Raw genomic sequence first — 62,130 nt, forward strand, 5'->3', positions numbered from 1 at the left:
GGCAAGCACTCTGTCGGCTGAGTACATCCTTAGCCTCGTCTTTTGGGTTGTTGCCATTTGTTTCTTTGGTGGCCAGAGGAGAACTCAATAACTGCAACTTCTGTATAACCATGGCATGTAGTTAACCAAAACCAGAAAAAGGAAAACTTCAGGAAAAGCCCTTTAGATGTAAAACCCCAGCCTTGTGGCTGTGCCACCGTGAGGCTCGCGCAGAACTGAACAGGTCTGTTTCTTTTTAACATTCTGACAGCCCTTTATCATATACACCCGAACAGGATGTCTGGACAGAAAGTGTTGAGAGCCACAGCAAGGCCACTAATGATTTCTATTAGTGAAAGACAGACCTGGGCTCCAGACATGGCAAATTTGCTGCCACTAAATGGAGACTGTGGGAAATCCAGCTAGAGAGAGGGAGGGGTCACAAAGGGGACTCTCAGACTAAAGTCTTTGTTTTCTAAGCAAAAGGAGCAGAAAGGATCGGACCTGAAGGATAATAGAAAATGAATATTTAAAACTAACATCAATTAATTAATTTGTGTGTACGTGTGTGTGGCTGTGCATGTCGTAGCATGCCTGTGGAATTCAGAGGACAACTTACAGGAGGAGTCAGTCCTCCTTCCACCAGGTGGGTCTTAGGGTTCAAACTTGGGCTATAAGACTTGGTGGCAAGCACCCTGACCACTGAGCCATCTTGCCAGCAAGAAAACTATATGTGAAAGACAAGAGATGGCTCAGTGGTCAAGAGCACTGGCTGCTCTTCCAGAGGTCCTAAGTTCAAATCCCAGCAACCACATGGTGGCTCACAGCCCTGTGTAATGAGATCTGATGCCCTCTTCTGGTGTGTCTGAAGACAGCTTCGGTGTATTTACATATAATAAATAAATAAATCTTAAAATAAAAAAAGAAAAGACAATTGGTTTGCCCTTAATTCATGTGCTACATAAAATATGAGTCCACAAAACATAGGAGGTCTCTTCCAATGAACAAATAAGCTTGAGAAACCCTGGATTCTAGTAACTGGATATTTGATTACTGCCCATAACAAAACAAATTGTTGGCAAAACATGAAAGCCCAGGAAGACATTGCGTTGTCAGGTGTGTCTCATTTCGGGTGTGCTTCTAACAGTCTAGACAGGTAAGAATGCTAAATGGAAAATTCCTGCTATTTTAGGGCAAGTTGCTAGGGGGAGGTCTTGTGGTCTTTGCTCTATGCCTCTATGAGGCAAAGTCAGTTGGATGGCCTCTAGCTACCCCCCTGTAAAGGTGAAATGGTTCTGTCCCTACTGACTTGGCTTAGACACATTCCCCCCCCCCCCCATGAAGGTGACAAGGTTCAGTCTGCCATGGGTATAGAGGAGGAGCTAGAAACTTCTTTTATAGCAACTGGGCCTCTGAGAGCTCCTCTTCAGCTCTCCTTTGGCCTAGAAGAGCTTCATGGGAGGAGAGAGAGAGAAAAAAGATTGATTTTCGGGCTGGAGAGATGGCTCAGCGGTTAAGAGCACGGACTGCCCTTCTAAAGGTCTTGAGTTCGATTCCCAGCAACCACACGGTGGCTCGAAACTAACTGTAATAAGATCTGATACCCTCTTCTGGTGTGTCTGAAGACAGCTACAGTGCACTCATATAAATAAAAATTAGAGAGAGAGAGAGAGAGAGAGATAGATTTCTTTGGGTTTGCAGGAACCACAGAGAAGCGGATGGTAGGATGCGAAAGAAACAGTGTCCTGCTCAAGAGAAAGGCAAACTAGGTTGGAATAATGGTGAGAAAGAGATCCTAAAGAGCCACAGCTCTGTTGTAGAATCAAGCTTGAAAAATAAACATTTTGTATAAAGTCACCTCACTGAGCTAACAGGTTAGCTCTCGGTTCCTGCCTCCAGTGCCTTTATTTGCATACAAACAGTTAACATGTTACAAGTCTCAGACTCTCCTGGTAATCCACAAAACACAGTTGAGAACACAGGAGAAGCCTCTGTGAAGCCACAAGAAAAGATTAGCTTGATTCACTGGGGGAGTGTTGAGAACTTGATTCTACGTCTCTAGCCCACCTCAGAATGAAATCACTCCTGTTCAACAACTTTGGCAGCTCTGAGAGACACTTGTAGGTAGTTTGTCTTTCTATCTATTCGACAGCAGACAAATCTAGGTTTCGAAAGTTCCATAACATAGCCAGTACACACATGACCTCACAGACAGTGTGGCCATTTGCACTGCTGGAGACCCCCTGCTACTAAGGTTTCAGTCCCCCATGACTGGATGCTTTCCTGAGGACTCCCTTTCTCAGCCCGGTTTCCCTGTCTTGCCTGGCTCTGTCTGGAGAGTGTCCCTGAACACTGGAGTGTCCTTGAACACAGGTGGCTGTCCTTATCTGGAAAGTGACCTTGTACAGAGCTCTCTGCAAGGCTGCATAACTCAGCACACAAAGTCCCGATCTGGCTTCCAGACCGCATGGTAATTAGGTGCTGTATTATAACCAATCAGCTCTTTCCACTTGCTTGCTGCTATGACCAATTAGTTTTTCCCACCCATAGCCCTAAGAAAGTCCTTATATACCCTACCCTGGAGCAAGAAAGTAGACTTGTCTTGCCGCAGGGGTTTCGAGAGTTCTTCTTTCATACACATAACCATCTGAACCCTGCTTGTCCCTTTGTCCTGGAGGCCTGGTGTCCTTTGGAGGGAGGAGGGCCACATAAGCCCGCATGCAAATAAGGGAAAAGGGTCCTGAGGCCCCGCCCTTCACAGTACTGACTGGATCTAGTGGATTATAAAAAGGAGAGAAAGATGAAGTCGGGAGGGAGATAAGAGATACTTTAGAGGAGGCAGAAGGAGCTAGAAAGTGGAAAGAGTGGGTGACTCTGACTGGGGTACATTATGCACATGTAAGAATCTTCACGTAAGCGAGGAAAGATCCCACTAATAAAAATATCATGGGATTAATATGCAGTGTGTTTAACAGTGTTGTCTTTCTAGAGGTTTCCCTCTGCGAATGTCCCTGTGGCCTTACAGTGGACCCAGAGCCTGTTTGTGGTTCTAGATTATGTTTTCTTTGGTTTGGGACACAGAGGTATCGAAAGCGCAGTTGTCCCTGATGTCCCTGCTCACGAGGTCTGCCGGGCAAGCTTCTGCTGTACCTCACTGCCATCTCTCATTCGTGGTTCCTTCCAAGTGATCGCATGGAGCTGCCTTCCCTGTGGCAAGCATGGAGGCTCACTAGGGAAGTGTCGTGTCCAGGGCAGTGGTAGGGCATAGCGCATGCGTCAGGGTTTCTATGTTCTTTCTCTTTTGTGTCCTGTGTCCTTTTTTCTTCCCCATCTTTTCTCATCACCCGCGATTACCTACTCTTGGCTTCCTGTCTAGATTTCTGGGCTTCATTTTACACTTACCTCTGTTTCTACATTTATACCACAGGCTGGGGTTTGCATAGGAAAAAGAATATACTTTTTTTTTCTGGTTAGGGTCACCTAGATTAATATTCTACTTCCTAAGCCATCCATTTTCCTGAATTTTGTTTTTCTTTACAGCTGAATAAGATTGCGTTATGATATATGCCATATTTTTTAAGATTTATTTATTATATATAAGTACACTGTAGCTATCTTCAGACAGACCAGAAGAGGGCATCAGATCTCATTACAGATGGTTGTGAGCCACCATGTGATTGCTGGGATTTGAACTCAGGACCTCGGAAAGAGCAGTCAGTGCTCTTAACCACTGAGTCACCTCTCCAGCCTGTCACATTTTTATTACTCATTCCTCTGTTGATGGACATCTGGGCTGTTGACATTTTTTTAAATGTGTACACCTGTGCATGAGTCCCATGATGTACTGTGGCAATTTTCAGGAGTGGGATTTCATCTTCCACCTTTTTGAAGCAGAGTCTCTCCTTATTTCTTCTGATGTACTTCTTAGTGCAGAATAGCTGGCCCATGAACTGGCTTACAAACTTCTGGGTAGTTCTCATCTCTGCCTCCCATATCTCCTTATAAGGGCTGGAATTACAGATGTGCCCCTACTACATCTGGCTTGTGACTAGCCTTTACCTGACCACCCCTGCCCCCAACTTCTATTTATTTATTTATTTATTTTGTGTATGAGAGTATACTGTCGCTGTCTTCAGACACACCGGAAGAGGGTATTAGATTCCATTACAGATGGTTGTGAGCCACCATGTGGTTGCTGGGAATTGAACTCAGGACCTCTGGAAGAGCAGTCAGTGCTCTTAACCGCTGAGCCATCTCTCAAGTCTCAACTCCCATGATTAAAGCTAGCCAGCCTGCAGTCTGCAGGATGAGATATAAACCCAGGGAAGAGTCGACGTGTCAAGTGAGTGTGGAAACAGATTCCTTCTTTTCCTCTAGGATCGTCAGTCCTTCAGGTCTGTCCACTGTATGAAGCCTACCTACATTATAGTTAATCCTGTTTGCTTAACATCTACTGCCTTAAATGTTAATCTCACTGAAAGTATCTTTTCACATTGGCACTTAGATTAGCGCCTGACACCAAATGGCTGTAATGGCTTCAGCTCACTTTACTCTCTTCTTAGTTGTCTGTGGAGTTGGGCCCATCCCATCAAACTCCTGGGTCTTGTGAAGTGACTTTCTTCTTGGGGCACTGTCGCTCTCTGAAACCTGACTTTCATGACGGTCAAACCGTAACTAAACAGTTACCTCTGGTCCAGCCAAGGTGATTTGCAAAGTATAAAGTGTTAACAGTCCTTAAACCATCAAAGCAGCCTCAGTTTGCAGGAAACAGTAGTTTTTCCTCTCAAAAGTTCCATCCCATAAGAGTTTCTTCCTTGGTCAAACATCAGGGGTTTTAAATTTAATTATTAAAAACTCATAGAAGGTCAACAGAGAAATGGAAGGCTAGGAGTGAGCTACCAGTCAGTAGTAGGAAGGCAGCCAGACAAGCCACCATTCCATGTGTGGAAGACTGAAGGGAAGTAGTTAGGGTGTCATATTGTGTTGGATAAAAGGGTAGGACAGGGGACTGGACCCCTGTGTCCAGGTAGGGCAGGGAATAGGTCTTTAAAATTTTAAATGTCTTCATAGAGCTTGGGCTATAGCTCAGTGGGTAAGATGTTTATCTAACATGGGCAGGTCCCTCAGTTTGATTCCTAGCATCATATAAATTTGACTTGGTGGCCCATGCCTATTACTGTACCACTTAGTAGGATCAAAAGTTAAAGGTCAACTATGTAGCAAAATCAAATCCAGCCAGGCATTAACAAGACCTTGACTTAAAAAAAAAAAAAAGCCAAAGGGCATAGATGTGTTCAAGATACATTGTATATAGGTATGAAATTGTCAACAATAAAGAAAGATACTAGTAAAAGTTAAAAAGATAGATGTAACAGAAAAAGAAGTCTTTCCCTGCCCCCTGCCCCATACCTATTAACTTCCCTTCTATGCCTCCCCAAATCTGCTGTTCTCTGGTGTCCACTGTTTTATTCTGTCCCTGGGGTTGACATTTTGATTTAAGGGTGAATTTATAGTGTCTGTCTTTCTAAGCTTGATTTATTTCAATTATCAGGTATTCTAAGTTCATCCCTGTTACTGCAGATCGCAGGTTTCATTGTTTTCCAGAGCTGAATATCATTCCATTATGTGTAAAGAGGAAAAGATTGTTGTTGTTAAGAGATTTGTGTAGTATGTATTTTATGTGTATGGGTGTTTTGTCTGTATGTTTATCACACCCGAAGCTGGCATCATGTCCCAAGTATAGAAAGTTCTGAGCTACCACGTGAGTGCTGAGACTTCAACTCAGACCTCCAAAAAAATCCACCAGTGCCCTCAACCATTCAGCCATCTCTCTAGCCCCACAAAGATTTTTCTTGGCCATTATGATGATTCATGAAGACCAATCCCCCTATTCTATAAATTTCTTAAATTTCACTTTTTTCCTGTTTCTTAAAATATCATTTTCTTAACATATATGAGTACACTGTAGCTGTCTTCAGACACACCAGAATAGGGCATCTGATCCCATTACAGATGGATGTGAGCCACCATGTGGTTGCTGGGAATTGAACACAGGATCTCTGGAAGAGCAGTAGAGCTCTTAACTGCTGAGCTATCTCTCCAGCCCTCTTTCCTGTTTGTTTGTTTTGTTTCTGTTTATTTTTTTTTTTATCACTCTGAGTTCTACCTTCCCCACCCCCAGTGTTTTCACATAAATTATACCAATTCTAAAGTTTTTTGGTGGGTCTGGCCCTGAATATTATTTAGCAATTCACCAGTTAGTGCCTGGTGACACATCCCTCAAACTGCTCTCACTGTTATTCTTTCTATGCAATAAACCACTTGGGCATCTCAGTTTATAGTGAAGTGTGAGCTTTTCCAACTCAGATAGATTACAGATAGTGTTTATAGAGAGGAACACCGGCACTTAAATCCCACATCATCCTATGAGAAATGGCCTCATTGTGAACTGCAAAAAGGCCATTTGACATCAACGCCAGAGAGAGGGGAAGACCTGCACGTACATCTGAGGACACAGACAATACTACTCACCTATGTGGATGTACTTCTCAGCCTTTCTAGATGGTCAACAGATGGGACAGATCAACCTGGAGTAGAAAACCATTTGAGCACAGGCCAGCAAGTATTTCTAAGAGCCTACTCCAGAAAAAAAGATACCCTATGAATGTGCCTATCTTATGAACAGCACATGCTGAGTTCAATGAATATTTCTTGGGTGCCATTATGTCTAAAAATAAATGTTAGGTGTCTGTCTTTGGAACCAGTAAACCAAGGGTTTACTAGCTCTAGACTATAGCCTACCCCTGGTTCACTGGGTCCCACCATTTGAGCCCAGAAGCATTGCCATCATTTTATAGTTTGTTCTTATGAATATGACCAGCCTGAAAGCATTTGTACCAATTAAGAAACATTATATGTTGCAAATATCCCATCTGAGGCATGGTAATGGATGTGAGTAATGTCAGGAGTGTTGTGCCAAAGGTCCATGAATAAAACTTAGAGAAAGGGTACAATCCATTTTACAATCCCCTTGATTTGTTATTTGTTTCTTATGGTAATTTAGAAATTGTCCTATTCTAATATTCATGGTCTGCCTATTCTCCACCCCCGCCCCCACCACAGAGAGCAAATCCTTGAACTAGTATTATAACTGTGACTGCCTGAGGCCCTGACTCAGGCTAAAGGGAGAACTGGAAGTCTATCTCAGTAAGAGAGTGAGGGAGAGCTTGAGGTTTGTGGGTCCCAAGGCCAGACTACAGAACCCAAAGTAAGGTTTCTTGTTTCCCGGAATGGTTGCTCTTCTTTGCTGCTTATTAAATTATTAAAAAGCTCCACACCCATAAAATCAGTCTGACCATTGCTTTTCCAGCTTGAGTAGTCAGTTAGGCAAGCTACCCAAGGCGCGTGCTCAACACAGATTCTGTATAAGAGGCATGGGGGTCAAGAAACTGCATTTCTAAGAGCTCCCGGGCAGGCGCTGGTGCTGTTGGCCCACAGTTCTCACTGGATTAGCAGAGTCCCGGAGCCTCCAGTTGGGGAAGCAAGACCTTCAGTGGGTCATACAATCAGGGTTTGACCTGAATGCTGTGGGCTGGCTTCGTCCACATTTCCTCTAGCCCTGATTAGTGTATTATTTCCCTGCATTGTAGAGGCAGGAAACTCAGCCTTGCACCTTGGGCTCTGAATCTAACTCAGATTCTGTTTCTGCCAACCATTAGCACTCACGTGACATTTGAACCTGTGACTGACTTAGACTGGGGAGGTGACAAGGTAAGTCACACCTATCTTACTCGGTGGACTTTATTAAAAGTGCTGGTGCTGGGGACAGGGAATGGCAGCATCTGCACACAGCAATCTTCCCGGGAGCCAGTTTCTTTGGTGTATAGAGCAGGTGTACCTCCTGAATGTTCAGTACAGACTCTGTCTTCATAGCGTGCCGAAACTGCTGAATGCTTTAAACTACTTGGAATCAAGTCCTTTCTCAATGAGCTAATGAAGGTGAATTGTTCTTTCTTAGGCTAGGCCCTTACTAATATACCAGATAAGAAATTGTTTTAGGCGCTGGCCACAGTCCTGGGGCACCTGCTAAAGCTTTTAGGTTCTTGTAGCCCAGGACAAAGAACAGCACCCAGGATACGTCATTAATAGTAAACACAGAGAGAATTTATCAAGAGTTCGTTCTAATCCACTCCTGGAAATGGGAGTAGGCTAATAAACTGAGAAAAGGCATAAGCTCAAAAGTGCTTGGCCACCAGTCTCATGACCTGATATAGGTCAGTTACATAGCACTTGACCTTTCGGGCATTTGTATACTGTGGAATTTTCTGGAACATGCTCACTGTGCTACATGTAGTCCAGGTAGAGAAGGGTTTTCAGTTATCTTTGTCAATTGACTTTAAAAAATATGTTTGTCTTGGGCTGGAGAGATGGCTCAGCGGTTAAGAGCACCAACTGCTCTTCCAGAGGTCCTGAGTTCAAATCCCAGCAACCACATGGTGGCTCATAACTGTCTGTAATGGGATCCGATGCCCTCTTCTGGTGTGTCTGAAGACTGCTACAGTGTATTTATATATAATAAATAAATAAATCTTTAAAAAATAAAGAATGTTCGTCTTGATGTCCCTTCCTTCACAGGGCACAGTACTGGGTCTTGTGTGTGTGACTAGTCCGGGGGAGATGTAAATAAATGTCTAATCACCCTATGTAGGGAATCAGTAACAGAACAAGGCAATGATGACAGCAAAGTCCAGCCCAGTGAACCATGAATTTATTGGAGTTGCTTACAGGAATACGGGTGGGGGTTACTCACAGGAGCAGCACTGACTCAAAGGCAGCTGCATCTGCAAAATCCCTTCCCAGCATGGGTGACTCCAGGAAGCGGGGACCCTGGAGATTTCTGCACTGGTGCATGTTTGTAGAGGCCAGAGGTTGACTTGTGTCCTCCTCCTCTATTGGCCTCCACCGAAAGTTTGAGTCAGTCTCTTACCGAACCTGGTGCCCACTGATTGGCTAGACTGGTGGGTTACTGAGCTCTGGTGATCCACGTCTTCATGTGCCCAGTGCTAGGATTACACATCCGGGTGTTTTGTTTGTCTGAGTGCGGGGGGGGGGGGGGATGCCAACTCGGGTCTCCACGCTTGCGCAGCGGGCACTTTCCCAGCTGAGTGGTTTCCAGTGCCAGCTTTATCTCAGGTTGACCAGAGTCGACAAAGTCAGGCTTGTTTTTCTAGACATCTAAACCCGTGCCCCAAGGACCCTAGTATGTGAAATGTGACTGTACCCCGTGGAGGGAGGAAGTGAGAACAAGGCTGTGGTTAGCCCAGGCTGGGTCTAGGCTCTCCCACGGATGTCTGGGTGGCAGCTCACCTCTGTTCCCAGCTGCTGCCCTTCTCAGGTGATGTCAGCAGCAGAGGCATGAGTCATTGTCACGGGTTGTCTGTGTCTGTTCCCACTCTGTCCCTTGCCAGATCAAACACTGATACAGAGGCAGCTGGCCCCGGGTCCCAGAACCATGTTTACCTTAAAACTTGTAGAGTCTTTCCAGTGTGCCCATTATTGATTTACAGGTCATCTGCGGACACACCTTGATGAGGCCCAGCTTCCTTGTCTCTTCGCCGTCTCCCTATGTTCCCAATGTCCAAGTTTTCTGAGAGGAAGCTTCCAGGGGACAGCCATCTGTGCCGCTTTTGCTGAATTCTCCTGACTTTGGTGGCTACTCTTAACACGCTGTCTATTTCTCAGAGCGAGACTGACAAGGCAGGTTTTTTTTGTTTTGTTTTGTTTTGTTTTGTTTTTGTTACTTTGTTTTTGTTTGTTTTGAGACAGTTTCACTGTGTAGCTCTGGCTGTCTAGGAGATCATTATGGAGACCAGGTTAGCCTCAGACTCACAGAGCTCTGTCGGTTTCTGCTTCCTAAAGGCTGGGATTAAAGGTGTGTGTCCCCCACACCTGGTCTTTATGGACTAACTGGCCACATCTCCTCAAAGGTTCATTTCCTAATCTCTGCCTGTATCCTCATGCCCAACCCAGATGTGCAAGTGTTTTCTAGAAGTTCACACATCGATGCTGCACAGCTGGGGTTGCCAGTGCCTCAGGCTCTGTGCGTGTGGCCTCTAGAGGGCTGAAAACAAGTGTGAGTGTGTAGTTGTATTATGTGTCCTGGCTGTCTGTAGCTTGACCTGTAGAGCAGGCTGGCCTTGAACTACAGAAATCCATCTGTCTCTGCCTCTGGTTTTGCTTTTTGTTGTTTTGTTTTGTAGTTATTTTTTCAAGACAGAGTTTCTCTGTGTGGCCCTTGATGTCCTGGACCTCACTCTGTAGACCAGGCTGGCCTTGAACTCAGGTTTGCCTGCCTCTTATCTTCAGAGTGCTGGGATTAAAGGTGTCCCCACACCTGTCTGCCTCACCCCCTCCATGTCAGTCTCACTCCCACCTTCCAGACTCCCCTGCCTCCTCTTAGTCTCCTACCTCCCTACCTCCAAGATCACCTCCCACCCCTGCTTTTGTTCTTCTGGTTCTGACAAACTTTACATTTCTTTGCTGCCTTTGTGCTGGGGCCTCTCTGCCTACAGTGTTTCCTCCTCCTCTTTTCTCTCAAGGATCAGTGCAGTCTCTCCTGGCCTGGTGACTCAGATTTGCCTATGGATGCTGTCCCAGCATTCAAAGGGCATCTTTAGGCTCATCCGACAGCGGTATACAGAGCCCTTTGGTTGTCCTTATGACAGGGCAGGCTTAGCAGCAAGAGAGGAGAAAGTCATCCTGAAATCCATCCCCATGTTCACACTGACATGTCCTCAGACTGGGAGGGAACCCGCCCCCAACAGGGTGGCCAACCAACTGTTCTTATTTTCTAGTTTTGTGAGACTTTTAGAGTTCAAGCTGAGAAAGTTTCAAGAAAACTTCAACAAGCTAGTTATTCTGGGTGACCAAAGATTTTTTTGAAGGAAGTTCAGCAGTCAGTTTGGAATCCAACTGAATCCCAGGTGTTCACAGCATGCTGCTAAGCTTTCCAAAGTTGGAAAAGCTAAGAACCAAATCATGAGCATTTGTAGAAACTTCCTATAGGTAGGTTCAGTAGGAACACACCCTACGGTACACACACACACACACACACACACACACACACACACACACGCACGCACGCACGCACATGCGCATTTTACACACAAATGTGCTGGACAGCTGACATTTTATGTAACCCTGGCCCCCCAAGTCCTTGTAAGGTACTCATTGTGAGAACTTGGTAAATATTTGATAGACCATTGAACAAAGTTTAATTAATACTGTCGGATCATTTTCAAAATCTATGGACCAGGAAAATCTAAAGAAACTGCATTGCTCTAGAAATTCTTCACAGCAGGAAACAGAAGCTCACAATTTAAAAATTGCTAGTCACCATTTCCTGTGGTGATCAAATAATTCAGTCAACAGGGGTTGGTCTGCCACCTGGTGGCCATAATAAGTATTGCTCTCTGATAAACCCCAATTTCCATGTTGGTTAAATCATAAAAAATGTAAGATCTGGAAAACTCATCAATCTCTGCATTTATTTATAATAACTAAAATAGAAAAAACCTGACAAAGACTATTATTTATGACTGTTTGCACATGAAATTGTGATGAGGTAAAGAAAGAAACCCTACACTAAAATCTGCTGATGGTCTCAGGAACTAAACATTCTACACATAAAGTCTTCCTCACAAGCTCTCGCCATTTCTAGGTCTCATTCTGCTTGGTGCTGCCAATACCTGAAGTACATCTTCAAATTCCTGCTCTTGCTGCCACGTCTTCATTTACAGGCTTACACATGGACTCAGACCCCCTGGAACTGGAAGCCCAAATAAAATTCTTTTAACAAGTTGCTCTCTCTCTCTCTCTCTCTCTCTCTCTCTCTCTCTCTGTGTGTGTGTGTGTGTGTGAGAGAGAGAGAGAGAGAGAGAGAGAGAGAGAGAGAGAGAGAGAGAGAGAGAGAGAATGAGAGAATAGAAAGGGGCCTCAGATAACTTGGTCATGGTGTTTTATCATAGCAACAGAAAAGTAACTAGGATAATAGTTATGTAGTAATCTTTCTTTCTCTCTTCTCCTCCTCCCCCTCCTCCTCTTCTTCTTCTTGAGAGTGGAGTCTCATTGTATAGTCCTGAGTGCTCTGGAACTTGCTTTGTAGATCAGGCTGGTCTTGAACTCACAGAAAACTGCCTATCTCTGCTTCCCGATTCGGAGATTAAACACACCCAGCATGGATATAATTTCTCATTAAAGTCTTTATATACATTTCCTAGGGCCTAATAACATTGATCATATTTTCACATGCTTTTTTGACACCTCTATGTCCTCTTCCATGAAAGACTATTTTTATATCATACTGGTTGATTTATTTTAATGTGTGTGTGTGTGTGTGTTTGCCCACAGAGTCTAGAAGATGCCATCAGATCAGATCATCTGGACCTGGAGCTATAGGAAATTGGGAGCTGCCTAATGTGGTTCTTGGAAATTAGCTTGGGTTTTCTGTATGACTCTTAATTGCTGAGCCAACTTTCTAGTTGGAAAAGTTTTGTTTTGAGACAGGGTCTCTCTAAGTAGCCCTAGCTGAACTTAAATGCTCTACATAGATCAGGCTGGCCTCAAACTCACAGAGATCTGCCTGCTGTTGCCTCCCAAGTGCTAGGATTAAAGTTATGTGTCACATAGTCTAGGAGGAGACTTTTTTTTAAAATATGTTACTGCACTGTTGATGCCTTCAGACACACCAAAAGAGGGCATAGGATCCCATTGTGAGCCACCATTGTGGTTGCTGGGAATTGAGCTCAGGAGCTCTGGAAGAGCAGTCAGTACTCTTAATCGCTGAGCCATCTCTACAGCCTGGTAAAAGATTCTTAATGAGAAAGTATCTGGATCAGGTTGTCCTGTGGTTGGATTTGTCTGTAGGGGATTATCTTGATTATTAATTGACGTGAGAAAAACCAGCCTATAGGCAACATTATCCCTGCATTATATATATATATATGCGCAGAGAAATCTAGCTGAGCAATTCAAAAGATAAGCTGTAAGGCCGCCTCCTCTTCCTGCAGTAGCTCAGGTATGGCTCTGGGGAATGATATCACCTACATGGATGTGGAAGACCCCGAATTGGGGAAGACCCTTGCTCTAGTACCGGGAGAACGTGAACCCAAGAACTCACAGTTCTTTGCTGCAATCAGGCAAGAGGTTTATTAGGGGGAACGGGATAGACCAGAGCTCTGGGGACGACACATATCTCACACAAGAGATAGAGGAGTCAACCCTGAACTCAATTAGGGGGACATATTTATAGGGAAAATTACATAGACAGTTAGCAATGGGCACATAGCAATTTTATTGGTTTATTTAAATTGGCATACTCCGTCTGCTTCTGGACATGATTTAACTCTAGGCTACTCTATTTTTGGGCACACTGACCTTGTATTTGTTTTTTTTCAGGACTGCAGACCCAGACCTTATCGAGTCTAGATGGTCTGGGGTTGGGCCATTTCTTTGAACATGTTACTTTGTTTTTAGCCTTGAAGTATACTTGTCCTCAGGGCAGGGTCAGTGGGGCCGACTTAAAATTTTAACTCTTTTAGATGTATGTCTCCCAGGCTCCGGCTGGGGCTAGGCCCCACTCCCCACTCCAGTTTTTCCTCTTCTGCCTCCATGACTCTGCTGCATGGAGGGACTGGGGTTTTGAGCCACAACGACATTTCTTTCCCAAGTGCATATGCAAGGTTTGTGTCATAACAAGGAAAGTAGCTAACACAATAACTCTAGATCAAGGATTTGGGTCTCAGACTCAAGAAAACCTGCCAATGCCCAATGATTCTCATCCGCTGAAGATTCTAAGTAGGTGTAGTTGGAAACATAGGTACAACCCCCGACCTGTGGGCTGCACACACCCCAACTATGGATGTAGACCAACATAAAACTGTAAACTCAGCTGAAATAGGAATTTTGTGTGTTTCTGTAGCCCGATTGCATGATTCTCCAGCGTGAGCCTCGTAGGTGACAAGGTTGTGTTGCTGTGACTCAAAACAAATGTATTTGAACTACCACAACCCAGGGCGGGGAGCTGCAGTCCAACACTGGGGGAACAGAGGCCTCTGCTTGGGGCGTGGGAGGCACTGAGATGCTTCTGGCAGACACTGGGCATACAGGTAAGGTTCACCTGACCCTGGAGCTAACCCAGAGGCTGAGGCAGAACATAAGTGTGTCTTAAAATCCAGATCAAGCTGAGATGAAAGTGACTTGGCCTGGGGAACCAAGCTATCCCCATGGCACTTTGGGCCAGGTTTTGTTACCTAGAAATGAAGGATCTCCATACTGTTAGACTTCTCCAGAAGGGGCATCTTACCCTGGGACAGCCAGAGCCAGCCAGAATGAAGGATGGGACAGGTGCCACAGATCCCCCGGGCTAGAGATCTAGGGCCATTCCCCCTTAACTTTGAGGCAGGTGGGCAAGAGGCTCAAGGGAAGGGGAGACCCGAGGGGACTCTGGCCAGCTCAATCAGGGCTAGCATAGCTCAGGCAGGCTGTGTCCTTCTCTCGTACTCTCTGCCTAGTTAAAACAAACAACCGTTAGATTACACTCCAAAGGCGAGCTGCTAAGGTCTTTTCCCTTATTTGGCCGCTTCCTCCTCCTGAGACTGACTACCGATTCCCAATTAGAATGAACTACCTTATCCTAACACGGGGTTTCCCGTTGTACCTTTATAAATTACCACTTCCCTAAGAGTCTGTCTCCCCTTTATCTGCGCTGGACAAAGGCCCCTCCCCTCTTTCCCTCTCTTTTCTCCCCTCCCCTTTGCTCCCTTCCCTTTCTCTCTCTTCCTCTATCTTCCCCCACCCCTTCTGTTCCTCTGGGACAAAGGAATCTCCCTTGTGCCGAGACCTTGGTCTCGGGGGTCTTTAGCTGAGACTCCCCTCCTTTCAATAGCAGGTTCAGAAGCTCGGGCTTCCTCAACAGAAAGCTCTGAAGGATTGTGACCTTCTCCAACAGGCGTCCAGAGAGACGCTGGCTACTTGGGAGGCGCTGACATAAGGGAGCCTCCTCCAGAATTTCTTCCAACCGACGCTCAAAGCCTCTCCTTCCCTCCACTTCCAATATCTGCCCTGCATCGCACGGACAGCGGCACTGAGTGCATCTTTTCCTTGGGGACTGCCGTCCTCCTCTGGTTCTGCACTGCAAAGGCCTTAAGGTTGTGTGTGTTAAACCGCTATTTGCCAGGGCTGCGGGTCCCCAACTTCTTCCTCCGTGCTGCTCTAAGAGTACTAGAACACGCATGAACCGAACACACGAAGAACTTTCTTTCTCATTGTTCAGGAGGTTGGGAAGTCTATGATCAAGGGTCTGGGATTTGGCAAGGGCTCAGTGTTGGGATTCTGTAAACCCTTATAGTTACCTGGCAACAGCCAGGCATACCCCACCCCACAGTTACCTGGCAACAGCCAGGTATATCCCACCCCAGTTACCTGGCAACAGCCAGGTATGCTCCGCCCCAGTTACCTGACACTATAAAAGGGGCTGCTTGCCCCCTCCTCTCTCTTACCCTCTCTTGCTCTCCCTCTTTGCTTCCCTCTTCCCATTCCTTTACCCTCTCTCTCTCCACGTGGTTATGGCCGGCCTCCTCTCTCTCTCTTTGCCTCTACTGCCATCTTAACTCCCCCATGACCTGAATAAACTCTATTCTGTACTATACCGTCATGTGGCTGGTCCCGCAGGGGGAGGGGTTTCCCCAACATGGGTCCCCCAGAGGCAATTCCCCTTGCCCCCAGGCCTCACCGCACCTCCATGGAGCACGTCCCCTCCCCTTTCATCCTTTTCCTAACACCCAGGGATGCAGGTCTTTGAGGGTGATGGAACCTTTCTCAGCTCACCTATACTTGACCCCTGGGACTAAGGTAGCAGCCCCAGTGACAGAAGTCAGCCTGAGAGTGGTTTCAAGTTCATTGCCTCATGTCAATCAGAGAGAAAATGTGGGCCAGGGAGAGACAGGCAAGCAGAAGTGTATTTTAGTAAGGAAATTAAAAAAAAAAAAGCGAACTTGAGGGGAAAATGAGAGTCAGAGGAGGCTGGAGAGGGAGAAATCTCGCTGGGGGTCTAGTTTTTATTTATAGGACTTTGGGAAGAAGCCGGGAAAACGGAGGTAATTTCCATTGGGGTTGATTAGTTTTGTGGGCGTGTCATGTCCAAGCCAGGGCTGGGTGGGAGCCCAGCCAGGGAGGGACACTCACAGGCTGCTCATGTGCTCTTATAATTAGGGGCAGTCATGTGTCCAGGTCCCCCGCTGCTCATCTTTGAGTTCAGCTTTATTCGTCACAGGCCCCGGCTGCTGCTGGCCCTGACCCGAATTGTTAGTTACTGCTCTGAACTTTGGCTGGTGTCTTGCTGGCTGTTAATTAAACTATAGTCTCTCTGTTCTCGTTTTTACGTGATCAGCGTGTAATTTTCGTTCAGGAAAAGTCCCTTACTGCCTAATTTAGGCCTCACCACAGAAATGACTCTGATTGTTAATTGACCGCTGCAATCCCGATGTTCAGCCACTAGGTGGCAGCAACACTGGGTTCAGTTGTTAAACCCAAAAATTTCCCTTTTGGGGAGGGATGATGCTAAACCATTGAAAGAGCCCGCTGTGCAAATGTGAAGATCTAAATTCAAACCCAAGATGTGCATAAAAAGCCACGTGTGGCTCCCTATAACCCCAGGGATCTGTGGGGCAGATAGAATTGTTAGGACTTGCCTGTTACCAGCCTGGGCAGGTTCCAAGAGACTCTGTCTCAAGGGAATAAGGCAGAGATTGATAGAGACACCTTACACCTCAACCTTCTCAACACACACAATCTCTCCTTCTCTTCTAAGTGTAATGAGGATTGTGTCCTTATAACTTTATAACCTACTAAACTTATCACCTTTTAATATTACAGTATTCGAAGGGAAAGATGTCCTTACTTGAAGACCTCTCTGAGAGGGGGGATTCTTGCTCTGGGGACGTGAAAACTAGTGAAGACTGAAGAGAAAGACGTTTGAAACTGGCTACTGACGCCTACTTGATCCGGGCTAAAGGAATCTTCCAGAAAGCACAATTTCTGTACTCCTGGTTGGGGGGTGGGGGAGGGGGAGGAGGGACGCAGACGTTTATGGTTGTCACAAGTGAGATGTTGCTGCCACCTAGTGGTACAAAGCAGAGTTGCCGCCCCTAACCGTGAAGAATTCCTCAGTTCAAAACGGAACTGTGTGGATGGATTCAATGCTATTTCCCATAATTTTAGTCAGAAAAGGTGCAGAGAAGGGACAATTAAATTTCATTATGAAGGAGCCCGGCGTAGTAACGCACGCCTTTAATCTCAGCACTTGGGAGGCGGAAGCAAGCGGATCTTTGAGTTTGAAGCCAGCCTGGTCTAAAAAGTGAGTTCCGGGGAAGCCAGGGTTTCACAGAGAAATCCTGGGTTAGAAAACCAACAACCAACCAACCGACAGACTGACCAACCAACCGACCAACTGACCAAACGACCAACCAACAAGCCAAGTAAATATTTATTATATAATAAATACATAAAAATTCATCATGAATTTTGGAGAGAACGAACGTTCAAACAAAAGCAGTAGGTAATAATACACACTGAATAGCAAAAGGATACAAAATACCAACACCTTATGTGACGAAAGAGTGAGCGCTGTTTTCATGACTATTCTTTTCAGAGTTGTACAGAATGTGGTTCTTGATACGGGTTCTATGTCAGGAACTAAACTAGTTTGGCTGAGACTGCAGAGATCTTGGGTTCAGGGATGCAGGTGTGGAGGGAAGAGGTGGAGATGGAGGGAGAGATGGGGTGGGGAAAGAATTGGCCTCCAGATCGCAAATGTATTTTTATTTTTGTTGACTAGAGGAAAGACATGGTGATTGCTACTGCCACCTAGTGGTATAATGCTGCTGCAGCCTGCGCTACAGAATTCTCTAGCTCCGTTCTGCTTTAAAACCGTACGCAAAACAAAACAAAAAAACCCCACAGAAAACAAACGAGCAAACAACAACACGTATGTGCTAACTGCTTCTAGCTTTAGAGGGACAGGATGCTTGGGAGCCTTGAGGCTGGCATTGCACAGAATATTTTGTGAACCTGCCTAGACTACACAGGGCATCCTTCCAAGTTATTTGATTTTAAGGAAGCCATTTTGTAATTTTGTCAAGTCCAGAAAGGCAACAACGTAATTTTTTTAAATCTATAAGCATGCAAAATCTGCTCCATCAAGCAGATGTTTACTTCTTAATAGCAATCTCCGGTATGTTTAACAATATACAAAATCTGTGGACCTTAATAGGATCCCAGCTTTCCAGTCTCCACTACTTACACCTACCTTGGATTTTTTTTTAACTTTCAAAACCGATCAAATATTAATTCTTATCCATAACCACTGTTATTCCTATTGCCACTCTAATTTTATTATTAAACTAAAGTAAAAGTAGACCCCACACCATTCCTGACCACTTATCCTCTAATGGCTGATGCTGTCAAAGGGTTAATGGGCCAACGTGACATTTGCATTTCAATAACATCCAGCTGTTGTGGCTGTTCTCCCAGTTAATAAGGCACCGTGGAGCACAATGGAGCTTCTATGAGGCACCTGGAGCTCCTGGACTGAGGGGTTATTTCCTAACTACACACTCAACTCCACCACATCCAAGTCACACTTAAACATCATGAAAAATGTCAATTGAAAGAATATAGATTATTTAAAACATAAATCAAATAAAACACCAGGATATATATATAACACACACACACACACACACACACACACACACACACACACACACACACACGGGTAATATAATCTATCTAAAGATTACTTATCTGGTAATAATGGTACCTGGGGAGAATGAGTTAGTAAAACCCCAGACAGAAAGGTAAAAATAATGGTTATAAATACATTTAAAGTCACAAATAAAGAGCGGAACAAGGAGGGTGATGAATGCTGTGAAAGAGACGTTCAACAAAGAGTCAGAAATGCAGAAGCAAATGCTGGAGAAAAAAATTTGTATTGAAAGAAATACAAAACAAAACCACAGTGTCTTAGTCAGGGTTTCTATTCCTGCACAAACATCACGACCAAGAAGCAAGTTGTGGAGGAAAGGGTTTATTCAGCTTACACTTCCATATTGCTGTTTATCACCAAAGGAAGTCAGGACTGGAACTCAAGCAGGTCAGGAAGCAGGAGCTGATGCAGAGGCCATGGAGGGATGTCACTTACTGGCTTGCTTCCCCTGGCTTGCTCAGCCTGCTTATAGAACCCAGGTCTACCAGCCCAGGGATGGCTCCACCCACAATGGGCTGGGCCCTCCCACCTTGATCACTAGTTGAGAAAATGCCTTACAGCTGGATCTCATGGAGGCATTTCCTCAGCTGAGGCTCCTTTCTCTGTGATAACTCCAGCTGTGTCAAGTTGACACAAAACCAGCCAGTACACACAGTAGGTCAAATAAAAACCTCCGTGGAAAGTCTCAACAGTGGATCGTGGGAAGGACAGTGTCCGAGCTTGAAGGAAAGCTGGAGGAAATGGAACAACTCAACAAGAACAAAACAAATAATAATGAAGCGCTGGTGAGAACATCAAGACAGCCGAGGCTCTCGGAAAAGAGCAAGCATCTCTGTGGACGAAAAGGACAAAAAAAAGGTAAAACAATCTACTTCTAAAAGTAAAGGGAACATCTCTGAAAGAATCAACAGGAAATGTCCCGGCTTAGCTAAGGAGCCCACATGAATTTTAAGAAGGAAAAATGGGAGGTCTGTGTTTGAGTGAGTTAAGCTGTACTGGTAAGTTCTGATTGGATTCTGGTTAGGGTAATCAAAATCATAAATTTTGACTGCAGGACCTTGGTGTTTTGATAGTTGGACCTTGGTGATCACTTTCAGAAATGAGTCAGACATAATAAAGTGGCCAAATAAGGGAACAGATCTTGGGGGTTCGCTTTAGGAATGTAATCTAGTGGCTTAGCAAGTGAGAAGGAAGGAGGAAGCGCAAGACCTGCCAGCGTCCCGTTCGCCTGCTAGAGCCCTTCAGTCAGGAAGAGAGATGGCAGTCTAAATATAGGAGGTATTTAGGATACCAAACAGGCTAGACCAGGGGAGAATCTCCTTCTGTCCTATTCTAATCAAAACCCTAAATATGGGGCTGGAGAGATGGCTCAATGGTTAAGAGCACTGACTGCTCTTCCAGAGTTCCTGAGTTCAATTCCTAGCAACCACATGTAATGAGATCTGATGCCCTCTTCTGGTGTGTCTGAAGACAGTTACAGTGGACTTATATATATTAAATAAATAAATCTTGAAGAAAGAAACATGCCATGAAACAATGGAAACGCATTACATGGAAGTCTTGAGGTGGTAGAGGAAGAACAAGCCAAAAGAACAAGTTGACCTTGAGAGACAATAAAGAAAAACATAGCGACCAATATAGGACTAATCACGTCCTAGCATTATGTTTAAGAAAAGGAATAAAACAATGGAGTCTTTGTTTTTCTGGCCCTTCACAGAGAACATGGGAAATGATCAACAACATTGATTGTCAAGCATGAAAGGAAAGGGAAAAACAAAGCAAAACAAAAAACAAACCCAGGGGGCTGGAGAGATGGCTCAGTGGTTAAGAGCACCGACTGCTCTTCCAGAGGTCCCAAGTTCAAATCCCAGCAACCACATGGTGGCTCACAACCATCTGTGATGGGATCTGATGCCCTCTTCTGGCGTGTTTGAAGACAGTGACAATATACTCACATATTTGAAATAAATAAATAAATCTAAAAAAAAAAAAAAAAAAAACCCAACAAATTAAAAAACAAACCCAAACCACAAAATCAGCAGTATGGCAGCTATCCATACACACCTTTCATAACTTCATAACTGAAGTTCACTGGTCTTGACTCCCCAGTCAAAAAGCACAGACTAGTCAAAAAGCATAGACTTGGCTTAAAGAGCTGGGCTATCCCAGTGTGGGTACATTCTTTAATTCTAGCACTTGGGAGGCAGAGGCAGGCCGATATCTGTAAGTTTGAGGCCAGTCTGGTCTGCCTAGTCATTTTCATGGTAGCAGGCCTATATGATAGAGTGTTGTGGGGAGCCGAATGCGGACGCCATTACAAGATGGCGCTGGCTCTCTCACGGTTTGAGGTAAACAACTCCATATACAGTAATGCTCTTGTCAGCTAAGGCGCTGCACCCTGCTCATGCGCAGTACATAACCTATCTCCAGCCAATCCCGAGGCCTCTGGTGTCAGCAGACTGGTGACAACCAATCATGGCAAGCCCCGTATGCGCTTCTCCCTATATAAGCGGACAGCTAGGGTAGTTCGGGGCCCCTCGCTTCCTGCTCTCCCCTTCAACCATGAGGCTCCCACAATAAAGCGTGATCTGAGAAGAATCCTCTGGTGGTGGTTGTCTTTCCTCGCTGGTCGAGGAGCGTGCCGCAGAGTGTTCCTATCCAAAACAAACTAACTTCAGGGACCACTTGTTGTATCTAAGGAATGTACTTTGTAGGCTTAGGCTGCTTTAAACCTACTCTAATAAAGGCTCTCAAACTCTTTGACCCCCCCCCCCCTTCTAGCCCACCAACCAAAGGTAGGGGAGGGAAGAGGGTCAACAGGACAAGAGGATGTGGACCTGTTTAGAAGTAGTCCTTTGAGGCAAGTCCAATCAGGACACCAGCAGTCCAGGCCAGTAGTGTCAGGATACCCAGCACGAGTCAGCAGCGGTGGCGTGTCCGGCAGAAACGGTCGGGCTTCCGAATCAGCATGAGTCAGAGGGAGCACCCAGAACCAGCCGGGGTTGGGGGAGGACGCCAGGGGAAGCTCTCTACTGTGTCTCTCTCAACCGAGTGAAGACCAATGTGAAGATCCAAGGGCAAGGAAGCTTTGCACAGCTGTGTCATTGTCCTGCCATTGCTATGCAAGTGTCCTGTCATTGTCCATCTAGTCCCATTCATTCTCTCTCCAGGCATCCCCTGTCCTCTCCTGGGTCTTGCCTCAGCAAAACACCAGGTGAGTCTGCATCACAGGACACAGCCAGAAACCTCCACTTTCATACTTCACCACACAGGACGCTCTCTTAGGGTGATGGAAAAGGACGTCCCGTGTGGGTGAGCCTAGGAAACATGAGGATGTCTTTGCTCTCATGGTTGGCAGTAGACTTGAAGTCCAAACAATGAAAACACAGAGAAGGCTGCTTTGTGCTGATCAAGGGGACATCTGTCAAGAGGACATCACAGTTGTAAACGTACATGCCCTAAACACAAGGATGTCACATTTCATGAAACAAGGACTGCTGGATGCAAAGACACAGATTGATTCCAGCACAATAGAAGTGAGTGATTTCAGTACCTGACAACGGAGAGGCCATTTGGACAAGAAATAAGCAGAGAGATATTTGAATTAAATGACATAGACCAAGTCGACTTAATAAATGTCTACGGCATACTCTACCCAAGCACTGCAGAATAATATACTTGGTTCTCACTGGCCCATGAAACATTCTCTAAGATAGGTCATATATTAGGGCATAAAGCCAAATCTTAAACACAGTCACACACACACACTCACACACACACGAAAATTTGGACAATTCATTGTGTTCTATTTACTCACAACGGAATATGACTGACACCAGCAAGGAGAGAAGCTCTTGAGCAAAGGCAAACACACTAGTGGATGACAGATGGACAGTTGGAGAGATCATGAAGGAATCGATGAAAACACAACATATCACAATCAATGCTTATGGCAAAGAGGTCCTAAGATAGGCAGTAAGAAGCCAGATAGACCTCAAATAACGTAATAGTACATCTTAACGTGCCGGATAAAGAGGACTTAGCCAAACCGAGTCATCAGATGGAGAGAAGTTATTAAGATCAAACAGAAATTAATAAAATGGAAACAATGACAACAAAGACCAAAATGATTCAAAGAATAAATAAAACAGCTGGTTCTTTGAAAAGCTAATACAAGACGGGCAAACATTTAGCTAAAGTCACCAATATAAAGGACGAGAAGACAGAAGTTATTAAAATTAGTCATGAAAAAGGGTTCTATTATCACAAATACCAATGAAATTCAGAAAAGCAGCATATGTCCTGCCTAATTGGCAAGTGTAAAAGAACCGGGTGGACTTCTAGACCTGGATGACCTACAAGACTTAAACAGAGACGCAATAAACAGAACCATTCAGAACAAGTAACAACCAAGGAAACTGGAGGGATGATAGAAAAATCCCCAACTGAGAAAGTTAGATGGAGATGGAACCACTCTTAGATGTTACTGTCTCTTTGAAGGATTCAGTGCTTCTCAAAGCACTCTACAAATTATAAAAAGGGAGAAGGACATTAACACCAGTTTTACCCCATAGCCAAACCAGACAGAGGTGAAACAAACGTATGTGTCAAATCAGGCCAGTCTTCCTGATTGATGTACACAAAAATCCTCAACAAAATACTTGCCAACCGATTTGAAGAAATGCAGGGATTACTTGGTATAAACAAATCAATGAATGGTACAAAGCACATAGATGGTTATGCAGCCAGAATTACATCATCATGTGGCTAGAATTATGTAAGGTTGTGGGTCCTCCAGTTTGCTCTGCCACAGGGCACAGTTGCTTGGGGAGGTGGGACATTTGACTGCACTTACCCTGCGCCACCTTGGTGGGTGTGGGCCGTAGGGGAGCACCAGGACACCGCTCTGGGTCCGGGGTAAGCATAGTCTGAGATGTGGAAACCCTGAGCTTGTTCAGGAAGAGGGTCCCCGGGCCTTCGATGAGGTCGGGGCCTGGTGGTTCTCAGACCCTTGAACACCCAGACATCACTGGAAGTCGCTGAAGAGCTGGGGGCCCATGGGCTGGGTCTAGCCCGGGGCCAGCGGGGAATAGGAGAGCTCTGGCTAGTCCCATGGGGAGAGTCCTTGGCATGGTGGCAGTTGTGGTTGGCAGTACAGAGAGGCCTTCTGTGGGAGACTAGAAGCGGCTCTATAGGCTAAAGTCTTCTCCATGGCTCCCCAAGGTGGATCCAGACATTCATTGTCATGAAGGAAGGTAGATGTGTAAAACCATACCCCACTTCTCAGGGTAAGACTGAGATTAAATACCTGTTGCTAGGAGAAATGTCTGGGAAGGAAGCTGATTGGCAATGCCCTCCAGCCCTCTAGGTACCTCATGGAGATCTCAGTCTTGAGTCTACATAATCACATCTCTTTTCTTATTATCTTGGTCTGAGATGTTGGGGATGCCTCATCTACATGTGGAAGGGCTTAGGGCATTGCTCTTACATGACTGATGGCCACAAATCTGTTTGGGGGAGGGGTTTGCAGCTAGAGACAGGGGCCTGGTGCCCCAGAGCAGGCAAAATGCCTACTGTCCCTTCAGGGTCTCTAGGGCTTGGAAGCCATTAACTCAGCTGAGGACCAGGCTACTTTTCATGGTCCACTGCCCCACAGAATCACATGGTCCTCTCAATACATTCAGAAAGAGGGTTTTTTTTTTTGTTTGTTTGTTTTTGAGATGGTTTGTTCTTTGTGTAGCCCTAGCTGCCCTGGAACTAGCTCTGTAGACCAGACAGGACCCGAATTCACAGCTATCCCCTGCCTTTCAAGTGCTGGCATTAAAGGCATGCACCACCACTACCAGACAGAAGCAGCTTTTAACAAGACCCTACATCCCTTCATGTTAAAAGTCCTAAAGAACTTAGAGCAGAAGAAAAATATCGCAACCTAATATAAACTATATGCGACAAACCTGTAGCTAACATTATGCTAAATGGGAGAAAATTTAAAAATAATCCATTAAGACCAAGAAGATGAAACGGTATCCACTCTCTCCAGCCTTACCTAGTTTAGTGCTGGATACGGAAAGCAGAGCCGTAGGACAAGAGAAGCTAATGGAAGGGATTCAAACAGGAAAGGAAGAGGTCAAACTGTGTCCTTATTCGCCAACGATTTTATATGTAAGAGGCCACAATGGCTCTTACGCATAACTCTTAGAACTGATAGACACATTTAGTGAAGTGTCAGGATATGAAGTTTATGTACAAACCTCAGTGTCTTCTTCTATGCCCATGGCCAGCACACTGAGGTAGAAAGCGGAGAAACATTCCTAGTAACCTCCAAAGTATCTTGTGATAAGCCTAACCAAGAGTGTGAAAGAACTGTCACAAAAGCTTTAAAACGCCAAGGGAAGTAGTAAAGGGACATACTAGAACGTAGACCGCGGCGTCCATACTCATGGGTGGGTGACACTGTGGAACGGCCATCTGACCAAAAGCAATCTAAAGACTGAATGCGGTCCCTATCAGACATGACCGACTTTCTTCAGACTTTGTGGAAGTATAAAGGACTCAAGAGAGCGGAAGCAGCCCTGAGCAGAAGGAACACTGATGGACGTGTCCCCGTACCTGATTTCAAGTTATTCTACAGAGCAGAAAAACCAGCAAGGTCCTGGCAGATAACAGACACAGAGAGCAGTGGGACAGGATAGAGGACACGGTATGAGACGGCACAACCAGGACAGTTTTGAGAACTATACTAAAAAAAGAAAAAACTGGTGAAAGGAAAGTATTTCCAACAAATGGTTCTGGGAAAATTGCTTGTCTACATGCAGAATTAGATCCTTATCTCTCACTCTCAGATCAGGAAGGCTGGAGGGATGGTTCAGTGGTTAGGAGCGCTGACTGCTCTTCCAGAGGTCCTGAGTTCAAATCCTGACAACCACATGGTGGCTCACAACCATCTGCAATGGAATCTGATGCCCTCTTCTGGTGTGTCTGAAGACACACACACACACACACACACACACACACACACACACACACACACACACACGTATAATCAGAGGTGGCAGATTTCCTCTTAATCTCTTGGGGTGGGGACACAACTCCACTCCCCTTTTAGGGTTTTGACCCTGGCAGGTTAGGTTGAGGCTGCTTGAGTTTGAAGAGAGAAAGAGGCTCCTTAGGTGACAGGGTTAGGGCCACACTTGATCTCCTTGACAGCTTGGAAAGGACCTTTGTAGATGACTGTTCCCATTTTTTATCACCATAGCAAAATTCAGTTTCCTTTATCTTCCTCCATTCCCACCCTCATGGTTCCTCTGGTTCCATTCAGGGTGAAGGTATCAATGGTACTAGATGATGATGCTCACAGAGGTGAGCTCCTATGGGCGCGGTGGGCACAGAAACACAGTGACCAAGCCAGCTCAGTCAGTCAACAGGTTCTCCAGTGAAGGATCGAGGATTAAAAAGAAGAAAGACAATTAGACAACACTGTAGCATGACCCTAGCCAGTTCTGAGGCTGAAGTGGGTTTATTTTTTCCTACTCTGCCTTTAGACCATTTTAATTACGTACAAGCAATAAGGTCAGTTCTAGGTTAAGGAACAAGCCAGACAATAAACACAAATAGTCAAGGAGCAAGCAAGACCATAACCAAAGTCCTGTGATCACTGTTTCTAAGGGCTCATCAATGACCCTTAGAATGACCAAGATACCTGAATCTACTTCTCTGTCCTGGCCCAAAGTCATATCCTTGCCCTAAGCCTACTTCTTTATTCTAGCCTAAAATCAGATTCCTGCCTGAGCTTACTTCCCTGACCTGGCCCACTGTCAAATTCATGCCTGAAGTAGCCCTGCTTCCTTGTCCAGGCCCAAAGCCAAATTTCTGCCAAGTGGCCCCCAAATCTCTCCACAGCACAGAAACACAGGAACACAAAGCAACAGGAAATAGTTAAATTGGATGGTGTTGCTGCTGGGGGTGGGAGTGATATAAAAAAATAAAGTTTTTAGGGGTCCTGAGACTTTATCAAAACACCCATTTTTGAGAAAGTAGACAAAGACAAAAATCTACTAGAATGTGAGACCCTAAAGACACAGAAATGGCTAAAGTCAGACTCAGAGACTTTCCAGTCATCCCGAGGCTATGAGATCCCGCCTGTGCCTGACAAATAAAAACAATGGCCCAGAGTAATTCTCAGAAAAACCACAGAATATACTGACTGATAGCCACCTGGCCCTCTAGAAAGCCCTAGATAGGGTCCTGACACATGTCATAGTTAACTCATGATCTAATCACCCAATTCTGAGAATCAAAACAAGGACAGAACCCCTCGAAGTTTTAAAATATATAAACAAGGTTCTGAAAATGTAAAAACAAAGTTTTAATAGACAGGTCAGGCTATGCTGACCAAGCTGAGTTAAGACAAAACAAAATGACTGCTTTAAAAACAGTTCCCCTACCCCTCCCTGTACTGAATTCCAAGGAGAACTACAAATTGTCAACAACCTTACTGCCAGTTTCTCCTCCCTTTCCTCCTCCCTTCTTCTCCTCTTTCTAAAAATTATACTGCTGACCAGTGGTAAAATAGTAGTTCACCCCCGTCACAAAAAAGTAGAAAAGATGTGTGCTTTTTGAGTTCGGGGTTGACTCTCCCTGCGAGGAAGAGCAACCCCATGTACATGGAATAAAAACCTCTTGTTATTGCATCGTCTAATTGTGTTCTGTGGGTTGTGCTCCTGAGCTAAGACTCCTCGGGGTCTTACAACAGGAGTGGGAGTTCCTTGGCAGGATATGTCTGGAGAAGACTGGTCACACAAGAGTTCTTGATGGGAATAAGACAGGTGAAATAAGCTGCTTGGGCTAGATGAACCACCACCCACACATCCCTGGTGAGGATGCTTTAAAGCAACCTCAGTGTCTGTAGACACTTGAGGAGGGGAGAGATTGTGTCTGTCTTTCTGTCTGCACACCATGAAGACATCTCTTCCTGACATTCCTAGCCTCTGCCTACTTCATGCCAGTAACATCCAACTGTGACAATAAAAAACATTTCTCTACTTATTGCCAAGCCCCACCTCCTGAGGGGCAGAGTAATGCCCAGCCCAGCCCAGCCCAGCCCAGCCCAGCCCAGCCCAGCCCAGCCCAACCCAGTCCAAAACATTCTAAGTTGATAAGCCACTGCTACAAAGATTTCCAAAGGCAGCCTGATCCTAAAACAAAACAAAATAAACAAACAAAAAAATAGGCCCACCTCCTACCTGGTAAGAAACTATTCTATGCACATCTCCTACTCTTGAAACCATGGTGGCTTCGGTCAAAGAATAGGAAGAAAGTATAGGAAGATAAATAAATTATACTTTGCTGCATCCCATTGTTAAGCACATGGGATAGTAACGCTGGCACTGCAGCGAACTGTCTGGTCACCATGGCCCAAATACTTTTATGGCTTTAATCATTAACACTGTTAGTAGATGGTAAATCTGCCCTTGTTAGAAAAAAACAAAGGGAGGAAGCAATGCAGACAATAGATTGAAGCTCCGAGGACAATTTGGAGCGTGTGAGACTAGAGAAGCCACGTGAGCTTAAGCTGTTTCTTTTCCCACGTGGATTTTATTTATTTATTCACTCATTTGTCTGTTCTAGTGCGCAGGTGCCGTAGTGAGTGTGGAGGTTAGAGTCAGTTCTCCGCTCCCACCCCCGGGGGGGGGGGGGCTGGGGATCACATTCAGGTGTCTGGGTTTCTGCGGTTACTTTTACTTTCTCCATCTCCAACTCCAGACAGAGTTGATCCAAGATCACTGTAGGGAGCCGTTTGTGCCGCACCCAAACATGGTGCCGGCTTCCCGCCGAGAACTCGGCAAACAGAGCTGTTGCCCAGCCAAGAGACTTAGAGCCCATGTGCCATATACGTCACAGCCTGTCACAGCCTGTCACAGCCCGCTCTCGGGGCATGCTATTGAGTTACTGGAGGGCGCACCAATCAGGTAGCGACACGAGTCTCCTGGGCATATATAAGCAATGCTTTTCTCTCCCACGTGGAGAAGTCCCCTGCTCAAAGGAGTAGTCCCCTGCTCAGGGAGATCCCCTGCTCAGAGTATTGTACAATAAAGGTTGTTCACAGAAGAATCCTGTGGTCGCACGCCTTTTCCTGCCGGCGGGAAGTGGGGCGCGCGACAGATCACTGCGGTCTCGGGATTCTCAAGTCTGGTTTGTAGTATGTACAATATTCCCTAGAGATCAACTTCCAAATCTTTCTTGGTTTCTTTGTTTCTTTCTTTGTTTTTGTTTGTTTGTTCCTTCCTTCTTTCCTTTCTTCCTTCCTTCCTTCCTTCCTTCCTTCCTTGCTTATTCACTTTACATCCAGATCACTGTCCTCCTCCCAGTCCCCCCTCCCATGGTCCTCTCTTCTATCCCCCCTCTTCTCCTCTGAGAGAGTGGAGGCCCCCTCACTGGATATCCCCCAACTCTGGCACATCAAGCCTCTGCAGGGCTAGGTGCTCTTTTTTTCTTTTTTAGTTTAATTCACCTTCCAAATCTTCATGCTTTAAAGGAAACAAATGGAGAAAGAAGAGGAGCTGGATGTGGGAAAACCCAGGGATAATACTTTTGTTTTCTCCGAAGCCCAGATCGGCTCACGGTGGTGGCTGCGCGTCTCCCCAGGCATGCCTTCATCTCGGCAGTGCAGCCCACTCAGACCAGCGCTTCTTAAACTGATTCTCTGGGAGCCCTCGGCAGAGCATCTCCTAAAGCCTCTGCAGACCCAAGCACCCCGCCCCCCCACCAGAAGCAATGGCCCAGAATCGGGTGCTCAACTTCCTGGAGTCCCTCATTCTTATTCTGTGGACTCCTTTCCAAGAATTCCTTGGACTCTTAACTAACCCACAGCCACTAGATTTCATGAAGGAAGAAAGCTGGTGTGGTGAAGGGGAGGGTTTAGTGGCCATTAAGATTATAAAGTAGCCTAAGCTTAGGGATGAGACACGGTGGTACAGTGCCGGCTGGGTGTGGATGAGGTCCTGCGGTTGATTCCTAGCACTGGGGGAAAATATCAGCAAGGAAAGCTTCATGCAACAACAACCTGCGAATGGTGACACATGCTTACGGTCACAACACTTAGGAATTAGAGGCAGGAGAATCACTAGGTGGAGGCAGACTTAGCCACACTGTGAGAACCTAACTCAAAGAAAGGATTTTTTACTTTGTTAGGACCTAGAAGTGGTTCAGTAAGTCATCTGGGAGACACTTCTGCCATCTTCACTGTTGGTGTAGCATTGGGCCTCTGCAATCTCTTCCTGCTACACGTATTGGTGCAATAGCTTAGCGTAGGCTGAGCTGGCAATGAAGAAAGCTTCAGATAGTAAAGCTATGGCAGGGGCAGTTAGCAGAGAGGCCAGTCCTGATGCCAGAGGCTTGTGCAGAGATGACCGCTAGAGGGCGCCACCTGATGTCACCACCACTTAAAGCTGTCAAATGCCAAAGAATTAAAAAGCTACAGCGTTTCTTTTCCATCCACCCACAATTTCTTTCTTTTTCTTTTTTTAAATTTACTTTAATAGCATATGAGTACACTGTAGCTGTCTTCAGACACACCAGAAGAGGGCATCGGATCCCATTACAGATGGTTGTGAGCCCCCATGTGGTTGCTGGGAATTGAACTCAGGACCTCTGGAAGAGCAGTCAGTGCTCTTAACCACTGAGCCAATTCTCCAGCCCCCCCCCCCCCCAATTTCTAAATGGATAGAGTTGGGTAGCTGGGTGACTGATGACTGTGATGGTTGATTTTCATTGTCAACTTGATGTGTGTGATGACTCAGTGCGTATCTCTGAGGATGTTTCTAGAGTTTAACTGAGGACCCACTCTGAATGTGGTGGCACCATGCATGTATCCATAGTCCCAGAATCAATAAGGGAAGGGGGATGGGGGGAGCCAGCTGAATTCTGGTGTTACCCTATCTCTGCTTTTTGGTGTGCACTGTGGACCAAGCAGCGGCTGCCCAGGCTTCCCTGCCGTGATGCACCTTGTCCTCTCAGACTGTGGGCTAACATAAATTCTTTCTTCCTTAGAATTTGTCGAGATAACAAGTAACTACCACAGGAAACCAGTGATATGATGGGGTTATTGCTTTGACCACTTGGCTGTGTGATTCCTGGCTTCTGGAACTGGTTTGCCACAGGGGCATGGAAGAGTCTGGAGTCGTGAAGGCCTAGAATGCAGAACGCAGAGCCCGGTGGGTCATCCTGGAAGGGAACTGGAAAACCAGAATGCCAAGGAATTCCCATCATGAGATGTTCAGGGGAATCTTAAGACGTCTACTGGGAACTAGGCTAGCGGTCATTCACATTGCGTCCCGGCAAAGGATCTCTGCATCCTGACCATTTCTTGAGAAAAGGAGTGAGGCTGAATTAAAAAAAAAAAAAAAAAAAAAAAAAAAAAACAGACGAAGTTGTTTGGTGAGTACGGCACAACATGCCGGATGTAGCACCGTAACTGCTCTTTGATAGCTCTATAGTGACTCCCAGTAGAAACATCTGAAAAAAGGAAGGGAGTGTGAGATTAAAACAGCAGACAGGGCAGGCTGGGGAAACCAACTGCAGCCATCAAGATCAGCACCATTACAGAGAGAGCTTATGCTTTGTGAATGCCTAAATGTATATCTGTGCACCATGTGAGAGGTCAGATGAGGATGTCAGATCCCCTGGACCGGGAGCTGTATGTGGTTGTAAGCCTCATGATGTGGGTGGGGTGCTGGAAGATAAAGTGCACCCCATACAAGAGCACCAAGCACTCATCTCTCCAGGCCCTGTCTTTTGGTTTTTGAGGGTCTTGCTATGTAGTTCAGCCTGGCCTGGAACTCCCAGAAATCCAGTCTGCTCCCCCACACTCTACAAACAGCGAAGTCTTGATAACGCTCTTAATCCCATAGCTAACCGTGTTTATGAAGGGACAGGAATTCTGAATGACTGAAGGTAGAGCATATCGTTGGGGCGTGGGATGTGTGCTAGTCTGTCTTGCTTCAGATACAAGTGGAGAATTATTTGTGTGTGAGCAGCAGCCTGATCGAGGAAAGACCTTCTGGACTAGCAGTGTAATCCTAGCTACATCCTAGCACGTGGGTTGAAGGGTCAACGGATGCCTGGGCTATAGAAAGAGGTCAAGTCCGGACTGGTCAGCTTAGTGAAACCCTGCTGTCAATGGTGATGAAACATATGGCAGAGAGACAGCTCCACAGTGGTGACTGCAGGTTTTTTTTAATTGGATACATTATATATATATATATATATATATATATATATATATATATATATATATATATATATTTCAAATATTATATATACATTTCAAATGAATTCCCCTCCATATCCTCTATCCCATCACCACTCCCCCTGCTTCTATGATGGTGTTCACCTACCCAATCTCACCTCCCCACCCTGACATTCCCCTACACTGCGGCATCAAGACTTGGCAGGACCAAGGGCTTCTCTTCCCATTAATGTCCAACAAGTCCATCCTCTGCTACATGTGCAGCTGGAGTCATTGGGCCATTCATGTGCACTCTTCGGATAGTGGTTTAGTCCCTGGGAGCACGGCTTGGTAGTTATTGTTATTTTTATGGGGTCGCAAACCCCTTCAACTCCTCCAGTTCTTTCTCTAACTCCTCCATTAAGGACCCCTGTTCTCAGTTCAATGGTTGCCTGTGAACATCCACCTCTGTATTTGTCATGCTCTGGCAGAGCCTCTCAGGAGACAGCTATATCAGGCTCCTGTCAGCATGTACTTCTTGGCATCAGCAATATTGTTTGGGTTTGCTAGCTGAATATGGCTGGATCCTCAGGTAGGGCAATCTCTAGATGGCCTTTCCTTCAGTTTCTGCTCCAAGCTTTGTTTTCATGTTTCCTCCTGAGAATATTTTTGTTTCCCCTTCTAAGGACTGAAGTATCCACACTTTGGTCATACTTCTTCTTGAGCTTCATGTGGCCTGTGGATTGTATCTTGGGTATTCCAAGTTTTTTTTTTGGGCTAATATCCACTTATTAGTGAATGAATACCATGGGTGTATTTTTGTGATTGGGTTACCTCACTCAGGATGATATTTTCTAGATCTATCCATTTTCCTAAGAATTTCACGAACTCATTATTTTTAATAGCCGAGTAGTATGCCATTGTGCAAATGTACTACATTTTCTGTAACCATTCCTCTATTGAAGGACATCTGGGTTCTTTCCAGCTTCTGGCTATTATAAATAAAGCTGCTATAAACATGGTGGAGCATGTGTTCTTGTTATATGTTGGAATGTCTTTTGGGTATGCCCAGGAGTGATATAGCTGAGTGAACCACCATATGATTTCCAGATCGGTTGTACCAGCTTGTAATCTTACCAACAATGGAGGAGTGTTCCTCTTTCTCCACATCCTTGCCAGCACCTGTTGTCACCAGATCTTAGCCATTCTAATTGGTGTGAGGTGGAATCTCAGGATTGTTTTGATTTGCATTTCCCTGATAACTAAGGATGATGAACATTTCTTAAGGTGCTTCTTAGCCATTTGATATTCCTCAGTTGAGAATTCTTTGTTTAGCTCTGTACCCCACTTTTTAAAAGGGTTATTTGATTCTCCACTGCAGGAGTTCTTCCCAAGACTTCTACTGTGATAAAACCAGGATCCAAATCATAGTTCAGTTTATTATAAAGAGATTTTATTTCATATTTAAATATGGGGTTCATATGAAAGGAGATACTATCTGTATTGCAGTTTTATGTCAACATGCTAGTCATCTGAGTGGAGGAAACCTCAATTGAGAAAATGACTTCATAAGATCGGCCTGGAGGCAAGCCTGTAGGACCTTTTCTTGACTAGTGATTGGTGTGAGAGGGCTCAGCCTATTGAGGGTGGGGCTGTATCTGGCTTGGTGGTTCTGGGTGTTGTAAGAAAGCAGGTTAAGTAAGCCAGGAAGAGCAAGTCAGTAAACAGCACCTCTGTCCGCCTCCAGGTTCCTGACATTGTTTCCCTCAATGAACTGTGATTCAGGATATGTAATCCATATAAACATATAAATCCATATGTCCTCCCCAAGTTGCTTTTAGCCATGGTGTTTCATCACAGCAACAATATCTCTTAAGATACTACCCATGTATGGATGTGGGCTCCTCAAGAGAGTCTCAAAGATAAAACTCAGGTTATAAAAGTTGCAAAAATAAACTGAGTCCTATCTTTTATTGTTCCTGGGAGTTCTTGGAAGATTCTAGCTCTTGGGAATTTGCAGACACATGCTTTCTGCCTTCACTGGGGAAGTAAAGGCAGGCTGATCTCCTTGAGTTCAAGGTCATCTGGTCTACAGGGTTCCAGAGCAGCCAGGGTTACAAAGAGAGACCCTGTCTCAAAACGCCTAAACAAAACAACAAAAAGAACTTCTAGCCCTTCTCAATGGTGTAATCTCAGCTCAAGAAAAATGCTCCAAGTTTCAGTCCAGTTTGGACTGAACTCAACAGTGAGACTAAGAACTTCAAATATTTAGTAAGACTCGGTTAGCACTAGTTTCTCCTGCTTGTAAAGGTGGTGATAAGAATTCCGCACCCCTCACAGAGAAGCAAACTAAAGGCAGAGAAGGAAGCCCAATACGGCACACTGGCCTCTCAGGGCTTACCTAGGCTCCATACAGACACCTTCACATCCAATTCTAAGAGCAGAACAACGTCCAAGGCAGGAGCTACTGATTGCACTTGGAATCTTGGCTTTGTGAAGGCCTAGTATAGACTTCAGAAGACCTGGGAGTCCCAAGTGTGTATCACAGCACTGTAAGAAGGCGGTGACATGGGATGGCTATGTCGGTAAAGTACGGACACTATCAAGATGGCCAGATAACGGACTTCTGCAAGTTGTTCGGTGGCCTACATCAGCACGCACTCATGCACACAAGCATAGCTTAAATAGTAAGGTGTAGTTAAAAGATTTTTTAAAAAGACCGTTGTGTTGGTAGAACCACTTGCCTGAGGACTCGCCTACAACACAGCAACGTTCTCATTTTCTGGGCAAACAAGGTCAGGTTTTTTTTAATAGGTCTCTTTCCTTTTTTAGAACACGCGTACAGCCAGAAAGGTTCTTGGAATTCACCTAAAGGTGTAAACACTTGGCCCCACGGTAGGGGATCAGCTTCCTAGACAGCAGTTACCCGGACCTTCCGGACAGTAAGGTTGGAGTCAAGGCGGGTGATTTGCACACTAAGTCGATGGCATTGTGGGACTTGTAGTCCGGATTGCAGAAGGGCTTGGGAGCCATTGCCGCCGCCGGACTACATTTCCCATCAACACGCGTTTGGCATTACGTGCGGGCCAGGTTGCGCAAGCGAGCGGGTTTCCGGAGGAGTTGGGGGTGGGGCGGCCGCAGAGGCTGGAGCGAGGCGGCGGGATGCAGCGCCCCGGGCCCTTCAGCACCCTCTACGGGCGGGTCCTGGCCCCACTGCCCGGGCGGGCCGGGGGCGCGGCCTCGGGCGGGGGCGGGAATAACTGGGGCCTCTCGGGCTCCCACGTGCAGTTGCCGGGGCGTGCACAGTCGGAGACCTGCAGCAACAAGAGAGGCTCGAGCGCGGGCGGCCCGGCCCCCTCCACGATGTCCAAGGCCGAGGAGGCTAAGAAGCTGGCGAGCCACACGGCGGTGGAGAACCACGTGAAGGTGGGCAGCCGGTGGCGGCGTGATGGCTTCGTGCTACGCGCCCAGGGCACTGCCAGGGTGCGCCTGACTCCTGAAAAGGCGAGGGTTGCGAGAGAGGGGAGAGGGTGAGCCTTGTACACGAAATCACGCTGTTCTTCCCAACCCTTGAAAGGCCTTTTAGACGCCGAATGGGTGGGTGTCAACTCTCCCCCAACTAGAGGCTTTTCTACAGAGATTCCCTGTCCGGCTGGAACTGGATGCACAGTTGAGTCTGGCATTACCCTGTTTAGAGTCTTGTCAGGCTGTTAATGCGTGTCTCCTAATCGGCCCATTGAAAATGGTGAGCCCCGAGGCTGCTGTTCTTCACATCAGTGAGAGCTATTTTGCGAAGTGTTTTGAAATTTTACCCCAAACAAGCTTTTCAGCTCCTCCCTCTGAGGAGCTTGAGTGTAGCCTTTACAAAGAAGCCATCACGTTACTGTTGACAGGGTCGGGTGGACACATCTGGAGGGGCTGCTCTTTAGGCGGGGTCCAGGAGTTTTGCAGTTACTCAGTAAGGCTGTGTCCCCATTTGTTAGGTGGCAGGTGTGGTGCCGTGAGTGGACTCTTTGTGTAGGTGGGTTTGCCTTCTCGTAGGAGGTTAATTATCTTAATTGCATTACTTCTGTTGTCCTGTGGTGAAGTTTCCCGGTCTTGTTTCCTATTTCTTAGATCGTGTTATCAGAATCCACAGCCCCGTTAGAGGGAGTTCTTCTCTTTTGTTAACGCTGTGCAGCTCAAAGTTACTTTGCAGAGCTGGTGTTCTTAGAGCTTTATCTTCTGCCTAGAGCGAGGGTGGCCTGAGTGGGCGGGGCCGGGTCTGATAGCCTCTGGCTTGCCTGTTCTATAGAAGAACACCATCTTTGTTCCCAGCAGGGCTCTCAACACTCTCCTGGGGTAGCTTTTTGCTCATTTAGTTAGCATAGGACTTTGATACTCCAATTAGGAGGGCGTGCGGTGTATGAGTGTGAGTGTAAAATGTGTAATTCGGCTCAGTGTTTGGAATTCGGTGCCAAAGCTGTCAAACTGTGACAGTGACGAGAGAGATTTCAAAATACCGTCATGAAGCGACTAAATGGATTGCTACATGAATCCATACCTTAGGAAAGCCCATTATCTTAATGATCCTGTTAATGTTTTGTTGTTCGAAACTCCTTGACCTTTGCTTAATCCTTATGTATTTGATTAAAGTGAAGTCTGCAAACCTTCACCTCAGGTTCTAGCCATATTCAAAGGACTTTACTCCTTTCAGTTTTCCCTTGGCTTCCTAAGGAGACTAGGAGAGGACAGTTTCCTCTTCCTGTTTGGAAACTCAGGCTGGCTCAGAAGCCCTCCCCTCTCTCTTACTTTGTAGCTGGCTAGCACGTAGCAAGCCAGGGGACTTGATATGTGGACTCTGTTGGCTTTGCAGTCTATGTGAGTCTCACTACTCTACCCTTAGCCTCTTGGTTCTGCCTCCCAAGGTATGTGCACACTCAGCTTCCTCACTCTGACTCTCAGACACTTCAACGTGACCTCTGTTCTAGTTCTCTGTGCTTTTCTCTTGCCCAACTCCCAGCTCTGGGAGGAGAGTTAACGTTATCTATACGTTCAGCCCTGGGTACAGTGAGACCTGCATAGGCAGTGTTCGGTGAGGTGTGTGGAGTGGGGTACTGATACGGAGGTGGCCCCTCTCCTAGGCACTGTGAGTGTGGGGTTTCCAAACCCCTCAGCCCGCTGGTTTCCACCATGACTATTTGTATTTCAGGGTAGATGGAGAACTCAGACTTCTGAATCTTTGTCACCAGGCCCAGACTTGCCTGATTCTAAAAGTGTAGTGACCTCAGATGGGTCGCTGTACACAGCTCTGCTATCCTTATGGTTTGTTGCTTCATTCTTTGTTCTCCGTGGAGCCTGTGCTTTAGATTGGCTTAGCCTGAGAAAACTAGTGGCAGACAGTATTAATATTATTATTAGTATTTTGTTTTCTGAGACAGAGTCTTACTAGGTATTCCTGACAGCCCTGGAATTCATTCTGTAGACCAGGCTGGCCTGGAATTTACAGAGATCTGCCTGCCTCTGCCTTTCTAGTGCTGGGATTAAAGGGGTGCACCATCATGCCTGGCGACTTTTGTGTTTTTAATCTTGTAGAAACCATTCCACATACACCAAGAGGCTTTGCCCACCAAAGCCAGTCTCATAATTCATGAGATTGTCTCCACTGGAGTTGATAACATGCTGTTTAGTATTGCCTTTTAGAAGGGCTCTCAGCTGTTGGGCCAGTTTGCAGGCAGGTTTCCCCACTTCTAGTTGGCTTTGGCTGGGGCACTCACTCCTGGGTCTGTCATTTTGTTTCAAGGTAGCAGGATATGGCAGACTCCTGCAGTTTATCTTCTAGAGTAGAGCCTGTCTGATGTTCTAAGTTGGCCTTTGTGCTACTTGACCGACTACTGGGACTGATATAAGCTAATGAGGAGTCTGGAAGTCAGATTCGGCCTCAGGTCATATGTGAGGGTCAGGTAAAATTTGCCTAGGCTTTAAGAAACGAGGTGTCCACCATTGTCTGGATACTTCACATATTGATATTTAGCTGTTTAAAATATTTTGTTAGGGTCCTTTCCTTGAGTCCCTTGCATTTTGAGTTTGTGGGGGCAGCTGATGACTTTATTAAGGGTGTCCTGGCAGGTGAAATCTGTAAGATTGACTCTGGCGGGCTGAGCCTCTAGGTGTATTTGGTGAGTTTGGAAGAGTATGTTAATCTGGGCTTCTACCAGATTAAAAACCAAACACATTGCTGGGTGTGATGGCTTCTCCAGGATTGAAAACACAATTTGCTGGGTGTGGTACACACCTTTAATCCCATCACGTGATTGCAGAGGCAGGCAGATCTCTTGAGTTTGAGGCCATTCTGGTCTACATAGTTTCAGGGCAGCCAGGGCTCCCTAGTGTATCTCAATAAACAAGCAAACACACAGGCATTGAGTCCCCTCATTTCCTAGTTCTCTTCCCTCCCCTTCTGCAGCCACCTGGTGCAGGCTGTTTCTACCCAGGACAAGAAATCCTACTGTGTGTCCTGTATCCAGAACCCCCGGTCTTCCACCCATTTGCTGGTGCATGTAAGGGTGATGGCCTTCTGGGTGGACAGGCAAGACCACAGGCTAGTCCCCAGCAGAGACTGGACTGGCCAAGGATGACTGCCTCAAGTTTCTGAGTCTAAGTGCCTGAGACTTTCTAAGCTTAAGTGAGGACTTCCATGCAAAAGTAGACTTTCCTTCCTGTCCCTTATTTAAAAACCTCACAGCTTGTACAGTGCCACCATTTATTTGAGGGGCTTTTAACTTTGCCTTGTGAACACCCTGCCCTCCACAAAAGCCCACAGAAAATGATGGGTAAAGTCTACTGTACATAGGAGAGGACCAGCTAGAAGCATTTTTAGTGTGTTAAGTGTGGTTGGCATTAGGATTTGATTGGTTTGGGTTTTACTTATTGGTCATTCTTTCTGTCTTTTAGCTTTAGATATAGTCTAATTTTGAGAAGGAACAAATGAGGCATGGGGATGTGGGGCCCTAGAGCTGTGGGGCCTACCCCTACTGTGGGTTTAGTTTCTTCTTCCTACGAGGAAGTTTCTCAATAGCTTCTCCCTTGCCAAGTGAATTGCTGATAGTTGTCCCCACTCCAAGAAATTTGAGAAACAGTTCTTTCAGCAGTCTTACTCCTTGAATTGTATAAAGTGAGGTCGTGCGTGTGGTCGATGGGATTAAAAGACGATTTTCTTTGTGCAGTAACATGATAAGGGCATTAACTTTTCTTATATCAATATTTTATTAAACTCATTAAATTAATGGGATGTGAGTAAAATGAAATGAATCCTTAAAGACTAGAATTTATTGTATAATAAATATAGGGTAATGACGAGTTGCATCTCATAGAACACAGTGAATTGAATTTTATGGACAAGGTATGCTGAAGTCTTCTACAGGTTGAGGTCAGCCTCCAGAGAGCTGTTGAGCTGCACACACTTGTAGGATTGCCGGATACAGGCAGGTGCTACAGTTCTATTGAAGTTCTATTACTCTCTGGCTCACTTCAAAGTCTTCAGTGTTTTTTCTTGCATAGTTGCACACATCTGTCAAGTGAGCTAGTGGGTCTCTAGGTCATAGGGGTGGTTGTGAAATTTGGCTTATTAAGATATGTAGGTCCTCTTGGTATCACTTCTTGGTGGAAAGCAACTGTGGGTCTTCTAGGCCATTGTTTCTCAACATTCTTAGTGCTATGAGCCTTAAGTATAGTTTCTCATGTGGTGACCCCCCAACCATAAAATTAGATCAGATATTTACATTACGGTTCATAATAGTTACAAAGGTACAGCTATGAAGTAGAAATGAAAATATATTTGATTTGTGACCCCTGTGACAGGGTCATTTGACCCCCAAAGGGGTTGAGACCCACAGGCTGAAAACTGCTGTTTTAAGGCAGTGTTCAGGGTCAGCTGCTGATCTGTTGTTGAAGTAGGGTGTTCCGGGAAGTTCCTTAGGGGCCAGGCTCCATATTGGCTTTGATAGTTAGTGTCCTGTTTTGTTTTTCTTTGTGGTCCTATCATCTGACCACAGGTATCTCCTCTTAGGATGGCAGGCTTAGTGTTGGAAGCTAGAGATGTAATTGCTGTCTGTGATGAAGTCACCCCCTAGGTAGGAGCAGTCATTTCATGCTGGGTTTCCTCCAGCAAGAAGGATGTCTTTGAAGCAAACATCTTAACTCTGATAGTGATCAAACAGCAGAGTTTGGCCAGTGTTGCTTAATTATGTGTCTCTATTGTTCCTTCCCTCCTAGCAAAATTCAGAGCTCACATCAGTGCCCCAGGATGGCCAAAATGCTTGCTTTGTGTTTTCTTAGTGAAGCTACATTGAGTAAAATCCTTTCCAGCCTTTTCACCATTATATCTACATTCTGGGGCGAGGCTGAACCCAACACATTAGTCCTCACAGTGTCAGGGCTCCAGCCCAGAATTTTGCTATGGAAATGCTCTGCACATGAAGACTTCCTAAGCTTTCATTCTCTTCCCATGAAAAGTAAGGCCCCTTGGTGTTAGCTGGATAGAAGGAAGATTTACTTCTGAAGTACTTCCTACCCTACCCCCTACCCTGTTCTTTTGCTGACTTGGGCAGAGTTCTGGTTGGTAGGCATGAAGCATCCCTGAAATGTCTTGATCTACAGCTGTGTCTTTTGTGTTCTAAGAGTTGAACTTGTGTGAGAACCAAGCCAAAGCCCCCCTCCCCCCAAAACCCAGGCTCTGTTTTCCCACCCCCAGTACACACCCTCCCTCCCCTTCCCCTTCTTCCTTCCCACTCCCTCCCTTCCCACCCCCTCTCTTTCTTCCTCTCTTAGATTGGCCAGGAATCTTTCACTGTTATTTGCAGGCCATTTCTGTGAGGCCAGCTTCAGTTACTGTGGGTTGTATTAATGGTGTAAATACTTGAGCCACTAATTATTCATTTGGGGCATAAATATGGAGGAATGCTGAATGGGGATGGTATGAGTGTCAGAAAGGAGAGAGGAGGGCTCTTTCTGCTGGAAAGCAGGGTAAAGTACAGCTTTGAGGCTCAGTGGTTACATGTCTGTAAAGTAGGCACCTGTGCTATGAACTGTTCTTGATGATTCAACACTATAAAAGTCAAGACCAAGAGAGTAAAAGTACTGTAGTGATGAATTTTGTTTTTCCATCCCTCTTTTTGGCAGAATAACCAAGTGCTGGGAATTGGAAGTGGTTCTACAATTGTCCATGCTGTGCAGCGGATAGGTACGTCCTCACTCTCAGACGGTACTGGGTGTTCATGTGTTCAGGGACCAGGAGGTGGAGGGAGGGAGGGAATGGGCGCAGGTGGCACCTGTCTCAGTTCCCACTCAGCCCTGTAGAGATGGGAAGAGCTTGTTGCTCATCTGAGGTTAGTTGAGTGTTTGTGTTCTTACAAGGAGGAACTCTTGGTCCCCTATGGCTGATTTTGGGGAAACAATGCCTGCGTTTATTGTGTATAGCTAGAGGGGAGAAATTGGCTTAGGTGAGGCCCCAGCATATGATATGTATGTCAGGGTTTCTGCATTGGTCTCAGGTTTCCTCTGAAGCCTGTGTGTTTCTCAGACAAACAAATGGAGGTCACAGTGTCCTGTCTGATGAGGCACCTGCAGTTGGTGGCTGGATTTTGCAGGTGTTGACTCCACTCTGATTGGGTCCTCTCTGTACTTAGGAGAGGCTCAGGCATTATCAGCTCAGGTGGCTGCTCAACAGGTTCTGCAGCCCTGCTCTTTGTTGGTGAAAACAAAGCCTGGGAGAGGCTTGCCCAAATGCCCATCTTGGGTGGTGCCAAGGGTCAGGGCCTAGGAGGCAAACCCAGGTTCCTGTTATGGTCAGGAAGTGGCTGTAACGGGGTGATGACTGACCAGAGATTTAGTGTCCAGTACTTATCTACCGTAACCCTGCGTATGGAGAGTTGTTAGGTCACAGGAATTACTGTGGACACACAAGAATAACATCCAAACCTTCCAAGAGACACCCTTAATTAAAAAGACTCGACATCTTAAGAAGACAGCTTTTTAAGATCATTAAAATTAAGATTTCTTAAAACTTTAAAATGTAAAATTAATATGTACCTTTCCCAATCTTCAATCACCCTCTGGGGCCTATAGATCCTTATAGTTTTAAGAAATATAAAGTTCTGATGTTATCCTGGAGAGGCCGTATAGAATTGTAGTTAAGGTTGAGAGTCGGCTGCCAGAGGTGATGGTTATAACTTATCTCTTGGGCTATCTGGATTTAAAAGGTTGTATGTGGGCTGGAGAGGTGGGACAGTGAGCACTGGCTGCTCTTCCAGAGTTCAGTTCCCAGCAACCACATGGTGGCTCACAACCATCTGTCATGGGCTCCAATGCCCTCTTCTGGTGTATCTGAAGACACTTACAGTGTACTCATATTAAATAGATAAATAGGTAAACAAATAAAGGTTGTATATTCAGCTCTTAGGAAATCGCAGACACACAGCAGCAGTACCAGTGAAGTGGCTTTTCTTGTGCTCATTACTGGCCCCCCAGGCCCTCTACTGTCTGCAGAGGCAGCTGTCAGTGACAGGCCTTTCCCCTCTGGTTGAATTTGAGAAATGCACAAGACAATCAGTTGTGGGGAATGGAACAACCATTGTGACTCTTGTCTCCACAGCTGAAAGAGTGAAGCAAGAGAATCTGGACCTCGTCTGCATCCCCACATCTTTCCAGGTACATCCCGCTGTCATGTGTCCCTGTCCATGTCTTAGCAGCTGTCAGGTCTGCTATGTTGCCTTGGCTGACCTGGAGTGTAGACTCATCTTTCTGCCTGTCTCCTGAGGGCTGAGATTAAAAAGTATATTCCACCATGCACAGCTGTGAGTGTAGTTTTATTTGTTTCATTTACTTTGATGTTTTCTCATGAGTTAGGTACTGTTGGGGGTATTGCAGAGACAACTCTGTGGTCTTTAGCCTCAGGGACTGTTATCCTGTTAAGGGATGAAGGGACAAAAAGAATTTGTGAAGTTATAGTAATGCAAGTGTAGTTCACTCTCTGAGTATGTAATAGCAGAAGTGGATGGGGAAGCAAGGAGCTGGGGAAAGAGAGAGTAAGTAGACAGAGAATCTGTTGTTATCTGACTTTGCAAAATTCTGTCCACCAGTGAGGGCTCACCGGAGAAACAGAACCAAGAGAAACAGCTGCTTTCACATGGGTTTGTAAGAACAGTTGAGTATTCCCACAGTGGCTGTGCTCAGTTGGGAGAGTTGTGGGCACTGGTAGCTGCTCAGGTTGAAGAAGCTGGAAGCCATAGTTTTATCTGTTCTGTTCTTCATCTCTCCCATCTCTCCCCATCCCACTCAATCTTCCTGTTCCAGCCCCCCAACCCCCAATGCATTCACAACTACCCTACCTCCCCTTCCTAGGGTGAGCCAGTCTACCCCCAGTCTCTTACTCTAGACCTGAACTCTGGTTATATGGATTATAATCTGCTTAACAAAGACTTAACAGTTCACATCATGGAGAGGGGTTCTGAGAGAAGGGGTGTTTGGGATCAACAACTTGAAGTCAAATTGTGGGTCAAAGCTGGTGGCCTCTGCCTGAGACAGCTTTCCAGCCTGCTTTCTCTCTGATCTGCTTTCTCTCTGATCTGCTTTCTCTGGAGAGCTCCAGATAATTCTTCTAGCAGTTCTCTCTTTCTATTCTAAGAAATGCTGGATAGCTCATCTCTTGCAGGTCATAAGCCCAGTCTTATTTTACAGATCAATCATTTACTCCAGGTTTTCTTTTGATTATCCTATGAATCAGCATCCTATGAACCCAGCCCCTTAATTCGTAGGAGAGAGAAAGCGTACATTTTCTTTTAACATTGCAAAAGAATTCAGAGATCTGTCTGCCTCTATTAAGCATAGATAATAAGCCAACTGGGTGGGGATCCCTCTTGAAATTACTTTTTCTACCACACCTGGACCTAAATTAGCTCTGTCTCAGGCTGATCTTGAGTCTGCCCTTGTAAGTACAAACTTAAAATTTAGCTGGGAGGGATCTCCTTCCATTACCACTCCCTAAATCTCTTTTTCTCCTTTGTATCTTTCTGATAAATTGGCTCACAGTGCAGCTGCCTTTGTTTTCAGATTCATGAAGCTCCTCATATATTTCATACTGCATCCTTATTTTTTGAGAAATACATTTTTGAACCTGTATTTTTAGAGTTATTTCCACAGCCTTAAGGGCTGTCCTGAAGGTCCCAGCCTTTACCATTTTGCTGAGACATTAGCCACACCTTTGCCTCCGGGACTTGTGCTCTCTCTGATTATCAAGGAATAATCTTTAACAGGGAGGACATTCCTTAAAGGAGGAATCTCAAATATGCACAATGCACATTATCCTACAAACAAGCCATGGACACTTGTGGAGGCCCATGCCCACTGGCCCTGTCCCAGGGGCAGGAACCATGTTATTTTGTTCCCACCAAGATCATGCCAGACTTGACACATTCATGTATAAGTGAATGCAAACCATATTTGTCTTTTTCAGGTCTCGGTTACCTCATTCAGGATGATTTTTTTCCTTCATTTTTATCTCTTTTGGGGTAGGAGGTCACAAGTGGGAAGAACATGGAAGTGAAACTCCCAGAGAATCAATAAAACTTATGTAGAAAAAAAAAACCCAAGAATAAAACACATTATGCCAGAAAGTATATTAACATCATGTTTTCTAGCTTCATTTACCTGTGAATTTCATTGTTTAACAGCTGAGTAAAAATCCTTTGTGTAAGTGTACCACACTTTCCTTATCCCTTCATCTGTTGGTCCCTTCACCCGCTTCCTACCATGAACAGAACAGTAATGAACACAGTTGCTCAAGTATTTTGAGTTAGGATGAGGCATCCTTTGGGTATATATGCCTATAGTGGTATAGCTGGATCTTGAGGTGATAAACCATTTTTCTGAGGATCTGCCTCCCTGATTTCCATAGTGGCTGTCAAGTTTGTACTCCCAACAGCAATGGAAGCGTGTTCCCCTTGCTCTACAACCTCACTGTCATTTGTGTTACTGATCTTAGGCCTTCTGACAGGCGGGAGGTGGACTCTCTGAGCTGCTTTGATTTGCATTTCCCAGATAACTGGGGATGTCGAACATTTCTTTAAGTGCTTCTCAGCCATTTGTGATCCTTCTTGAGAATTCTTTGTTTAGATCTGTACCCCATTTTAAAATCGGGTATTTGTTTTCTTGATGTCCAGGTGTTTTTTTTTTTTTTTATTTTTTTTAAAAAAATGTTTAGTTCTGTTGGGTGTGTTGTTGCTAAAAATCTTATCCCATTCTGTTGGCTGCTGCTTCGAACGATGGCGCCTTTGCTGCACAGAGCTTTTCAGTCTCATGAGGTCCCGTTTATTAGCTGTTGATCTTGGTGCCAGAGCTAATGTATTCTGTCCTTAGCTGTGCCATTGAGCTCAAACTACCCCACTTCTTCTTCTGCCAGACTCACTGCGTCTTCCTTAAATTGAGGTCTTTGATTCATTTGAAAGTTTTGTACAGGGTGATAAATATAGATCTATTTGGATCCTTCTGCATGGAGTCATCCAGTTTGACCAGCAACATTCGTTGGAGATGTCGACTTTTTTTCCTCAATGCATATTTCTGGTTTCTTCATTCAGAATCAGGTGTCCATAGGTGTTTGGGTCTTTAGTGGAATTCTGTTGATCTACATGCCTGTTTCTGTGCCCAAACCACACTGTTTAGTACTATAGCTGTGGAGTTGAGGCTGAGGTCAGAGATGGTGACGCTGATGTCTCCAGCAGTCCTTTAGTCAGGAGCATTGGAGCTGTCTTGGGGTTTTGTTTGTATATGAAGCCGAAAATTACTCTTTGAAGATCTGTGAAGAATTGGGTTGGAATTTTGGTGGCAATTGTACTGACTCTCTAGATTGCCTTTGGTAGGATGTCAAAAAGCATTTTTATTATGTTAATCCTACCAATTTATGAGCTTCTGATATTTCCTTCCATTTCTTTATTCAATGACTTGTTTTTAATCATATACGCCTTTCAATTGGTCAGTTACCCTAAGATTTTAAGGTGTTGTTTCCCTGATTTATTTCTCAGTCTCTTCCTCATTTGTGTATAGGATTTGCATATGTGGCTATTGATTGATGAACATTGAGTTTGTATCCTGCTACTTTGCTGAAAGTTCTTATCAGCCATAGGAGTTTCCTGGTGGAATTACTAGGTCACTTGGGTGTACTGTCATCCTCTGCAAATACAGATACTTTGACTTCTTTTCCAGATGTATTCCTTTAGTCTACTTCCGTTGTCTGATTGCTCTAAGACTTCAAGTACTGTATTGAATAGCTATGGAGAGAGGACAGCCTTGTCTTGTTTTTTTTTTTGTTCCTGATATTTGTGGAATTGCTTTAGGTTTCTCTCCATTTAAATTGATGGCTTTGGGTTTGTTCTCTTCATTATGCTGAGGTATGTTCCTGGTCTCCCTAATCTCTCCTGGACTTTGAACAGGGAGAGGGTTTGTTATATCTTTAAGGTCTCTTATCATATTCATAATTCATAATAGCCATTTTGAAGCCTTTGCCTTGCGCTGCATCCGTAGTGTGTTTCTCAGGCCTACTGTAGTTGAGTGGCTGGGCCCTAGGGGATACTTAGAGGTCTGGCTGTTACTGTGTTTCTACTTTGGTGCTTAGGCATCTGGTTTCGAGATGGTTGTAATTCTAGGTGTTGATATCTGGTCTTGTCTTTGTTAAGTTTTTTGTTCCTTAGTTCCTCTCTGGATTTTAAAAGGTGTGTGGTGGCCGTGGGTGGTTGCCTGGTAGAAAGTGCTTTTGTGTTTCTGCCTCGTGTAGTATTGGGGGTGGTGGTGGTTCCCTGGTCCCAGCTTGGAGGAATGGGGAGAGGTATAGAGGGCAAAAAGGCCTCTATATAAGAAAAGCACCAGGGAAGTCAGGAAAAGTCAAACACTTATCTTTCAAGGGAAGAAGGAGCTTACCTGTATTGCAGGAAAGAATGTACTTACATTCCTAGTTGTCTTACGCTGGCCAATCCTGACACCCAAAGGCATTATGTTCATCTCAGCCTTTGTCCCTAGACCTTGTGCAGGAGCTCCCTAGTCAACAGTACCCATTTTTATGAAAGAAGCCTGGTGTACCTTAAAGGATTTTAGTGTAAATGTGCTGTACTCTCTGTTATATTCAAGGGACCGAGTTAATGGTTATCAGAAAATGTCCCCCTCCCCAAATTGTGCTGTGCTTAAATAAGGCTAAAATAAATGACCTGGTGTGTCAGATTATGGAAGTTTGGATCAGCAATGGCCAACTAAGTCTAGCTGAGCAGTTTCATTCTTATCTCACCCTGATGGATTCCTTGCTGGCACCGGCTTTCTGGGATGTAGAGGGCAAGGTGGGTGCTAAGAGGGTCTACAGGAGGGAGGAAGGCAGTGTCACAGTGAGGATCTGGCTCCCTGACCAGCGTGGTTTGCTGGGAAACACTTTTGGTTGTCAGTGGGTAAGGCAGAGGTCTGAGGCAAGGAAGGGAGCTGTGAGGAGGATCTTTTTAGTTTTCTGGGACTCCACTTTTCCACTCTTGAAGGTTCTCCTGTACCCGCCTCTTGGATCTCCTGCCCCTGCCCATGCTGGGATCTAACCTGAGGCCTTTGACATGCTAGGAGAAATGCTGTACACTGAGCTCCAGTCCCAATCCTTGGTCTTTTGAGACAGGACATAATGTATAACTTAGGCTAAGTTTGAATTGAGTGTGTATCTCAGCCCCCCAAATGTATTATTAGAAGTTTTTGGAGCACCATGGCATTGTTTCCCAAGTCAGGGAGGAGCAGCTCTTAGCTCACTTCTGGAACTGTCTCCTCTTTGTACTGTATGGTTCCAGCTCCTGCAGTGAAGTAGCAGTCAGAATTGCTCTTCACGGGGCTACATCTCCCAGTGTCAGAAAGCAAGTTTGGGATATGAGAGAGAACCTAGGTCAGTCTTTAGGGTTTGACATCAGAAGGATTCCGCAGACCCTCGCCACATTTTCAGTGTAAATGACTGTGCTGCTTGCTTTTTTCTGTCCTCCCTAGGCCAGGCAACTTATCTTGCAATATGGCTTAACCCTCAGTGACCTGGATCAACACCCAGAGGTGAGTGAGGGGGGTGGTGGTGATTGATCGAGACTTTTGACTGTCTTTTTCTCCTTTTTTTTTGGGGGGGGGTGGCTTCTAGTTGTTCATGGGCTCCAGCTATTTTGGCAGGTCCAGAAAACATTAGCCAATTATATTCACTTTTGTTCTGGGGCCTTGAGTGTTAATTCTGACTAAACTCACAAGCAAAGAAGTGGCAGGGTAGGCATAGTACAGGGTTAGCTTCCTAAAGATTTAACCTTTAGGGCTCAGTGCAGGCATAGTAAAGGGGTTGGTTCATGGCTTCCTGAAATTCCCGTTTCATAAGTGAGCCAGCCTGCGGAACTCACACCTAAGCTGAGGAAAAAGTCATACTTTAGGCAGTTGTGGCCACTTGAAAACTAATTAAAGCTAATATTTGTGGAAAAGACTTAAATTCAAGGATATACCAGTAGAGACTGAAACTGTGGAGAGTGAGCCGCATCCTTTGTCACCCCAGGAACACTTGAGCTGTCACTGGGTGTGGGGCTAAGTTTAATCTTGACAGCACTGTAACGTCCCAGTGGATAGATATAGAAAGGGTATGCCATTTGCTTAAGCTGCAGGAGCAGAATTATAACTTATGCACGTAGGGCTCTAGAGGAGAGTTACAGTAAGAGGCTAGGTTTGTGGTTAGCTGCCCAGGCTCCGTGGCAGGGCCAAGAGAGGATCTTTGGAAGGAAAGGTAGTAGCTATGGTATGTGGGCATACCTGGATGTTGCCCAGACTGTCTGGTGTGATAGGGCATAGGGGATGGACATGGAGTGAGGATTTGCCAGGGTCTAGCAGTTGATGCTGTGGAGTACTTAGTGAAACACTGGGAAGGACCTCCTGGGGGAGCTCTGTGGGCAGAGACAGTTTCCAGTTCAAGTGTGCATTGAATGTTTGTCACCTTCGGAGATGTCTTCACTTCATCTTGTTCACTTGAAGTTGCCTATATCTGACCTCATTAGTTCCGTCTTTGGAATCAGTTTTTCTCTGCTCTTTCATTGGTGATCTTTCCTCTCCCCAGGAAGTTAATGCTCCAGTCCTGCTGTTTATCTGTGTAGTCTTTTGGACAGCCCCAAACTGCAGTCTCTTAAATGTTTTTGCCCTTACCCGCGCCTCAGAGCCAGTATTTTAAGTTCTTTGGGAATGATAGTGTCCATTTTGGGAATCCATGCTGACAATTCCACCTTGTTCATGGAGAGTAAAGGAAACGAAGGTAGTGGTTAAGAACTGGACAGTGTATGTCTTAGACCCTCAGCTCCCTTCCCTTGTATCTCCTGCAAAGCACCTTACTCTCCTGGGCCGTAGTCTCTTGGGCGATTGAGTGGACATATTGGGCCTACCTAACGGAGCTGCTGAGAACCTGATGAGCTGTCACCGCTTGATCAGGATTCCCGCAGCATCTCAGCTCACGAGGCTCTTCCTTCCCTCCACAGATTGACCTTGCCATTGATGGTGCCGATGAAGTGGATGCTGAGCTCAATCTCATCAAGGGTGGTGGGTGAGTGTTGTTGCTAAAGAGACTGTCAGCTAACCCTTAGCAAAATGAGATGGAGCACAGAGTAAACAGTTGTAAAACAGTGATACACATGAGTTTTTCTTCCTGTCAGCATCCTGATACCGTATGCCATGAGCCAGCCTAGCACTTCTGATCATTAGTGTCTGTCTGCTGACAGGTAACCTGTGTCTCTCAGTGAGGTGGTTTATCTTGCTGTTCTGTACTTACACAGCACATTCTTCTGTTAGACTGATAGGTCTGTGCCTTTTGTGTTAAAGCTGTGAAGTCTGTAATCACTCTTTATTTGGAAACATTTATTAGAACGACAGTGTTCACATTTTACAAAATGTATTACACAATCCTTGTTGCAGGTGTGAGGGAATTTATATAGGGAGCCGTAGCCATAGGCCAGACGATTCAGTGTCCCTGGCCTTGTGCTGTCACAGCCCACAGGGTAGGTGCTCCAAACTGGTCATCTATTCAGGACATGTCTAATGTCCTAACACAGTGCTTCTTAGATGCCTGTTGGAGAGGAAGTGCTTGGCCTGAATAGGACCATTGTCTACTTTCTAGGTTTCTGCCGACACTGGCAAATGTCTCTGTAGCTCGTTTACTAGAGAGTAGCATTATAGGATTGAGGATTGGCTCTTTGAAGATGAGTGTCAGCATTGAACACATTTGGGATTCCCATGTCTGATCCTACTTCCCAAATGAAGATGATCTCGCTCTAATCTTGACGCCCTTCTTTCCTGTCAGAGGCTGCCTGACCCAGGAGAAGATCGTGGCTGGTTATGCCAGTCGCTTCATTGTGATCGCTGACTTCAGGTACTTGTTGCAGGGTTCAGCTGAGAAGGTGTATGGGCAGTGTGACTCTGCTAATTACCGAAACACACAGCACTCTTGCACGGAGCTGGGCCTGGGGAGGGAGCGGTGTCACCCTGTAGGCAGAGCTCCTCTGCATGTGTTACTCATTAGGTTTTCACAGGGAATCTCAGGAAGCCAGGCAAGCGCTGTCCACAGGAGGTGACTCAGCACATCCTGCTTCCTCTGGGGTCAGGCTTTTCCACACGTGACTGTTATGCTCAGTCTGTGACCAGGCTTGACTTTCTTTCAGGGAGTGAGAAAGGAGGAACTGTTGTGAGCATGTTAGGAGAGGCTTTATATGACTCTGGACAAACCATGGCTGCAAGGACAGCCTCTGTTAGCCGGAAGACCATCAGAGCAGATTTTATAGCAAGCATTTTTGCCTTGCTATTCAAGTGTCTTTAGTGAAAAGCAGCCCATATTTCCGAAGTCCCTGAACTGTCCTTTTCCCCTTCGGCTGTCTAGTGAGACCTTAGCTTGAATTTGGTTTTGTATATGGAACTCACTTAATTTGATTGACGTTTTTTCCAGGAAAGATTCCAAGAACCTTGGGGATCGGTGGCACAAGGGAATTCCTATTGAAGTCATCCCAATGGCCTATGTCCCAGTGAGCCGAGCTGTGGCCCAGAAGTTTGGAGGTGAAGTGGAACTTCGGATGGCTGTCAACAAGGCAGTAAGTGGCAGGGAGGTTTCTGAGCACCCCAACTCAGTGTGTGCTCCAGTGCCTTCTGTGTCAGTTGGGCCCTGAAGCCTTTTGGTGTGCGCGAGTGTGCGATGTGTGCATTCGAGGGTGCACAACTCCTCAGCTGCCCCTCCCCATAAAAGGGGGTGTGGCTCTTTCCTGGCATTCCTCGGGGTACTTGAGGTCTGGACTGTTGGGTGAATGGCCTTTAAACACTATGTTTTGGGAAGTTCTGGGAGACAGAAAGTTTTTCAGGTTCTGTGGTATGGTATTTTTCTTTTCTCTTTCATTCCTTCTGAGGCTATCAGTGCAAGAGTAAAAGTCTCATCTCAAAGAGGACAAGTTTTACTTTAGAGCCAACTAGGAATAACTATGGCCTGGGAACAAAGATTTAGGTTATTCCAAATTCTGCATTCCAATGAGGTAACAATTTTAAATTTGCACAGAGACAAAACATAGGCTACAAATGACACTTTTTAAATATGTTGGAAACACCAGATAGGCAGGTCATAGAAAAATGGGTAAATTTTAGCTCTAGTCCTCAGCCCTATCTGGTAGCACCTTCCACTCCCCCAGGATTTCTGTGTGTAGCCTTGGCTGTCCTGGAACTAGCTCCGTAGACCAGGCTGGCCTCAAATTTATAGAAAACCGCTTGCCTCTGCCTCCCCTGGAATTAAAGGTGAGCTCCACTGTTTCCCCAGCTCTGGTATCATTCTTTGCCTTTTGGTTGGTGGGAATCATGTGTGCCTACATTTCAAAGGGTTTACCTTTCAGAAGGTGTAGATGGCCCCAGATAATCTGCCCACAGATTGGTAACAGTCTACATTAAACTCCAAAGCCACTGAAATTCCAATTGGTTAGTCCAAGAATAGAAGGCTAGAGGAAGATGATTTTTTTTTTCCAGGAACTTTCGGTACAAGGTAGCCACACCCTCTCTTTTTTCCCCAGCAATAGGAACTGGGTTCAAGGCTTCTGGAAATGCTAGACAAGTACTTTACCACTAAGCTACATCACCTGCATTTTCTATTCTAGATGTAGAAAGAAGTAGACTTTCTGGGGGGATGGTGGTGCTAATGGTGGAGGTGTGAACACAGGATAGTCCTGTGGAGATGTTTCTCTTCAGCTTCTAACTGTGGGTTACAGAGAACTTTTTCTTTTGTATTTAAATAAGCAACCAAGTGCAATGTTCCCAAACTGAAGTGTATGTGTAGCTATTAGAAAAGTTTGAGAGATAGAGAAAATAAATGATTAATAACTACCCCGTTGTCAATACTTCCTTGACGTCTCTTTAGAAGGAAGCTGTGATTACTGGTTATACAGTGCCTTATCTTATCCCACTCCCTCCAAGTTTTGTGTGAAGAGAGTGCACCTTGAACTTGCTGTGTAGTCTAGGCTGACCTGAACTCCTGTGATCTTCCTCCTACCAAGTCCTGCGATTAGACACAGAAGCCACCACACCTGGTTTACCTGTGCACAGTTTTAACTGTGCTCCATGCCGGGCTCCTATGCCTATGTCTGTCAACATTTATGTTACCCAATAGTCTGATTTTTCTAGTGTCCAGTGGTGTTGAGGAATACCGGATTCATAGCTAAAACTTTGGTCCCCTCTGCTGTCTGACCTCTGATTGTCATTTTGCCCATCGTTGAAATGAGACATGCTGAGGATAAGGTGTGGTGTGAGGTTGTGCAGCCTCATGTCGCTAAGCTTTGAGGTGTAACGATGTTGTCGGGCAGTACTCTTGGTTTTCACTCAGCTAAGTTGAAAATGTCACTGCTTTGAACCCTTCCTGTTTATGTCTCTGTCCCCCTTTCTACCACTTAAGAAACAAGTTTCGGGGAAGTCAGTGGCTCCTCTTAACTCTTACCTGTGTGGCGTTAAGACATGGTCCTAGTCTGCAGGACTGCAGAGTGCCTGCTCACCACTGCTTTGTGGGACCACCTTCTAGGAAGCACAGTGGGACGTCTATCTGGCCGTCATCCTTCTTGCTCTTGCCGACCTGAGTTTTCATCCTTGATCATTGGAAAATTGTCTTCTAGGGGCCTGTGGTGACAGACAATGGGAACTTTATCCTGGACTGGAAGTTTGATCGGGTACACAAATGGAGTGAAGTGAACACAGCCATCAAAATGACTCCAGGTAAGCGGGTGGAGCTCGCTTCATGACTACCCCTCTTCATGAGCATGTGCTCAGTGTGAGGTCTTTAACTCAGTCACCTTCCTCCTCTTGGCTTGTGAAATAGTGCTGATGTATTTTATAGTCGGTTGAATTGGGACAGCCTCGGAGCTGATGGAAGGTCCCCTTTCCAGGCGGCTGATTCAGCCTCTTTGACCTGTGTGGGGGAAGTGACTCAGGTCACCTACATTCACTGGTTACGTATCATAGGCAAGATGTACCTGTATTACAGGGAATTAGTCGCTTAGAGCTGTTGTAAACTGGGGCAGGCTGTGTGGAGCCATGTCTGCAGATACTGAAAGTGATGCTTCTGCTGGAAGAACAGCAAAAGTCCAGTTGACAGAGGTCGCCTTGTTAGGTGTGGGGCAGTTCAATAGATGTGTTATTGATCTGTGTACTGCCATCACACCCTCTAGACAGTGATCAACATTCTAAAAAGTTTTATTAAATTCCCCCTTGGATGAGGTAGTTAACAGGGGACCACTCGGACCCAGAACCAAGGTAAGTCGTTTGACTAACAACTACATCACCAAGGTGTGAACCTTAGGTTTTCTGTCTCTTGACTTGGACGTTTTAAGATTTGTGTTATTTTTAATTATATGTGTGAATAAGTATATTTAAGTGCAGGTGCCCATAGAGACCAGAAGAGGGCGTCTGATCTCCTGGAGCTGGAGTTTCGGCTAGTTGTGAGCCTTCCCCGTTGTGGGTGCTTAGATAGAATTCAAGTCGGGTCTCTCCAAGATCAGTATGTTCACTTAAGCGCTGAGCTATCTCTCCAGTCCCAAGGCCATACTTGAGTGCTTGTCGCTCAAGCGAGGCCATACAATGTAAACCTAGAATGTATGCCAAGGGAATCGACTAGAAGTCAACCTGGTTGAGGGTTGGGTGAGCCAGATAGAGGTGAATTGGCGTTCAGGTTTAAGTTTGGCAGGTCAGAGCTTGTAAGACGGGATTTACAGGAGCTGATTTGAAAGGCATCATTCTTGCAATGCTGAGGAGCAATCTGAATTATATCTGGGTAGTTTTTCAGAGTGTAGGGACTGAGCGGATGCTGGGAGCAGACTGCCTGGATGAACTTCTAACCCAGCCATGCCCTAGCAGTATGAACTTGGATCCCCTAGCTAAGAGCTGTGTGCCCCAGTTTTTCCTTTTTAAAAAGAGCTCAAACTAGTACCCACCTTGTGGGGTCATTGTGAGGATTAAATGAATTAGATCACGTCTTAAAACAGTGCTGGATGATAACAGTCCCTGGGGGAAAGTCCGCACTGCCGTCCCCATTAACTAACATAATTAAACCAGTTAGATATGTGCTGGGTAATAAGGCAGCTTCTTCCAAGTCTTCTGACAGTATTTCCCTCATTCATTAAGAGAAAGAGAAGAATTACTCCGTCACTTAGTGTTGCCGCTCTAACTAAAAGGCCAAGAAGGCATGAGGATGAGGATGTGGAGGCCATGCTTAGGAGGCAGAGAGCACTTGCCCAGTTAATGCAGGCTGACCCAGGGTGGAGTGGGAAGGCCAGTTCCTGCTTTGCCCACTAGGGGGCTCTCTTGCTCTTCCCAAGGCCTTTCTTGGCTTTATCTTTTTTTTTAAATTGTAGTAGTCCATAAAAACATTTTATTTTTTAATATGAAAGCATTTTGACTTAGACATTTATTCACATTACAGTGTTGTACTAAACAGCCCAAAGCTGTTATTTTCCCTTATTATGACTTCATTTTGTAGGAACTTCCATATAATCACAAAATACTTTCTTTTTTTTTTTTTTAGACTTTTTAAAAAAATTGAACAACTTTAATTTAAAAAACAAAGATAAATATACAGATTTTAAGCATTTTTGCATAAAAGTATACAAATACACTTTTGTCAGTACTTGATTTTTTTTTTAAAGGTTTGATAGTGTGCATTAAAATCTTACTAGTTACAATGAGCATAAAGTACATGTAAAACAGGATGTAACCTGGAAATAGTCAAAGTTTTCTTGGTGTGTAAAGATTAAGCATAATGGTTTTTTATTTTCTTTTTTCTTTTTGGCCTTTGTTTTTTTTTGAACTTCATATAGTCTGTGAGTTGTTTCTGGGGTGTTCAGAGCTTTCTGGGGTTAGTATCAATTATCAGTGACTGCATATTATGTCTGTTCTTTTGTGACTGGGTTATCTCACTCAGGATGATATTCTCTAGATGCACCCATTTTTTTAAGAATTTCATAAAGTCATTGTTTCTGATAGCTGAGTAGTATTCCATTGTGTAAATGTACCACAATTTTTGTATCCATTCATCTACTGAAGGACATCTGGGTTCTTTCCAGCTTATGGCTATTATAAATAGGGCTGCTATGAACATTGTGGTGCATGTGTCTTTGTTGTGTGTTGGAGGTTCTCTGGGGTATATGCCCAGAAGTGGAATAGCTGGGTCTTCAGGTAGTACTATGTACAATTTTCTGAGGAATCGCCAGACTGATTTCCAGAGTGGTTGTATCAGTTTACAACCCCACCAACATGGAGAAGTGGTCTTCTTTCTCCACATGCTCACCAGCATCTGCTGTCATCTAAATTTTTAATCTTAGCCATTCTGACTGGTGTGAGGTGGAATCTCAGGGTTGTTTTGATTTGCATTTCTCTGATGGCTAATGATGTCGAGCACTTCCTTAGATGCTTCTCAGCCATTCTATATTCCTCCATTGAGAACTTTTTGTTTAGCTCTGTACCCCATTTTTTAATAGGGATGTTTGGTTCTCTGGTGTCTAGTTTTTTGAGTTCTTTGTATACCTTGGTACTAGGCCTCTATCAGATGTGGGGTTGGTAAAGTTCTTTTCCCAATCTGCTGGCTGCTGTTTTGTTTTCTTGACAATGTCCTTAGCCTTACAGAAACTTTGCAATCTCATTAAGTCCCATTTGTCGATATTTGACCTTAGAGCACGAGTCATTACTGTTCTGTTCAGGAAATTTTCTCCTGTTTCTATGTGTTCTAAGATTTTCCCTACTTTCTCTTCTAATAATTTCAGTGTACCTGGTTTAATGTGGAGATCTTTGATCCGATTGCACTTGAGCTTTGTACAAGGAGATAAGAAAGGGTCTATTTTCATTCTTCTGCATGCTGAGTGCCAGTTGGACCAACACTATTTGTTGAAGAGGCTGTCCTTTTTCCATAGAACGTTTACAGCTTTTTTGTCAAAAATCAGGTGACCATATATGTGAGGGCTCATTTCTGGATCTTCTATTCTATTCCATTTATTCACATGCCTATCTCTGTACCAGTACCATGGAGTTTTTAGCACAATTGCCTTGTAATATAGCTTGAGGTCAGGGATTCCCGCAGATATTTTCTTGTTGTTAAGGATGGATTTCGCTATTCTAGGTCTTTTGTTATTCCAGATGAAATTGCACATTGCTCTTTCCAGCTCTATGAAGAACTGGGTTGGAATTTTGATGGGGCTTTTCCTAAGCATGCAGAATCTACAACGGAGACTGCAGTTACATGTAGAGTGAGGAAGGACTATTACCACAGGTCCATTCCTGGTGTGTCTTTGCTCTCCTTTCCTCTTTTTTGCCTGTTAGATTAGACAGACTTCCAGGGCAAGGGGACGGGAGAGCTTTCCTATTTCTTGCCAGGTTCATTTATGTGAGGGAGACATGCAGGAAAGAGTTTTTATCCATGCTTCATTGGGTCTGGCCTCTGCTGACATTCAGCAAGCTCTGCCCTTTCCTCTGGGTTTTATTTGGGGTGAGGGGATCAGTCCCTCCTAGTACTCATTAATTTGAGGCTCCAGAATCATGCCTTAGACGGCTGCCCTGCTATTTCTTTATAGCTTTTGAAGTGGGTTTGACTTGAAGCCTCTAGGCTGTGCTGCAAAGGTATTGATCAGAATGAGTGTTGGACACTGCTTTGTCCATCTCAGAAAACGCTAGCTGTGCCAGGACTTCATTTTGTGTATTGAGGGCTGCCCACAGATGTTTTAATTTATCCTTTTTCCTTTATACCTTTATCTCCTTTATACCTCGTTCAACATTATGGGTAAACAGTGGCAAGCACCAACCCCCTCAACCCCAGCCACCCATCAGGCAACTAGTTACCCTGTCTGGAGAAAGCTAGTGTTACTAAAGGAGTTGTATGGCCTGCTCTGAGATGATCTTCCATAAAACACAAGTTGGAGCTCCCCTACCTCACTCCTTTTAACTCCAAGTTAAAAAGCGCATACCATGCTTAGGTTGTGTTCTGCTCTCTCCTTAGCTTATTACATTTATGACTCACAAGAGATAACATTACTTTTTTTTAAATGTGCATTGGTCTTTTTGCCTACATGCATGTCTGTGTAAAGGTGTCAGATCTTGGAGTTATGGACAGTTGTGAGCTTCCATATGGGTGTTGGGATTTGAACCTGGGTCCTCTGGAAGAACAGTCAGTTTCCTCAGCCAGTGAGCCATCACTCCAGCCCAACCTTACTTTAAAACAAATTGTGAGAGCCGGAGAGAAGCCTCAGTGGTTAGGAGCACTGACCGCTCTTCCAGAGGTCCTGAGTTCAAATCCCAGCAACCACATGGTGGCTCACAACCATCTGTAATGGGACCAGATGCCCTCTTCTGGTGTGTCTGAAGACAGCTACAGTGTACTCAAATACATAAAATAAATAAATTTTAAGAAATAATGGTGATATTTCAATTTACCTAACCAGATCCGTGTTAGTGGTCATTTGCATTTTTTATCTGGAGCTAGCATGGAAGTACCAGATCAAAAGATTGGTCTGATTTTACAAGATAATATTAAATCGCTGCCCAATAAGAGTGCCAGTTACAGTGCGGGTCCATGTTTCCCTATGCACTGGGCTCACTCCCATTTTCTTTGACAGTTAGCCAGGGTTAACTCACTGTAATGTGAACAGTTTTTGTGAAGGCCGTATATATTTAGTTAATTGCAGAGTTTTCCACTGTTAGTATGTGTTTGCAAACAATATGGTGATATATTCATGCTAGTATGTGTGTGTGTGCATGTGTGTGTGTTGCAAGAGTGTGCAAGTGAATGCAGGCGCATGTGTGTAACCCATGTTTATTCAGAAGCAGCTGTGTCCTGTCTTCTTTGAGTCAGAGTCTGTCACTGAGCCAGGAGCTGGACAGTGGCCAGCAGGCTTCAGGAATATTCCTGTCTGTGCCTTCACATTCTGGTCACCTGCCTGATTACATTCTGGTTACTCTTCCTGGTGATTGAGTTGTTCATGCCCTCAGTAGTGAGCTTGAATGCTTTTTGAGTTTGCTTCTTTTAAGAAGTGCTTGTTGGGTCTTTTATTCCTTTTTCTGTTGGGTTGTCGCTTACTTAGTGGCTTAGGAACTGTATTCTGGTGTGGCTCCTTTGTCAGGTGTGTGCTTTGTGACTGTCTCCTACTCTGAGTTGACTGACATCCCCGGGAGGAGGATGTACATAGACTTAGGGTCTCTATGGCAGGCACGTGGGAGGATGAAGAGGAGCCGCCAACCTTGACCCTGAGGCTGGGCAGCAGGCAAGGGGACAGCCTGAGCAGAGGGTCTGCCGTGGGATGAGGAGGGCACATTTGGGTGCACAGAGCAAGCCTCGATGTAGTAGAAGGAAGAGGTGCCAGGAAGGAACAAAGATAACCCCAGGTTCTTTCGGTTTGTATTTTGTCTGGTGTGGCTTGTGGTGTTTTCTCCCAGGGACACTTGATGCCTGCCCTGTCTTGGGAAGCTGGACCTTAACGTACCGATTCTTCATTCTGCAGGTGTGGTGGACACAGGCCTTTTCATCAACATGGCAGAGAGAGTCTACTTCGGGATGCAGGATGGCTCAGTGAACGTGAGGGAGAAGCCCTTCTAACCCGAGAGGAGCAGGTGCTCACCTTGAGTCTCCAGCCCAGGCACAGTGGACACGCCTCACCAGGAGCCTTTGCCTTAATGTACCTTCATGTAGCTGTCCACAGTGCCGGAGTGGATGGCTGGCCGTGGGTGGGTGGGGTAGTCAAATCCAGTCTTATGAAGTATTGCTATGTGTCTTTTTAAAAAGAAATTTAAATATATATATTTTTACTATTAAAATATTCAGTTTTTTTATAAAATAGAACTTGATTTTATGTTTTATATGAAACATTTACCAAAACAAAAAAAATGTATAAATAAAAATAAGAGATCAGGACTATCTCTAAAAGCATTGGCTGGACCTGCTGGTTAACCCTCTGAAGTTTTGGGTTTGCTGAGAAATAACATGTTTCTAAGCTGGTGCAGTGAGGAGCCAGCCAGCAGGTCTCCTGATGCCTTATGGGAAACCTTGTTTACTGTTTACTTTCCTGCCACACTCTTCTGTTTTGAGGTTGTTTTCATTGTTACCACTCCCAAATCCTAGTTACATTTTAAGATGAGGTTTAGGGAACTCTGAGTGGAGCGGTGGAGTTTGGAGTGGCCTGGGCATAAACTCCCAGGCGAGAACGCACCTTCTCTCGGATCGGGCTTTGCCTTGTTCCTGCTGTTGGAAGCCCCGGCGTTGTGTGAGATGTGAAGCACTTACTTTTTGTTGTCTGAATGATTTTCTTTATGTTACCATTGTTTTGTTCCTCCAATAACCCTTGTATGATTTGGCATCAGAAGCTGTCACTTCTTTGTGCTGTTTGAAGGTTGAAATAAACGTTACTGTGCCATTTGATCCTTTGTCGTCTACAGCATTTGTACTGATGGCAGTCAGTTTTGCTCAGCTAGTTTATGTCAGACTAGTGGGACCCATCCACTCAGGAATCACACAGACAGGCAGATCCTGTTTCTGACAGGTTGTCTTCTCCTTTATCGGGTCAAGGACACTTGTGTTGTAGACACCTTTGCTGCAGTCTCAGAGTGAGGGCAGTGTAGCTGAGCACAGGCTGGCTCACCCCCAGCTGCCCTACTGAGTTGTATGGGAGTTGATGAGCATTAAAAGAGACTGGAATTATCTCGTTTCCCTCAGTCTGGAGTTTAGATAAACTGCCTCGTAAACCTCAGAGTGCCTAGGAAAAGCTTCATAGGGGAAGGAGGGCTCTGACCTGCTCAGTGACAGTTGACAAGGCCCTTGCAAGTCCATTTTGTTAAACATCCCTGTGCAGCGAGACCCTCCTCCCGTGCTCACTCCTCAGCTTACCGTCTGCTTTGAAGTTTGAACTCTATTAATGCATGTTGGTGTCCAGATTCTTGCTGAATCAAGTCTAAAAGCTAGCCAGGACTGAAACGTAAATGGACATTTTCCAGCCCTGTGTGAATCTATTAGTTCTAGGCTAGCCTGGTCTACAGAGTTGAGTTCTAGGTTAGCCAGGGCTATACAGTGATACCCTGTCTACAAAACAAACAAGCAAACAAAGGCATTCTTCCTGCTTGCTTAATTCTATATTTTTTACTCTGAAAGTGATCGCTAAACACTTATGTGCCATTAGGCTGTTGGTATTAGGAATGTATTTTTAATTCATTTTTGTATAGAACGAGGTAAGAAATTTGGTAAAGTAAGTTCTCAAAACAAGCAAGTTTGTGTGCTGTGGATAAAGATAAACAGTTTCAGAAACACCTGCTTGCTCCACTTCACACACGAATTTCCTGTTGGTTTCACAGCCTTTGACACCTGTGACCAAAGGAGGGCATTTGAATGTTAATGTGATGTTTTTCTTCTGATAGAGAAAAACAAAACACCTGGTAGGCACCAAAGGGCAGCCTAGAGGTAGATTTCGGTGAAAGATTGAATTAAAATGAAAGATTTTTCTCTACATTACTAAATGTGACTTTTTTAAAATGTTGAATGAGCTGAGTGTCTGTTAGTATCTTTGCTTTATCTTGGGCACATAGGACAAGTTGGAGTTTGGCTTAGAAATATATTTTTTTAATATATTTAAGTTATATATCTAGGCATACTGGCACATTCCTTTAATCCTAGCGCCGGGGAGGCAGAGGCAGGCAGATCTCTGAGTTTGAGGCCAGCCTGGTCTATACAGAGAGTTTCAGGACAGCCAGAGCTACAAACAAAATAAAAATTGTATTTGTGTTTGTGTGTATGAATATATACACACGAATGTTCTTGCAGAAGTGAGAAAAGGGTATTGGGAACTGTGGCCTGGAGTTACAGGTCGTTGTGAGCTGTGTGGTGTGGATGTTGGGAAGCAAACTTGGGCCCTCTGCAAGAAAGTGCATACTCTAACTCCTGAGCCTTCTATAAGCCTTGAGTCTGGTTTTGGGAAAGGTTTGTAGTCACTGCAGGATGCCATGGTGAGATTCATGGGGACTGGGATAGAATCAACTCTTCAGTCAGAGCTCACAGTGAGGAAGGAAAGTGGGGGGTTTCTCTTTAGACTTGTCCTGTTGCCAGGCACTGCCGTGCAACATGGCCGCCATCCCGCAGCTCCTTTGTGTGCCTTACTTTCCAGAGTGACAAAGGGAGGCTCAGTTTAAGTTCCTTGTTCCGGTCACACCAGGAAAGCAGAGCAGACTTCTGGTTCTTGGCCTTGCTTGTACTTCTGGATAGTTGTAGGGTTTTGCCTAACTTAGGTCCCTTGGTTGTACCTGTTGTAATGAGTTACAAGGTCTCAAGTTAACGAATGGCTGTGTGCATGTGTGCTCATGGCTAATTCTGTTGGTTTCTGCATTGTTGAGCTTGATTGATTGATTGATTGATTGATTGGATTAAGAAAATAGAACGTTGCATGTAGTCTAGTTGGAGAGTGTCCCTTGTCTAGTCTGTCAGTCACAGAAGTGATGCTTAACAGTCACTGTTTCTCCCCAGCTTCTCTGTCCTGCTGCTCTGAGTTTTCTGTGAATTGGGTGTGATGGCCATCGTAGACACAAC

General features: G+C 45.2%; 1 protein-coding gene across 1 annotated transcript; it reads left to right on the forward strand.

The window, feature by feature from the left end:
* Positions 1–35,179: 35,179 nt before the first annotated feature.
* On the forward strand, positions 35,180–59,979 carry RPIA (ribose 5-phosphate isomerase A). The gene is made up of 9 exons (XM_080932296.1): positions 35,180–35,453; positions 41,187–41,247; positions 42,658–42,713; positions 48,057–48,116; positions 49,559–49,623; positions 50,377–50,445; positions 51,016–51,157; positions 53,204–53,303; positions 59,066–59,979. The coding sequence occupies exons 1-9, from the start codon at positions 35,190–35,192 to the stop codon at positions 59,158–59,160; spliced, it is 912 nt and encodes a 303-aa protein (XP_080788422.1). The 5' UTR covers positions 35,180–35,189; the 3' UTR covers positions 59,161–59,979.
* The last annotated feature ends 2,151 nt before the right edge of the window (positions 59,980–62,130 follow it).

Source organism: Micromys minutus (assembly GCF_963924665.1).
Source record: "Micromys minutus genome assembly, chromosome: 18".
In the NCBI taxonomy this organism is placed as follows: domain Eukaryota; kingdom Metazoa; phylum Chordata; class Mammalia; order Rodentia; family Muridae; genus Micromys; species Micromys minutus.

Excerpts from the sequence above, each read along its gene's own strand:
- RPIA (XM_080932296.1), top strand. The coding sequence starts at position 35,190 with ATGCAGCGCCCCGGGCCCTTCAGCACCCTCTACGGGCGGGTCCTGGCC. Across the intron at positions 35,454-41,186 it reads CGGTGGAGAACCACGTGAAG|AATAACCAAGTGCTGGGAAT; the intron begins GTGGGCAGCCGG and ends TCTTTTTGGCAG. Across the intron at positions 53,304-59,065 it reads AGCCATCAAAATGACTCCAG|GTGTGGTGGACACAGGCCTT; the intron begins GTAAGCGGGTGG and ends TTCATTCTGCAG.